This window comes from Carassius gibelio, chromosome A2 (genome assembly GCF_023724105.1).
Source record: "Carassius gibelio isolate Cgi1373 ecotype wild population from Czech Republic chromosome A2, carGib1.2-hapl.c, whole genome shotgun sequence".
Lineage (NCBI taxonomy): Eukaryota > Metazoa > Chordata > Actinopteri > Cypriniformes > Cyprinidae > Carassius > Carassius gibelio.
Genome location: NC_068372.1, coordinates 1,972,457 through 2,044,545, shown reverse-complemented (window position 1 = coordinate 2,044,545; position 72,089 = coordinate 1,972,457).

The following is a 72,089-nucleotide window of genomic DNA, read 5'->3' as shown; positions in this document are numbered from 1 at the left end:
CACAAAAACTTATGTTAGGACTTCAATGATCAAGATTGTCAGTTTACAGCTTTCTGAGTCCAGTAATGCTGAAATAGTGTTTCTGTTGAAATGAAGTGAAATCAAGCCCAAATCTGCTCAAAAGCTTTTCTCTCTATTAGATAAAGCTGTTTCATTCAGTATTCAGTGCAAATCTTGCCAAACTGAAACAAGCTTATGTCTTATGAAGTACAATGTTTTCTGCAATGCTGTAAGACAGTTTTTAATGTGTTAGAAGTTATATGCACAAAAACTTATGTTAGGACTTCAATGATCAAGATTGTCAGTTTACAGCTTTCTGAGTCCAGTAATGCTGAAATAGTGTTTCTGTTGAAATGAAGTGAAATCAAGCCCAAATCTGCTCAAAAGCTTTTCTCTCTATTAGATAAAGCTGTTTCATTCAATATTCAGTGCAAATCTTGCCATACTGAAACAAGCTTATGCCTTATGAAGTACAATGTTTTCTGCAATGCTGTAAGACAGTTTTTAATGTGTTAGAAGTTATATGCACAAAAACTTATGTTAGGACTTCAATGATCAAGATTGTCAGTTTACAGCTTTCTGAGTCCAGTAATGCTGAAATAGTGTTTCTGTTGAAATGAAGTGAAATCAAGCCCAAATCTGCTCAAAAGCTTTTCTCTCTATTAGATAAAGCTGTTTCATTCAGTATTCAGTGCAAATCTTGCCAAACTGAAACAAGCTTTTGTCTTATGAAGTACAATGTTTTCTGCAATGCTGTAAGACAGTTTTTAATGTGTTAGAAGTTATATGCACAAAAACTTATGTTAGGACTTCAATGATCAAGATTGTCAGTTTACAGCTTTCTGAGTCCAGTAATGCTGAAATAGTGTTTCTGTTGAAATGAAGTGAAATCAAGCCCAAATCTGCTCAAAAGCTTTTCTCTCTATTAGATAAAGCTGTTTCAATCAGTATTCAGTGCAAATCTTGCCAAACTGAAACAAGCTTATGCCTTATGAAGTACAATGTTTTCTGCAATGCTGTAAGACAGTTTTTAATGTGTTAGAAGTTATATGCACAAAAACTTATGTTAGGACTGCAATGATCAAGATTGTCAGTTTACAGCTTTCTGAGTCCAGTAATGTTGAAATAGTGTTTCTGTTCAAATGAAGTGAAATCAAGCCCAAATCTGCTCAAAAGCTTTTCTCTCTATTAGATAAAGCTGTTTCATTCAATATTCAGTGCAAATCTTGCCAAACTGAAACAAGCTTATGCCTTATGAAGTACAATGTTTTCTGCAATGCTGTAAGACAGTTTTTAATGTGTTAGAAGTTATATACACAAAAACTAATGTTAGGACTGCAATGATCAAGATTGTCAGTTTACAGCTTTCTGAGTCCAGTAATGTTGAAATAGTGTTTCTGTTCAAATGAAGTGAAATCAAGCCCAAATCTGCTCAAAAGCTTTTTTCTCTATTAGAGAAAGGTGTTTCATTCAATATTCAGTGCAAATCTTGCCAAACTGAAACAAGCTTATGCCTTATGAAGTACAATGTTTTCTGCAATGCTGTAAGACAGTTTTTAATGTGTTAGAAGTTATATGCACAAAAACTAATGTTAGGACTTCAATGATCAAGATTGTCAGTTTACAGCTTTCTGAGTCCAGTAATGCTGAAATAGTGTTTCTGTTCAAATGAAGTGAAATCAAGCCCAAATCTGCTCAAAAGCTTTTCTCTCTATTAGAGAAAGCTGTTTCATTCAGTATTCAGTGCAAATCTTGCCAAACTGAAACATGCTTATGTCTTATGAAATAAAATGTTTTCTGCAATGCTGTAAGACAGTTTTTAATGTGTTAGAAGTTATATACACAAAAACTAATGTTAGGACTGCAATGATCAAGATTGTCAGTTTACAGCTTTCTGAGTCCAGTAATGTTGAAATAGTGTTTCTGTTCAAATGAAGTGAAATCAAGCCCAAATCTGCTCAAAAGCTTTTCTCTCTATTAGAGAAAGCTGTTTCATTCAATATTCAGTGCAAATCTTGCCAAACTGAAACAAGCTTATGCCTTATGAAGTACAATGTTTTCTGCAATGCTGTAAGACAGTTTTTAATGTGTTAGAAGTTATATGCACAAAAACTAATGTTAGGACTGCAATGATCAAGATTGTCAGTTTACAGCTTTCTGAGTCCAGTAATGTTGAAATAGTGTTTCTGTTCAAATGAAGTGAAATCAAGCCCAAATCTGCTCAAAAGCTTTTCTCTCTATTAGAGAAAGCTGTTTCATTCAATATTCAGTGCAAATCTTGCCAAACTGAAACAAGCTTATGCCTTATGAAGTACAATGTTTTCTGCAATGCTGTAAGACAGTTTTTAATGTGTTAGAAGTTATATGCACAAAAACTTATGTTAGGACTTCAATGATCAAGATTGTCAGTTTACAGCTTTCTGAGTCCAGTAATGCTGAAATAGTGTTTCTGTTGAAATGAAGTGAAATCAAGCCCAAATCTGCTCAAAAGCTTTTCTCTCTATTAGATAAAGCTGTTTCATTCAGTATTCAGTGCAAATCTTGCCAAACTGAAACAAGCTTATGTCTTATGAAGTACAATGTTTTCTGCAATGCTGTAAGACAGTTTTTAATGTGTTAGAAGTTATATGCACAAAAACTTATGTTAGGACTTCAATGATCAAGATTGTCAGTTTACAGCTTTCTGAGTCCAGTAATGCTGAAATAGTGTTTCTGTTGAAATGAAGTGAAATCAAGCCCAAATCTGCTCAAAAGCTTTTCTCTCTATTAGATAAAGCTGTTTCATTCAATATTCAGTGCAAATCTTGCCATACTGAAACAAGCTTATGCCTTATGAAGTACAATGTTTTCTGCAATGCTGTAAGACAGTTTTTAATGTGTTAGAAGTTATATGCACAAAAACTTATGTTAGGACTTCAATGATCAAGATTGTCAGTTTACAGCTTTCTGAGTCCAGTAATGCTGAAATAGTGTTTCTGTTCAAATGAAGTGAAATCAAGCCCAAATCTGCTCAAAAGCTTTTCTCTCTATTAGATAAAGCTGTTTCATTCAGTATTCAGTGCAAATCTTGCCAAACTGAAACAAGCTTTTGTCTTATGAAGTACAATGTTTTCTGCAATGCTGTAAGACAGTTTTTAATGTGTTAGAAGTTATATGCACAAAAACGTACTCGGTTACGAACGTAACCTCGGTTCCCTGAGATACGGAACGAGTACTGCGTATGGGGAAAAGCTCCTTTTTTCCTCGATACTGAAGCCTTTTTTCAATAACGCAGTGCAACTGCACTGCCATTGGTTTAATCTGTAAACTTTTTTAAACCAATGACAGCGCTGCGTAGCTGCGCGAGCCTGTGGCGATGCAGCGCGCCAAAGCCCGCCAGAATGGGCGGGGCGAATGGCTATATAAGCAGGCAATCGCCAGAGGAAATCAGGTCATACGACTGAAGCGACGACACTGAACCCGCAGCCTCGTGGCACGGCATATAACGCAGTACTCGTTCCGTATCTCAGGGAACCGAGGTTACGTTCGTAACCGAGTACGTTCCCTTTCGATACTTCACTCATACTGCGTATGGGGAACGAATTCAACCGCGCCGTGCCACGGTAGGGAACGACAAGACTTAACTTGAACACCCTGGGGTCCAGAGGATAAGTGAGAGGGCCGGAGCCATCGAACCCTTGACGCTACACTGCTGAGAGGGAGCTAGCTCCCTGGAGGTGGTATGATGACAGAGTCTGCTAGAGGCTGTCGTATCAAACCGAAAGAACCCGAGCATGCAAGGTCGGGATATCCAAGTTATAGAACCTGACAAAAGTGGACGGCGAGGACCAGCCGGCCGCCTCACAGATGTCCTTGATAGAGACACCACTAGACCAGGCCCATGAAGAGGCCATCCCTCTAGTAGAGTGGGCTCTAACTCCTATGGGGCACTCAAGGCCCATAGAGGAGTAACATAGAGCGATAGCTTCAACTATCCAACGCGAGAGGCGTTGCTTTGAGACCGAAGACCCTTTGGTGCGGTCACCAAAGCAGACAAAAAGCTGGTCAGATTGCCTGAACGGCTGAGACCGCTCAATGTAAATTCTCAAAGCCCTCACTGGGCAGAGTAAATCCAGCTCCCGCTCACCTGACAACGGAGGCAGAGCTGAGAGGGAAATTACCTGTGCTCTGAATGGCGTCGAGAGCACTTTAGGTACGTAGCCATGCCTGGGTTTTAAAATGACCTTAGAGTCATTGGGCCCAAACTCAAGGCATGCAGGGCTCACCGAGAGGGCCTGCAAATCGCCAACACGCTTGACCGATGCTAGAGCAAGTAGCAGAGCGGTTTTGAGCGTTAGGGGCCGAAGGTCAGCTGACCGCAGCGGTTCAAAGGGAGGTCCTTTGAGTGCTCCAAGGACCGTGTGAAGGTCCCAAGTGGGAACGGTAAGAGGGCGTGGGGGCTTCAACCGCCTAGCACCTCTCAGGAAATGCACAATGAGGCTGTGTCGACCCACTGATTGGCCAGCAATAGGAGCATGAAATGCTGCAATGGCTGCTACGTACACTTTGAGTGTGGAAGGGGTGAGACCCTTTTCTAGACGCTCCTGGAGAAATGACAGTATCGGAGATACATCACACTCAACAGGGTCTTTGTTTTGTGCTAAGCACCAGTCAACAAAGACTGACCATTTTTGGGCATAGAGGCGTCTTGTAGACGGGGCTCTTGCCTGAGCAATGGTGTGTAGTACGTCCCCGGGGAGGCTCAGAGGCTCCCATCGAGGGACCATACATGCAGAGCCCAGAGTTCTGGCTGTGGATGCCAGATTGTCCTGTTCGCCTGAGAGAGGAGGTCCCGCCTCAGGGGGATCGGCCATGGGGCTTTCATGGAAAGCCTGAAAAGCTCCGAGGACCAAACTTGGGTCCTCCAGAGTGGGGCCACTAGGAGGACTCTGTGTCTGTCTTCCCTGACTCGTCTGATGACCTGAGGGATCAGAGCAATCGGGGGGAAAGCATAAAGAAGGAGGCTGGGCCAGTTGTGGGCCAGTGCATCTGTTTCCTTTGAAAAATAAGTTGGGCAATGAGAGTTGCTTTCTGAGGCGAAGAGGTCGACCTCTGCCTTCCCGAAAATCTCCCAGATTTTGAGAACTGTCTGAGGATGGAGCATCCACTCGTCCGAGGGGACATTGCTCCGTGAAAGCATGTCTGCTCCCAGATTCGTCTTGCCAGGTATGTGTGTCGCCTTGAGCGATCGCAACCTGGGTAATGCCCATTCCAAGAGGCGCTTTGCCAGTGCGCAGAGGCGGCTGGACGAAAGGCCGCCTTGGTGATTTATGTAGGACACCACTGTCATGCTGTCCGACTGGACTAGGATGTGGCGCCCTTCCAAGATTGCCTGAAAGGATTGAAGGGCTCGTTCCACTGCCAGCATCTCGAGGCAGTTGATATGAAGATGGCTTTCTTCGTGCGACCACGAGCCGAAGGCTGGTCTGCCCTCGCACAGAGCACCCCAACCCAGGTTGGACGCATCTGTTGAGAGTACCGTCCTTCTGGAAACCGCCTGTAGGGGTACTCCACGACTGAACCAAACAGGGTTCATCCAAGGCTCCAGGGCTGCTAGACAGGCCTGGTTGACCCTGATGCGAAAGCGGCCGTGCCGCCAAGCATGAGGTGGGACCCGGAGTTTCAGCCAGTACTGCAAGGGCCGCATTCGTAGGAGGCCGAGCTGTAAAACTGGGGAGGCGGAAGCCATCAGCCCTAGCATCCTCTGAAAGAACTTCAGAGGGAAACAGGCTTTGTTCTTGACAGAGGCCGCGAGCTGCTGAAGTACAAGAGCGCGCTCTGGTGATATGACCGCCCTCATATTGACGGAGTCGAAAACTGCTCCCAGGAACGTAATACGTTGGCTGGGGAGCAGTGAGCTCTTGGCGAAATTGACCCTGAGTCCTAGGCACTGTAAGTGGCTCAGGAGCATGGATCTGTTGTGGTCTAGCTCGGTTCGTGACTGGGCTAGAATGAGCCAGTCGTCGAGATAGTTCAGAATGCGAATTCCCATCTGTCTCAGAGGGGAGAGCGCCTCGTTCATGCACTTCGTGAAAGTGCGGGGAGCTAGAGACAGCCCAAAGGGAAGGACTGTATATTGGTAAGCCACACCCTCGAACGCGAACCTCAAGAATCGTCTGTGATGGGGGGCTATCTGGATGTGAAAGTAAGCATCTTTCAGGTCCAGCGAGAAGAACCAGTCCTCGGGGCAAATCTGCGTGAGGATCTGCTTCAGTGTCAACATCTTGAACTTCCGTTTCATGAGAGAAAGGTTCAGATGTCTGAGGTCTAAGATGGGTCTGAGACCGCCATCTTTCTTGGGGACAAGGAAATAACGGCTGTAGAACCCCGACCCGCTGTCTGAGGGAGGAACTATCTCTATGGCTCCCTTCCTTAACAGCGTCATCACTTCGGTGCGGAGGACCTGAGCATCGTCCGGCTCTACCGAGGTGGGAATCACTCCGCGAAAACGCGGGGGTCTTCGGGCGAACTGCAGTGAGTATCCGTGTTTTATTATCCCCAACACCCACTTGGACACTCCGGGGATGGCCTGCCAGGCCTCGGCCCGCGTGACAAGGGGCTGGATAGTGTCGGATGGCAGACCGCTGATCAGGGGCCTGAACACCGACGAGTGTGGAAGAGGAAAAGTGCTCTCTTTTTGAAAATGTGAAATATTTATTGTGTTCGCCATAACAACGGCGCTTTGCGTGGACGCAACAACAGTGGGCCCAGGTCGCACAGCAGACAGGCGAGAGAGCTTCTGGGGTGGTCCGGCCGCAGCGGGACTTTGCCCCTTCCTCTTTCTTCCCCAACGATCAGGAGGATTTAGAGGGCGTCGGGTCCAGCACAATCCTTTGCCGGGGGCCCTGACGTCTAGGCGGTTTAGCGCGCCTAGTGGGGCGAGCTGGGTGCTGCTCCTTAGGGGGTGCCGCCTGGGGGGTAGAAGGGGCAGGTTTGCTCTGGTGCTGAGTCGGCGCAGTCCTGGGGCGACTCGGGGCAGAGGTGGAGCGCTTGGGCAGGAAGTGTCGCATGGCTTGGGACGACTTCTGTGCTGCAGTGAAGCGTTCTGTAAACCCTTCTACCGCTGGTCCGAAGAGGCCGCATGGAGAGACTGGGGCATCGAGAAAGGCCACTTTGTCGCTCTCCTTAATCTCTGTTAGGTTGAGCCAGAGGTGGCGCTCCAGCACAACCAGGTTGGCCATGGATCGTCCGATGGCCTGGGCCGTGGCTTTCGTGGCGCGCAGAGCCAAATCAGTGGCGCTGCGGAGGTCACGGAAAGCAGGTTCACTACAGCTAGACTCATCCAGGGAACGGAGAAGCTTTGCCTGGAACACCTGCAATATGGCCATGGTGTGCAGAGATGAAGCGGCTTGGCCCGCAGAAGTGTAGGCCCTGCCAGCCATGGCAGAGGTCGTCCTGCATGGCTTGGAAGGAAGGGCTCTCTTATTTTTCCACCCCACAGCCGCGGGGGGACAGAGGTGAGCAGCCACGGCCTCATCCAGGGGCGGCAATTGCTCATAGCCCTTCTCCTGAGAGCCATCTACTGAGCTGAGAGCTGCAGAGGAAGTGCGTAGGCGGGCCGAGTAGGGGGCGCGCCACGACTTTGTCAGCTCGTCATGAACCTCAGGGAAGAATGGGGCAGGTCGCTGGCGGGGGGCCTGGCGGCGTCCTGGCAGGTACCACTCGTCCAGCCTGCTGCGTGTCGGCTCTTCAGGGGGGGGCCCACTCCAAATGGAGTTCCTCAACGGCCTTGGAGAGGATGCGGAGAAGCTCGGCATCCATCCCAGCTCTGGCGTCGATGGGCTCCAGTGACGGCAGGTGGGCGGGGTCAGAATCGCCGGCCCTGTCCTCCGTTTCAGAAGCCGCGAGTGACATGGAGTCGTCAAGCGGCTCGTCCTCCGATCCGCCAAAAGAGACGAGGTCGCTCGCTTCAGCCGAGGGACGCTGCTCTGGGCGTGAGAAGAGGACAGGGGACGGCTCTCTCATTGGAGAGGGTGAGGCACGCGGGCGCTGAGCCGGCGTGAGCTCACCCAAATCCGGGCGCTGGGCCCCTCTTCCCCGCTGTCTTTTCCTGGCCGGCTCGCGGGAGGAAAAAGACGGGAGGGCGCGAGGGGCGGGATTACTTTCATTAAAGAAAGCAATCCGCGAGCGCAGAGAGGCGAGACTCATGCTTTCACAAAAGCAGCATGAAGTCTCAGTGAGTGCAGCCTCAGCATGGGGTTTACCCAGGCAGAAAACACACTCACCATGGCCGTCGTCCTCATGCAGAGGGGCTCTGCATGTGCCACAGCTGTGGCGCGGCATGGCCGTCGCCGTTAAAACGGCGTTAGAAACGCTCTTTTAGAGCGGTGAAAACCGCTGGAAAAAGCTCTTTTAGGATCGCCGGATGGCGGCAGGAGATCGCTGAGAAGCGGACGGAAGCGGGAAGCGGGCGGCCCGAGATCGGCGCTGAGAGCGGCTGTCTGCGAGTACGCCGGCGCTGCAGGCGGTCGGCGGTCTCAGCTGGTCCGCTGCGGTGCCTCTTCGACGGCGAGAGCTCGTTCCAGGCGAAGGCGTTCAGCAGAGATCCAACGAAGTGAAGTCGTCGCTGAAGGAGTAAGATCTGATTTCCTCTGGCGATTGCCTGCTTATATAGCCATTCGCCCCGCCCATTCTGGCGGGCTTTGGCGCGCTGCATCGCCACAGGCTCGCGCAGCTACGCAGCGCTGTCATTGGTTTAAAAAAGTTTACAGATTAAACCAATGGCAGTGCAGTTGCACTGCGTTATTGAAAAAAGGCTTCAGTATCGAGGAAAAAAGGAGCTTTTCCCCATACGCAGTATGAGTGAAGTATCGAAAGGGAACTTATGTTAGGACTTCAATGATCAAGATTGTCAGTTTACAGCTTTCTGAGTCCAGTAATGCTGAAATAGTGTTTCTGTTGAAATGAAGTGAAATCAAGCCCAAATCTGCTCAAAAGCTTTTCTCTCTATTAGATAAAGCTGTTTCAATCAGTATTCAGTGCAAATCTTGCCAAACTGAAACAAGCTTATGCCTTATGAAGTACAATGTTTTCTGCAATGCTGTAAGACAGTTTTTAATGTGTTAGAAGTTATATGCACAAAAACTTATGTTAGGACTGCAATGATCAAGATTGTCAGTTTACAGCTTTCTGAGTCCAGTAATGTTGAAATAGTGTTTCTGTTCAAATGAAGTGAAATCAAGCCCAAATCTGCTCAAAAGCTTTTCTCTCTATTAGATAAAGCTGTTTCATTAAATATTCAGTGCAAATCTTGCCAAACTGAAACAAGCTTATGCCTTATGAAGTACAATGTTTTCTGCAATGCTGTAAGACAGTTTTTAATGTGTTAGAAGTTATATACACAAAAACTAATGTTAGGACTGCAATGATCAAGATTGTCAGTTTACAGCTTTCTGAGTCCAGTAATGTTGAAATAGTGTTTCTGTTCAAATGAAGTGAAATCAAGCCCAAATCTGCTCAAAAGCTTTTTTCTCTATTAGAGAAAGGTGTTTCATTCAATATTCAGTGCAAATCTTGCCAAACTGAAACAAGCTTATGCCTTATGAAGTACAATGTTTTCTGCAATGCTGTAAGACAGTTTTTAATGTGTTAGAAGTTATATGCACAAAAACTAATGTTAGGACTTCAATGATCAAGATTGTCAGTTTACAGCTTTCTGAGTCCAGTAATGCTGAAATAGTGTTTCTGTTCAAATGAAGTGAAATCAAGCCCAAATCTGCTCAAAAGCTTTTCTCTCTATTAGAGAAAGCTGTTTCATTCAGTATTCAGTGCAAATCTTGCCAAACTGAAACATGCTTATGTCTTATGAAATAAAATGTTTTCTGCAATGCTGTAAGACAGTTTTTAATGTGTTAGAAGTTATATACACAAAAACTAATGTTAGGACTGCAATGATCAAGATTGTCAGTTTACAGCTTTCTGAGTCCAGTAATGTTGAAATAGTGTTTCTGTTCAAATGAAGTGAAATCAAGCCCAAATCTGCTCAAAAGCTTTTCTCTCTATTAGAGAAAGCTGTTTCATTCAATATTCAGTGCAAATCTTGCCAAACTGAAACAAGCTTATGCCTTATGAAGTACAATGTTTTCTGCAATGCTGTAAGACAGTTTTTAATGTGTTAGAAGTTATATGCACAAAAACTAATGTTAGGACTGCAATGATCAAGATTGTCAGTTTACAGCTTTCTGAGTCCAGTAATGTTGAAATAGTGTTTCTGTTCAAATGAAGTGAAATCAAGCCCAAATCTGCTCAAAAGCTTTTCTCTCTATTAGAGAAAGCTGTTTCATTCAATATTCAGTGCAAATCTTGCCAAACTGAAACAAGCTTATGCCTTATGAAGTACAATGTTTTCTGCAATGCTGTAAGACAGTTTTTAATGTGTTAGAAGTTATATGCACAAAAACTTATGTTAGGACTTCAATGATCAAGATTGTCAGTTTACAGCTTTCTGAGTCCAGTAATGCTGAAATAGTGTTTCTGTTGAAATGAAGTGAAATCAAGCCCAAATCTGCTCAAAAGCTTTTCTCTCTATTAGATAAAGCTGTTTCATTCAGTATTCCGTGCAAATCTTGCCAAACTGAAACAAGCTTATGTCTTATGAAGTACAATGTTTTCTGCAATGCTGTAAGACAGTTTTTAATGTGTTAGAAGTTATATGCACAAAAACTTATGTTAGGACTTCAATGATCAAGATTGTCAGTTTACAGCTTTCTGAGTCCAGTAATGCTGAAATAGTGTTTCTGTTGAAATGAAGTGAAATCAAGCCCAAATCTGCTCAAAAGCTTTTCTCTCTATTAGATAAAGCTGTTTCATTCAATATTCAGTGCAAATCTTGCCATACTGAAACAAGCTTATGCCTTATGAAGTACAATGTTTTCTGCAATGCTGTAAGACAGTTTTTAATGTGTTAGAAGTTATATGCACAAAAACTTATGTTAGGACTGCAATTATCAAGATTGTCAGTTTACAGCTTTCTGAGTCCAGTAATGTTGAAATAGTGTTTCTGTTCAAATGAAGTGAAATCAAGCCCAAATCTGCTCAAAAGCTTTTCTCTCTATTAGAGAAAGCTGTTTCATTCAATATTCAGTGCAAATCTTGCCAAACTGAAACAAGCTCATGCCTTATGAAGTACAATGTTTTCTGCAATGCTGTAAGACAGTTTTTAATGTGTTAGAAGTTATATGCACAAAAACTTATGTTAGGACTTCAATGATCAAGATTGTCAGTTTACAGCTTTCTGAGTCCAGTAATGCTGAAATAGTGTTTCTGTTCAAATGAAGTGAAATCAAGCCCAAATCTGCTCAAAAGCTTTTCTCTCTATTAGAGAAAGCTGTTTCATTCAATATTCAGTGCAAATCTTGCCAAACTGAAACAAGCTTATGCCTTATGAAGTACAATGTTTTCTGCAATGCTGTAAGACAGTTTTTAATGTGTTAGAAGTTATATGCACAAAAACTTATGTTAGGACTTCAATGATCAAGATTGTCAGTTTACAGCTTTCTGAGTCCAGTAATGCTGAAATAGTGTTTCTGTTGAAATGAAGTGAAATCAAGCCCAAATCTGCTCAAAAGCTTTTCTCTCTATTAGATAAAGCTGTTTCATTCAGTATTCAGTGCAAATCTTGCCAAACTGAAACAAGCTTATGCCTTATGAAGTACAATGTTTTCTGCAATGCTGTAAGACAGTTTTTAATGTGTTAGAAGTTATATGCACAAAAACTTATGTTAGGACTTCAATGATCAAGATTGTCAGTTTACAGCTTTCTGAGTCCAGTAATGCTGAAATAGTGTTTCTGTTCAAATGAAGTGAAATCAAGCCCAAATCTGCTCAAAAGCTTTTCTCTCTATTAGAGAAAGCTGTTTCATTCAGTATTCAGTGCAAATCTTGCCAAACTGAAACATGCTTATGTCTTATGAAATAAAATGTTTTCTGCAATGCTGTAAGACAGTTTTTAATGTGTTAGAAGTTATATACACAAAAACTAATGTTAGGACTGCAATGATCAAGATTGTCAGTTTACAGCTTTCTGAGTCCAGTAATGTTGAAATAGTGTTTCTGTTCAAATGAAGTGAAATCAAGCCCAAATCTGCTCAAAAGCTTTTCTCTCTATTAGAGAAAGCTGTTTCATTCAATATTCAGTGCAAATCTTGCCAAACTGAAACAAGCTTATGCCTTATGAAGTACAATGTTTTCTGCAATGCTGTAAGACAGTTTTTAATGTGTTAGAAGTTATATGCACAAAAACTAATGTTAGGACTGCAATGATCAAGATTGTCAGTTTACAGCTTTCTGAGTCCAGTAATGTTGAAATAGTGTTTCTGTTCAAATGAAGTGAAATCAAGCCCAAATCTGCTCAAAAGCTTTTCTCTCTATTAGAGAAAGCTGTTTCATTCAATATTCAGTGCAAATCTTGCCAAACTGAAACAAGCTTATGCCTTATGAAGTACAATGTTTTCTGCAATGCTGTAAGACAGTTTTTAATGTGTTAGAAGTTATATGCACAAAAACTTATGTTAGGACTGCAATTATCAAGATTGTCAGTTTACAGCTTTCTGAGTCCAGTAATGTTGAAATAGTGTTTCTTTTCAAATGAAGTGAAATCAAGCCCAAATCTGCTCAAAAGCTTTTCTCTCTATTAGAGAAAGCTGTTTCATTCAATATTCAGTGCAAATCTTGCCAAACTGAAACAAGCTCATGCCTTATGAAGTACAATGTTTTCTGCAATGCTGTAAGACAGTTTTTAATGTGTTAGAAGTTATATGCACAAAAACTTATGTTAGGACTGCAATGATCAAGATTGTCAGTTTACAGCTTTCTGAGTCCAGTAATGCTGAAATAGTGTTTCTGTTCAAATTAAGTGAAATCAAGCCCAAATCTGCTCAAAAGCTTTTCTCTCTATTAGAGAAAGCTGTTTCATTCAATATTCAGTGCAAATCTTGCCAAACTGAAACAAGCTTATGCCTTATGAAGTACAATGTTTTCTGCAATGCTGTAAGACAGTTTTTAATGTGTTAGAAGTTATATGCACAAAAACTTATGTTAGGACTTCAAAGATCAAGATTGTCAGTTTACAGCTTTCTGAGTCCAGTAATGCTGAAATAGTGTTTCTGTTGAAATGAAGTGAAATCAAGCCCAAATCTGCTCAAAAGCTTTTCTCTCTATTAGATAAAGCTGTTTCATTCAGTATTCAGTGCAAATCTTGCCAAACTGAAACAAGCTTATGCCTTATGAAGTACAATGTTTTCTGCAATGCTGTAAGACAGTTTTTAATGTGTTAGAAGTTATATGCACAAAAACTTATGTTAGGACTTCAATGATCAAGATTGTCAGTTTACAGCTTTCTGAGTCCAGTAATGCTGAAATAGTGTTTCTGTTCAAATGAAGTGAAATCAAGCCCAAATCTGCTCAAAAGCTTTTCTCTCTATTAGAGAAAGCTGTTTCATTCAGTATTCAGTGCAAATCTTGCCAAACTGAAACAAGCTTATGCCTTATGAAGTACAATGTTTTCTGCAATGCTGTAAGACAGTTTTTAATGTGTTAGAAGTTATATGCACAAAAACTAATGTTAGGACTGCAATGATCAAGATTGTCAGTTTACAGCTTTCTGAGTCCAGTAATGTTGAAATAGTGTTTCTGTTCAAATGAAGTGAAATCAAGCCCAAATCTGCTCAAAAGCTTTTCTCTCTATTAGAGAAAGCTGTTTCATTCAATATTCAGTGCAAATCTTGCCAAACTGAAACAAGCTTATGCCTTATGAAGTACAATGTTTTCTGCAATGCTGTAAGACAGTTTTTAATGTGTTAGAAGTTATATGCACAAAAACTTATGTTAGGACTTCAATGATCAAGATTGTCAGTTTACAGCTTTCTGAGTCCAGTAATGCTGAAATAGTGTTTCTGTTGAAATGAAGTGAAATCAAGCCCAAATCTGCTCAAAAGCTTTTCTCTCTATTAGATAAAGCTGTTTCATTCAGTATTCAGTGCAAATCTTGCCAAACTGAAACAAGCTTATGTCTTATGAAGTACAATGTTTTCTGCAATGCTGTAAGACAGTTTTTAATGTGTTAGAAGTTATATGCACAAAAACTTATGTTAGGACTTCAATGATCAAGATTGTCAGTTTACAGCTTTCTGAGTCCAGTAATGCTGAAATAGTGTTTCTGTTGAAATGAAGTGAAATCAAGCCCAAATCTGCTCAAAAGCTTTTCTCTCTATTAGATAAAGCTGTTTCATTCAATATTCAGTGCAAATCTTGCCATACTGAAACAAGCTTATGCCTTATGAAGTACAATGTTTTCTGCAATGCTGTAAGACAGTTTTTAATGTGTTAGAAGTTATATGCACAAAAACTTATGTTAGGACTTCAATGATCAAGATTGTCAGTTTACAGCTTTCTGAGTCCAGTAATGCTGAAATAGTGTTTCTGTTGAAATGAAGTGAAATCAAGCCCAAATCTGCTCAAAAGCTTTTCTCTCTATTAGATAAAGCTGTTTCATTCAGTATTCAGTGCAAATCTTGCCAAACTGAAACAAGCTTTTGTCTTATGAAGTACAATGTTTTCTGCAATGCTGTAAGACAGTTTTTAATGTGTTAGAAGTTATATGCACAAAAACTTATGTTAGGACTTCAATGATCAAGATTGTCAGTTTACAGCTTTCTGAGTCCAGTAATGCTGAAATAGTGTTTCTGTTGAAATGAAGTGAAATCAAGCCCAAATCTGCTCAAAAGCTTTTCTCTCTATTAGATAAAGCTGTTTCAATCAGTATTCAGTGCAAATCTTGCCAAACTGAAACAAGCTTATGCCTTATGAAGTACAATGTTTTCTGCAATGCTGTAAGACAGTTTTTAATGTGTTAGAAGTTATATGCACAAAAACTTATGTTAGGACTGCAATGATCAAGATTGTCAGTTTACAGCTTTCTGAGTCCAGTAATGTTGAAATAGTGTTTCTGTTCAAATGAAGTGAAATCAAGCCCAAATCTGCTCAAAAGCTTTTCTCTCTATTAGATAAAGCTGTTTCATTCAATATTCAGTGCAAATCTTGCCAAACTGAAACAAGCTTATGCCTTATGAAGTACAATGTTTTCTGCAATGCTGTAAGACAGTTTTTAATGTGTTAGAAGTTATATACACAAAAACTAATGTTAGGACTGCAATGATCAAGATTGTCAGTTTACAGCTTTCTGAGTCCAGTAATGTTGAAATAGTGTTTCTGTTCAAATGAAGTGAAATCAAGCCCAAATCTGCTCAAAAGCTTTTTTCTCTATTAGAGAAAGGTGTTTCATTCAATATTCAGTGCAAATCTTGCCAAACTGAAACAAGCTTATGCCTTATGAAGTACAATGTTTTCTGCAATGCTGTAAGACAGTTTTTAATGTGTTAGAAGTTATATGCACAAAAACGTCCCTAGGTTACGTATGTAACCCTAGTTCCTCGAGGGAACGAGACGCTGCGTCGAGCGCTTTTGGGGAACGCCTTTGGCAAGAACAACTCTGAATATCGTGTGCAATCAGTCCAATGGAAGAGCGTGGCGTCACGGGCGGGGTGACGCAGCGACCAGGAAGCTATAAAGGCACCTGCCACACAGCTGACTTCAGCTTCGAGTAGGGAAGCAAGCGCAGGCAGGGTGCCGGGAGTATGGCTCTGCGACGCAGCGTCTCGTTCCCTCGAGGAACTAGGGTTACATACGTAACCTAGGGACGTTCCTCTTCGGGAACTCGAGCTGCGTCGAGCGCTTTTGGGGAACGATGTGCCAACGCTGCCAGACTACCAAACCCCTGCCTAGTGTGTATCCGAAGAGCACAGCTAAGGCGAGAGGACAGAAGAGCCAGGAGCGGCTTGCATATCAAGATTGTAAAATCTGGCGAATGTAGAGGGCGTGGACCACCCCGCAGCGTTGCAGATGTCCAAGAGGGACACACCTGCTAGAAAGGCCTTAGAGGCAGCCATACTCCGTGTAGAGTGAGCCTTGGCTCCCAAAGAAAGGGGAAGACCAGAGGACTCATAGGACTCGTTGATAGCCTCGACTATCCAACGACTAAGGGTCTGCTTAGAGGCAGGGGAACCCTTTTTAGGAGGACCGTAGCAAACAAGCAATTGGTCAGGTTTTCTCCACAGCAGCTCTGTGGACGTATGTGTCCAGTCCTCGAACTGGACTCAGACAGTTTAGCTTCACCTGGTCTGGCTCCCGAAAGGGAGGAGGACAGAAGGCCTGCAGTACTATGGGTTGTGGCGTAACAGAGGGAACTTTAGGAATGTAACCCGCTCGAGGGTATAAAAATGCTTTGGCCATACCAGGGGCAAAGTCTAAGTAGGTAGGGGCCACCGAGGGGGCCTGACAGTAATATTCATGAATCGGCTCAAATGGAGCTTTACAAAGAGCCTCTAACACCACAACCAAGTCCCAGGGGGAACACGGGACCGTACTGGAGGTCTCAGCCTCAGCGCACCGTGGAGGAAACGTGTAACTAGGGGGGTGTCTACCCACTGACTGACCATTGAAAGGGACGTGGTAAGCAGCTATGACCGCCACGTACACCTTTAAGGTGGAGTGAGTTAACCCCGCAGAGAGCCTAGCTTGGAGAAACTCCAGAACTGTACCAACTGGGCAGTTAGCAGGGTCAAGCTGGCGGTCTCTGCACCATGAGGAGAAGGGTTTCAACCTCAGGGAGTACAGTTTCCTCGTAGAGGGAGCTCTGGATTGGAGTGTGGGGGTCTCAACAACCTCGGTTGGGAGACTGGAAACTATGAGCTGTGCCCCCTCAGGGGCTACACAGACAACTTCCACAACTCCGGGCGAGGGTGAATATTTTGCCCTACGCCTGAGAGAGCAGATCTGTCCTGATCGGAATCACCCATGGAGAGCCGTCGAGGAGAGATTAGATCTGCGAGCCATACTGGGCTCGGCCAGAACGGGGCTACTAACAACAGACGGACCCCGTCCCGGCGTACTCTCGCCAGAACTCCCGGGAGCAGAGCGATAGGGGGAAAAGCGTACGGACGAAGCCTCGGCCAGGTCTGTACCATAGCGTCCAGTCCCAAAGGAGCTGGATGAACTAGAGAGAAACAGAGGGGACATTGCGATATCTCTTGAGTCGCAAAGAGGTCCAAAAACTCTCCATATCTACTTCACCTTAGGGTGAAGCCCCCGGGTCTCGACCCCTGTCTCGACAGTATGTCTGCTCCCACAGTCAATCTCCCAGGAATATACACTGCTCCGAACGAGAGGAGTTTGTCCTGGGACCACAGAAGGATCTGGTGTGCCAGCTTGTACAAGGGGCACGGATGCCGATCTCTCTGGTGACTGATATAAGAGATCGCCAATGTGTTGTCGGTGCGCACCAACACATGGTGACCTCTAAGGTCTGGGAGGAAATATTTCAATGATCGATGCACAGGTAGCATCTTTAGACAACTGGTATGCCATGTCAGATGGCGACCGCTCCACAGACCGCGGGCAGGGTGGCCACTCATGACCGCACCCCAACCGGTGAGGGACGCGTCTGTCGCTAGCGTTACACGGCGACCAAGAGCTTCCAACACCGGGCCCTGATTCAAGAACCAAGGTTTCTTCCATATGTCTAAGGCACGAAGGCATCGCCGCGTGACCTGAATAGTTCGGAAAGGATTTCCCCTCGGGGAAAACCCCTTGGTCTTGAGCCACCACTGAAGGGGCCTCATGTGCAGGAGACCAAAAGGTATCACGTTGGACGCAGCTGCCATGAGCCCTAACAGTCTCTGAAACTGCTTCACAGTGAGTGACTGGCCTTCTTTGACTCTCTTGACTGATGTGAGGATCGACTCGATCCGAGCAGGAGACATACGTGCCTGCATCGTGGTCGAATCCCATACTACGCCTAGATAGGTGGTTCTCTAAAGTGGAGAAAGTACACTCTTCTTGGCATTCAGTCTCAAACCCAGCTCCCCCATATGGGCGAGAACGACACCTCGATGTCGAACCGCCATCTGCTCTGATTGAGCTAGAATCAACCAATCGTCGATATAATTTAGAATGCGGATGCCCTGCATACGGAGGGATACCAGAGCCGCATCTACACATTACGTGAACGTGCGGGGTGAAAGTGCAAGGCCAAAGGGAAGTACTCGATATTGGTAGGCTTTGCCCCTGAAAGCGAACCTCAGAGACTTCCTGTGTTGTGGAAGGATGGATATGTGGAAGTATGCGTCTTTGAGATCTATTGTGACAAACCAGTCCTCGGATCTGATTTGAGCTACATCCTGTTTGACAGTGAGCATTTTGAACTTCAGTGACATAACTGAGAGGTTTAGATGACGTAAGTCTAAGATCGGACGCAACCCCCCATCCTTCTTTGGAACTATGAAATACCGGTTGTAAAACCCGGATTCCCTGTCTAGAGGAGGGACCACCTCGATGGCCGCCTTCCTAATAGGGTATTCACTTCTTGTTCCATCACCAGAGCCTGCTGGGGGCCGACTACTGTCGATGTAACCCCATTGAATGTCGGCGGTGGATGGCCGAACTGAATGCGATAGCCTCTTTCTACCGTGTGCAGGACCCATTGAGATACATTTGGCAGTAGTTTTCACGCTGCTAACTGATGTACTAAGGGAATCAGTCCCTCGAGACTGACCTCTGGTGTAAGAGGCCCCCGAAGGGGCGGCGAGCGTCTCAGCTCCGCTACGCTCACGAGCGGAAATAACTGAGAGCAGTGCTCGCTGGAAGCGGCTGCACCCTGAAACTCTGGCAGGGTTGGCAGACCCACCTCCCGAGGGCACTGAGGTGAGACAGGCACCGTATAATGAGGTGGACACCGCTCTACCCCAGTAGGGGCCGCCCTCTGTAGTCGTGACTGAAATGCGTCATGACTTCTTGGCCGTGGACCTCCCAGCCTGACATCTTAGATTGGGATTAGGCTGAGAAGTCGTCGGCCCAGAGCTTTGCTCTGTCTGTACATGGAGGGGCAGCTCCCGCCCAGCAGTCCCTCCAGTACATCTAACTTCACATGTTCAATAACTGTCATTATATTCCTCAGAATTTAATGCAATCAAACAATCAGACAAGTAAACACGGTCTGGATTGTGATACAATTCACATTGAAGTGATATATTGAACTTCTTGAAGTTAGATAACGGTCATTAGATTCCTCAGAATCAAATGAAATTCAGCAATCAGACAAGTAAACACGGTCTAGATTGAGATAAAGTACACATTGAAGTGCTGACTTCTCAAAGTCATTATATTTCTTATAATTTTTAAACAATCAGACAAGTAAACACGGTCTAGATTGAGATAAAGTACACATTGAAGTGCTGACTTCTCAAAGTCATTATATTTCTTATAATTTTTAAACAATCAGACAAGTAAACACGGTCTGGATTGTGATACAATACACATTGAAGTGATATATTAACTTTTCAGTTATTAAATTTCGTAGAATTTAATGAAATCAAAACAATCAGACAAGTGAACACGGTCTAGATTGTGACAAAGTACACATAGAAGTGATAGAACTAACTCCTACTTTTTTAAATGGAGTTTAAACAACCAGACAAGCGGTCGGGTATGGAAAATTCACATCAAAACTGAAAATGATGTAATACACGCGTTGCCTCGACAGCGCGCGAATAATTAGTCACACAAACAATATTAATCCCCTCGGAGACTTAAATAGCTGCTTGTATAATGTTAGGCATAACACTGTTTATTGTATATGCTTATGCAACTTTATGTTTGTGCAACTAAAAGCTCGCCGACGCCCTCCGTATCAATCTCCTCGGAGAAAGAAAGGTGGAGCGTCAAGCCCGATGTTCGGGGGGAAGAACCGAAGCTCGGGCTTCCGAATCCCGGAATCAGGCAGATCTGATGGGTAAGGTAGGAGATAAGGACGTGCCCGTCTCCATTCCCTCCAACAGATCGATCTGCGAACCCAACGAATGCCGGCGCCGTTCCGCCTCGGCGAAAACGGGACCGGTATCGCGAGGAACGCTGGCGAAGGCTCTCTCCTCGAAGAGAGCCCTCCGGGATCGAAGCGTACACAACGGCCGGGCAGTCGGCTCCCTCGAGAGCCGACTCAGCGTGCTTCGATCCCAGGCAAACCACGCATAGACTGTTTGTATCCCCACTCGTGATGTACGTGGGCAGGGAGGAACAAACAATCCATAGCACAATCTGGAATCGCCCTCCAATTGTCGTGTCTTTGCTTTGCTCTTAGGCATTATGTTGTTTATTGGGACAGACAACAATAAATAAGACTCACAAGACAGACTTTAGACATGCACACACAGAGCGCTTGCTGAAAGACGCGAAGCTGAAGTCAGCTGTGTGGCAGGTGCCTTTATAGCTTCCTGGTCGCTGCGTCACCCCGCCCGTGACGCCACGCTCTTCCATTGGACTGATTGCACACGATATTCAGAGTTGTTCTTGCCAAAGGCGTTCCCCAAAAGCGCTCGACGCAGCTCGAGTTCCCGAAGAGGAACTAATGTTAGGACTTCAATGATCAAGATTGTCAGTTTACAGCTTTCTGAGTCCAGTAATGCTGAAATAGTGTTTCTGTTCAAATGAAGTGAAATCAAGCCCAAATCTGCTCAAAAGCTTTTCTCTCTATTAGAGAAAGCTGTTTCATTCAGTATTCAGTGCAAATCTTGCCAAACTGAAACATGCTTATGTCTTATGAAATAAAATGTTTTCTGCAATGCTGTAAGACAGTTTTTAATGTGTTAGAAGTTATATACACAAAAACTAATGTTAGGACTGCAATGATCAAGATTGTCAGTTTACAGCTTTCTGAGTCCAGTAATGTTGAAATAGTGTTTCTGTTCAAATGAAGTGAAATCAAGCCCAAATCTGCTCAAAAGCTTTTCTCTCTATTAGAGAAAGCTGTTTCATTCAATATTCAGTGCAAATCTTGCCAAACTGAAACAAGCTTATGCCTTATGAAGTACAATGTTTTCTGCAATGCTGTAAGACAGTTTTTAATGTGTTAGAAGTTATATGCACAAAAACTAATGTTAGGACTGCAATGATCAAGATTGTCAGTTTACAGCTTTCTGAGTCCAGTAATGTTGAAATAGTGTTTCTGTTCAAATGAAGTGAAATCAAGCCCAAATCTGCTCAAAAGCTTTTCTCTCTATTAGAGAAAGCTGTTTCATTCAATATTCAGTGCAAATCTTGCCAAACTGAAACAAGCTTATGCCTTATGAAGTACAATGTTTTCTGCAATGCTGTAAGACAGTTTTTAATGTGTTAGAAGTTATATGCACAAAAACTTATGTTAGGACTTCAATGATCAAGATTGTCAGTTTACAGCTTTCTGAGTCCAGTAATGCTGAAATAGTGTTTCTGTTGAAATGAAGTGAAATCAAGCCCAAATCTGCTCAAAAGCTTTTCTCTCTATTAGATAAAGCTGTTTCATTCAGTATTCAGTGCAAATCTTGCCAAACTGAAACAAGCTTATGTCTTATGAAGTACAATGTTTTCTGCAATGCTGTAAGACAGTTTTTAATGTGTTAGAAGTTATATGCACAAAAACTTATGTTAGGACTTCAATGATCAAGATTGTCAGTTTACAGCTTTCTGAGTCCAGTAATGCTGAAATAGTGTTTCTGTTGAAATGAAGTGAAATCAAGCCCAAATCTGCTCAAAAGCTTTTCTCTCTATTAGATAAAGCTGTTTCATTCAGTATTCAGTGCAAATCTTGCCAAACTGAAACAAGCTTATGTCTTATGAAGTACAATGTTTTCTGCAATGCTGTAAGACAGTTTTTAATGTTTTAGAAGTTATATGCACAAAAACTTATGTTAGGACTTCAATGATCAAGATTGTCAGTTTACAGCTTTCTGAGTCCAGTAATGCTGAAATAGTGTTTCTGTTGAAATGAAGTGAAATCAAGCCCAAATCTGCTCAAAAGCTTTTCTCTCTATTAGATAAAGCTGTTTCATTCAGTATTCAGTGCAAATCTTGCCAAACTGAAACAAGCTTATGTCTTATGAAGTACAATGTTTTCTGCAATGCTGTAAGACAGTTTTTAATGTGTTAGAAGTTATATGCACAAAAACTTATGTTAGGACTTCAATGATCAAGATTGTCAGTTTACAGCTTTCTGAGTCCAGTAATGCTGAAATAGTGTTTCTGTTGAAATGAAGTGAAATCAAGCCCAAATCTGCTCAAAAGCTTTTCTCTCTATTAGATAAAGCTGTTTCATTCAATATTCAGTGCAAATCTTGCAAAACTGAAACAAGCTTATGCCTTATGAAGTACAATGTTTTCTGCAATGCTGTAAGACAGTTTTTAATGTGTTAGAAGTTATATACACAAAAACTAATGTTAGGACTGCAATGATCAAGATTGTCAGTTTACAGCTTTCTGAGTCCAGTAATGTTGAAATAGTGTTTCTGTTCAAATGAAGTGAAATCAAGCCCAAATCTGCTCAAAAGCTTTTTTCTCTATTAGAGAAAGGTGTTTCATTCAATATTCAGTGCAAATCTTGCCAAACTGAAACAAGCTTATGCCTTATGAAGTACAATGTTTTCTGCAATGCTGTAAGACAGTTTTTAATGTGTTAGAAGTTATATGCACAAAAACTAATGTTAGGACTTCAATGATCAAGATTGTCAGTTTACAGCTTTCTGAGTCCAGTAATGCTGAAATAGTGTTTCTGTTCAAATGAAGTGAAATCAAGCCCAAATCTGCTCAAAAGCTTTTCTCTCTATTAGAGAAAGCTGTTTCATTCAGTATTCAGTGCAAATCTTGCCAAACTGAAACATGCTTATGTCTTATGAAATAAAATGTTTTCTGCAATGCTGTAAGACAGTTTTTAATGTGTTAGAAGTTATATACACAAAAACTAATGTTAGGACTGCAATGATCAAGATTGTCAGTTTACAGCTTTCTGAGTCCAGTAATGTTGAAATAGTGTTTCTGTTCAAATGAAGTGAAATCAAGCCCAAATCTGCTCAAAAGCTTTTCTCTCTATTAGAGAAAGCTGTTTCATTCAATATTCAGTGCAAATCTTGCCAAACTGAAACAAGCTTATGCCTTATGAAGTACAATGTTTTCTGCAATGCTGTAAGACAGTTTTTAATGTGTTAGAAGTTATATGCACAAAAACTAATGTTAGGACTGCAATGATCAAGATTGTCAGTTTACAGCTTTCTGAGTCCAGTAATGTTGAAATAGTGTTTCTGTTGAAATGAAGTGAAATCAAGCCCAAATCTGCTCAAAAGCTTTTCTCTCTATTAGAGAAAGCTGTTTCATTCAATATTCAGTGCAAATCTTGCCAAACTGAAACAAGCTTATGCCTTATGAAGTACAATGTTTTCTGCAATGCTGTAAGACAGTTTTTAATGTGTTAGAAGTTATATGCACAAAAACTTATGTTAGGACTTCAATGATCAAGATTGTCAGTTTACAGCTTTCTGAGTCCAGTAATGCTGAAATAGTGTTTCTGTTGAAATGAAGTGAAATCAAGCCCAAATCTGCTCAAAAGCTTTTCTCTCTATTAGATAAAGCTGTTTCATTCAGTATTCAGTGCAAATCTTGCCAAACTGAAACAAGCTTATGTCTTATGAAGTACAATGTTTTCTGCAATGCTGTAAGACAGTTTTTAATGTGTTAGAAGTTATATGCACAAAAACTTATGTTAGGACTTCAATGATCAAGATTGTCAGTTTACAGCTTTCTGAGTCCAGTAATGCTGAAATAGTGTTTCTGTTGAAATGAAGTGAAATCAAGCCCAAATCTGCTCAAAAGCTTTTCTCTCTATTAGATAAAGCTGTTTCATTCAATATTCAGTGCAAATCTTGCCATACTGAAACAAGCTTATGCCTTATGAAGTACAATGTTTTCTGCAATGCTGTAAGACAGTTTTTAATGTGTTAGAAGTTATATGCACAAAAACTTATGTTAGGACTTCAATGATCAAGATTGTCAGTTTACAGCTTTCTGAGTCCAGTAATGCTGAAATAGTGTTTCTGTTGAAATGAAGTGAAATCAAGCCCAAATCTGCTCAAAAGCTTTTCTCTCTATTAGATAAAGCTGTTTCATTCAGTATTCAGTGCAAATCTTGCCAAACTGAAACAAGCTTTTGTCTTATGAAGTACAATGTTTTCTGCAATGCTGTAAGACAGTTTTTAATGTGTTAGAAGTTATATGCACAAAAACTTATGTTAGGACTTCAATGATCAAGATTGTCAGTTTACAGCTTTCTGAGTCCAGTAATGCTGAAATAGTGTTTCTGTTGAAATGAAGTGAAATCAAGCCCAAATCTGCTCAAAAGCTTTTCTCTCTATTAGATAAAGCTGTTTCAATCAGTATTCAGTGCAAATCTTGCCAAACTGAAACAAGCTTATGCCTTATGAAGTACAATGTTTTCTGCAATGCTGTAAGACAGTTTTTAATGTGTTAGAAGTTATATGCACAAAAACTTATGTTAGGACTGCAATGATCAAGATTGTCAGTTTACAGCTTTCTGAGTCCAGTAATGTTGAAATAGTGTTTCTGTTCAAATGAAGTGAAATCAAGCCCAAATCTGCTCAAAAGCTTTTCTCTCTATTAGATAAAGCTGTTTCATTCAATATTCAGTGCAAATCTTGCCAAACTGAAACAAGCTTATGCCTTATGAAGTACAATGTTTTCTGCAATGCTGTAAGACAGTTTTTAATGTGTTAGAAGTTATATACACAAAAACTAATGTTAGGACTGCAATGATCAAGATTGTCAGTTTACAGCTTTCTGAGTCCAGTAATGTTGAAATAGTGTTTCTGTTCAAATGAAGTGAAATCAAGCCCAAATCTGCTCAAAAGCTTTTTTCTCTATTAGAGAAAGGTGTTTCATTCAATATTCAGTGCAAATCTTGCCAAACTGAAACAAGCTTATGCCTTATGAAGTACAATGTTTTCTGCAATGCTGTAAGACAGTTTTTAATGTGTTAGAAGTTATATGCACAAAAACTAATGTTAGGACTTCAATGATCAAGATTGTCAGTTTACAGCTTTCTGAGTCCAGTAATGCTGAAATAGTGTTTCTGTTCAAATGAAGTGAAATCAAGCCTAAATCTGCTCAAAAGCTTTTCTCTCTATTAGAGAAAGCTGTTTCATTCAGTATTCAGTGCAAATCTTGCCAAACTGAAACATGCTTATGTCTTATGAAATAAAATGTTTTCTGCAATGCTGTAAGACAGTTTTTAATGTGTTAGAAGTTATATACACAAAAACTAATGTTAGGACAACAATGATCAAGATTGTCAGTTTACAGCTTTCTGAGTCCAGTAATGTTGAAATAGTGTTTCTGTTCAAATGAAGTGAAATCAAGCCCAAATCTGCTCAAAAGCTTTTCTCTCTATTAGAGAAAGCTGTTTCATTCAATATTCAGTGCAAATCTTGCCAAACTGAAACAAGCTTATGCCTTATGAAGTACAATGTTTTCTGCAATGCTGTAAGACAGTTTTTAATGTGTTAGAAGTTATATGCACAAAAACTAATGTTAGGACTGCAATGATCAAGATTGTCAGTTTACAGCTTTCTGAGTCCAGTAATGTTGAAATAGTGTTTCTGTTCAAATGAAGTGAAATCAAGCCCAAATCTGCTCAAAAGCTTTTCTCTCTATTAGAGAAAGCTGTTTCATTCAATATTCAGTGCAAATCTTGCCAAACTGAAACAAGCTTATGCCTTATGAAGTACAATGTTTTCTGCAATGCTGTAAGACAGTTTTTAATGTGTTAGAAGTTATATGCACAAAAACTTATGTTAGGACTTCAATGATCAAGATTGTCAGTTTACAGCTTTCTGAGTCCAGTAATGCTGAAATAGTGTTTCTGTTGAAATGAAGTGAAATCAAGCCCAAATCTGCTCAAAAGCTTTTCTCTCTATTAGATAAAGCTGTTTCATTCAGTATTCAGTGCAAATCTTGCCAAACTGAAACAAGCTTATGTCTTATGAAGTACAATGTTTTCTGCAATGCTGTAAGACAGTTTTTAATGTGTTAGAAGTTATATGCACAAAAACTTATGTTAGGACTTCAATGATCAAGATTGTCAGTTTACAGCTTTCTGAGTCCAGTAATGCTGAAATAGTGTTTCTGTTGAAATGAAGTGAAATCAAGCCCAAATCTGCTCAAAAGCTTTTCTCTCTATTAGATAAAGCTGTTTCATTCAATATTCAGTGCAAATCTTGCCATACTGAAACAAGCTTATGCCTTATGAAGTACAATGTTTTCTGCAATGCTGTAAGACAGTTTTTAATGTGTTAGAAGTTATATGCACAAAAACTTATGTTAGGACTTCAATGATCAAGATTGTCAGTTTACAGCTTTCTGAGTCCAGTAATGCTGAAATAGTGTTTCTGTTGAAATGAAGTGAAATCAAGCCCAAATCTGCTCAAAAGCTTTTCTCTCTATTAGATAAAGCTGTTTCATTCAGTATTCAGTGCAAATCTTGCCAAACTGAAACAAGCTTTTGTCTTATGAAGTACAATGTTTTCTGCAATGCTGTAAGACAGTTTTTAATGTGTTAGAAGTTATATGCACAAAAACTTATGTTAGGACTTCAATGATCAAGATTGTCAGTTTACAGCTTTCTGAGTCCAGTAATGCTGAAATAGTGTTTCTGTTGAAATGAAGTGAAATCAAGCCCAAATCTGCTCAAAAGCTTTTCTCTCTATTAGATAAAGCTGTTTCAATCAGTATTCAGTGCAAATCTTGCCAAACTGAAACAAGCTTACGCCTTATGAAGTACAATGTTTTCTGCAATGCTGTAAGACAGTTTTTAATGTGTTAGAAGTTATATGCACAAAAACTTATGTTAGGACTGCAATGATCAAGATTGTCAGTTTACAGCTTTCTGAGTCCAGTAATGTTGAAATAGTGTTTCTGTTCAAATGAAGTGAAATCAAGCCCAAATCTGCTCAAAAGCTTTTCTCTCTATTAGATAAAGCTGTTTCATTCAATATTCAGTGCAAATCTTGCCAAACTGAAACAAGCTTATGCCTTATGAAGTACAATGTTTTCTGCAATGCTGTAAGACAGTTTTTAATGTGTTAGAAGTTATATACACAAAAACTAATGTTAGGACTGCAATGATCAAGATTGTCAGTTTACAGCTTTCTGAGTCCAGTAATGTTGAAATAGTGTTTCTGTTCAAATGAAGTGAAATCAAGCCCAAATCTGCTCAAAAGCTTTTTTCTCTATTAGAGAAAGGTGTTTCATTCAATATTCAGTGCAAATCTTGCCAAACTGAAACAAGCTTATGCCTTATGAAGTACAATGTTTTCTGCAATGCTGTAAGACAGTTTTTAATGTGTTAGAAGTTATATGCACAAAAACTTATGTTAGGACTTCAATGATCAAGATTGTCAGTTTACAGCTTTCTGAGTCCAGTAATGCTGATATAGTGTTTCTGTTGAAATGAAGTGAAATCAAGCCCAAATCTGCTCAAAAGCTTTTCTCTCTATTAGATAAAGCTGTTTCATTCAATATTCAGTGCAAATCTTGCCAAACTGAAACAAGCTTATGCCTTATGAAGTACAATGTTTTCTGCAATGCTGTAAGACAGTTTTTAATGTGTTAGAAGTTATATGCACAAAAACTTATGTTAGGACTTCAATGATCAAGATTGTCAGTTTACAGCTTTCTGAGTCCAGTAATGCTGAAATAGTGTTTCTGTTGAAATGAAGTGAAATCAAGCCCAAATCTGCTCAAAAGCTTTTCTCTCTATTAGATAAAGCTGTTTCATTCAGTATTCAGTGCAAATCTTGCCAAACTGAAACAAGCTTATGTCTTATGAAGTACAATGTTTTCTGCAATGCTGTAAGACAGTTTTTAATGTGTTAGAAGTTATATGCACAAAAACTTATGTTAGGACTTCAATGATCAAGATTGTCAGTTTACAGCTTTCTGAGTCCAGTAATGCTGAAATAGTGTTTCTGTTGAAATGAAGTGAAATCAAGCCCAAATCTGCTCAAAAGCTTTTCTCTCTATTAGATAAAGCTGTTTCATTCAGTATTCAGTGCAAATCTTGCCAAACTGAAACAAGCTTATGCCTTATGAAGTACAATGTTTTCTGCAATGCTGTAAGACAGTTTTTAATGTGTTAGAAGTTATATGCACAAAAACTTATGTTAGGACTGCAATGATCAAGATTGTCAGTTTACAGCTTTCTGAGTCCAGTAATGCTGAAATAGTGTTTCTGTTCAAATGAAGTGAAATCAAGCCCAAATCTGCTCAAAAGCTTTTCTCTCTATTAGATAAAGCTGTTTCATTCAGTATTCAGTGCAAATCTTGCCAAACTGAAACAAGCTTATGCCTTATGAAGTACAATGTTTTCTGCAATGCTGTAAGACAGTTTTTAATGTGTTAGAAGTTATATGCACAAAAACTTATGTTAGGACTGCAATGATCAAGATTGTCAGTTTACAGCTTTCTGAGTCCAGTAATGTTGAAATAGTGTTTCTGTTCAAATGAAGTGAAATCAAGCCCAAATCTGCTCAAAAGCTTTTCTCTCTATTAGAGAAAGCTGTTTCATTCAATATTCAGTGCAAATCTTGCCAAACTGAAACAAGCTTATGCCTTATGAAGTACAATGTTTTCTGCAATGCTGTAAGACAGTTTTTAATGTGTTAGAAGTTATATGCACAAAAACTTATGTTAGGACTTCAATGATCAAGATTGTCAGTTTACAGCTTTCTGAGTCCAGTAATGTTGAAATAGTGTTTCTGTTGAAATGAAGTGAAATCAAGCCCAAATCTGCTCAAAAGCTTTTCTCTCTATTAGATAAAGCTGTTTCATTCAGTATTCAGTGCAAATCTTGCCAAACTGAAACAAGCTTTTGTCTTATGAAGTACAATGTTTTCTGCAATGCTGTAAGACAGTTTTTAATGTGTTAGAAGTTATATGCACAAAAACTTATGTTAGGACTTCAATGATCAAGATTGTCAGTTTACAGCTTTCTGAGTCCAGTAATGCTGAAATAGTGTTTCTGTTGAAATGAAGTGAAATCAAGCCCAAATCTGCTCAAAAGCTTTTCTCTCTATTAGATAAAGCTGTTTCATTCAGTATTCAGTGCAAATCTTGCCAAACTGAAACAAGCTTATGCCTTATGAAGTACAATGTTTTCTGCAATGCTGTAAGACAGTTTTTAATGTGTTAGAAGTTATATGCACAAAAACTTATGTTAGGACTTCAATGATCAAGATTGTCAGTTTACAGCTTTCTGAGTCCAGTAATGCTGAAATAGTGTTTCTGTTCAAATGAAGTGAAATCAAGCCCAAATCTGCTCAAAAGCTTTTCTCTCTATTAGAGAAAGCTGTTTCATTCAATATTCAGTGCAAATCTTGCCAAACTGAAACAAGCTTATGCCTTATGAAGTACAATGTTTTCTGCAATGCTGTAAGACAGTTTTTAATGTGTTAGAAGTTATATGCACAAAAACTTATGTTAGGACTTCAATGATCAAGATTGTCAGTTTACAGCTTTCTGAGTCCAGTAATGCTGAAATAGTGTTTCTGTTGAAATGAAGTGAAATCAAGCCCAAATCTGCTCAAAAGCTTTTCTCTCTATTAGATAAAGCTGTTTCATTCAGTATTCAGTGCAAATCTTGCCAAACTGAAACAAGCTTATGTCTTATGAAGTACAATGTTTTCTGCAATGCTGTAAGACAGTTTTTAATGTGTTAGAAGTTATATGCACAAAAACTTATGTTAGGACTTCAATGATCAAGATTGTCAGTTTACAGCTTTCTGAGTCCAGTAATGCTGAAATAGTGTTTCTGTTGAAATGAAGTGAAATCAAGCCCAAATCTGCTCAAAAGCTTTTCTCTCTATTAGATAAAGCTGTTTCATTCAATATTCAGTGCAAATCTTGCCATACTGAAACAAGCTTATGCCTTATGAAGTACAATGTTTTCTGCAATGCTGTAAGACAGTTTTTAATGTGTTAGAAGTTATATGCACAAAAACTTATGTTAGGACTTCAATGATCAAGATTGTCAGTTTACAGCTTTCTGAGTCCAGTAATGCTGAAATAGTGTTTCTGTTGAAATGAAGTGAAATCAAGCCCAAATCTGCTCAAAAGCTTTTCTCTCTATTAGATAAAGCTGTTTCATTCAGTATTCAGTGCAAATCTTGCCAAACTGAAACAAGCTTTTGTCTTATGAAGTACAATGTTTTCTGCAATGCTGTAAGACAGTTTTTAATGTGTTAGAAGTTATATGCACAAAAACTTATGTTAGGACTTCAATGATCAAGATTGTCAGTTTACAGCTTTCTGAGTCCAGTAATGCTGAAATAGTGTTTCTGTTCAAATGAAGTGAAATCAAGCCCAAATCTGCTCAAAAGCTTTTCTCTCTATTAGATAAAGCTGTTTCAATCAGTATTCAGTGCAAATCTTGCCAAACTGAAACAAGCTTATGCCTTATGAAGTACAATGTTTTCTGCAATGCTGTAAGACAGTTTTTAATGTGTTAGAAGTTATATGCACAAAAACTTATGTTAGGACTGCAATGATCAAGATTGTCAGTTTACAGCTTTCTGAGTCCAGTAATGTTGAAATAGTGTTTCTGTTCAAATGAAGTGAAATCAAGCCCAAATCTGCTCAAAAGCTTTTCTCTCTATTAGATAAAGCTGTTTCATTCAATATTCAGTGCAAATCTTGCCAAACTGAAACAAGCTTATGCCTTATGAAGTACAATGTTTTCTGCAATGCTGTAAGACAGTTTTTAATGTGTTAGAAGTTATATACACAAAAACTAATGTTAGGACTGCAATGATCAAGATTGTCAGTTTACAGCTTTCTGAGTCCAGTAATGTTGAAATAGTGTTTCTGTTCAAATGAAGTGAAATCAAGCCCAAATCTGCTCAAAAGCTTTTTTCTCTATTAGAGAAAGGTGTTTCATTCAATATTCAGTGCAAATCTTGCCAAACTGAAACAAGCTTATGCCTTATGAAGTACAATGTTTTCTGCAATGCTGTAAGACAGTTTTTAATGTGTTAGAAGTTATATGCACAAAAACTTATGTTAGGACTTCAATGATCAAGATTGTCAGTTTACAGCTTTCTGAGTCCAGTAATGCTGATATAGTGTTTCTGTTGAAATGAAGTGAAATCAAGCCCAAATCTGCTCAAAAGCTTTTCTCTCTATTAGATAAAGCTGTTTCATTCAATATTCAGTGCAAATCTTGCCAAACTGAAACAAGCTTATGCCTTATGAAGTACAATGTTTTCTGCAATGCTGTAAGACAGTTTTTAATGTGTTAGAAGTTATATGCACAAAAACTTATGTTAGGACTTCAATGATCAAGATTGTCAGTTTACAGCTTTCTGAGTCCAGTAATGCTGAAATAGTGTTTCTGTTGAAATGAAGTGAAATCAAGCCCAAATCTGCTCAAAAGCTTTTCTCTCTATTAGATAAAGCTGTTTCATTCAGTATTCAGTGCAAATCTTGCCAAACTGAAACAAGCTTATGTCTTATGAAGTACAATGTTTTCTGCAATGCTGTAAGACAGTTTTTAATGTGTTAGAAGTTATATGCACAAAAACTTATGTTAGGACTTCAATGATCAAGATTGTCAGTTTACAGCTTTCTGAGTCCAGTAATGCTGAAATAGTGTTTCTGTTGAAATGAAGTGAAATCAAGCCCAAATCTGCTCAAAAGCTTTTCTCTCTATTAGATAAAGCTGTTTCATTCAGTATTCAGTGCAAATCTTGCCAAACTGAAACAAGCTTATGCCTTATGAAGTACAATGTTTTCTGCAATGCTGTAAGACAGTTTTTAATGTGTTAGAAGTTATATGCACAAAAACTTATGTTAGGACTGCAATGATCAAGATTGTCAGTTTACAGCTTTCTGAGTCCAGTAATGTTGAAATAGTGTTTCTGTTCAAATGAAGTGAAATCAAGCCCAAATCTGCTCAAAAGCTTTTCTCTCTATTAGAGAAAGCTGTTTCATTCAATATTCAGTGCAAATCTTGCCAAACTGAAACAAGCTTATGCCTTATGAAGTACAATGTTTTCTGCAATGCTGTAAGACAGTTTTTAATGTTTTAGGACTGCAATGATCAAGATTGTCAGTTTACAGCTTTCTGAGTCCAGTAATGCTGAAATAGTGTTTCTGTTGAAATGAAGTGAAATCAAGCCCAAATCTGCTCAAAAGCTTTTCTCTCTATTAGATAAAGCTGTTTCATTCAGTATTCAGTGCAAATCTTGCCAAACTGAAACAAGCTTATGCCTTATGAAGTACAATGTTTTCTGCAATGCTGTAAGACAGTTTTTAATGTGTTAGAAGTTATATGCACAAAAACTTATGTTAGGACTGCAATGATCAAGATTGTCAGTTTACAGCTTTCTGAGTCCAGTAATGCTGAAATAGTGTTTCTGTTGAAATGAAGTGAAATCAAGCCCAAATCTGCTCAAAAGCTTTTCTCTCTATTAGATAAAGCTGTTTCATTCAGTATTCAGTGCAAATCTTGCCAAACTGAAACAAGCTTATGCCTTATGAAATAAAATGTTTTCTGCAATGCTGTAAGACAGTTTTTAATGTGTTAAAAGTTATATACACAAAAACTAATGTTAGGACTGCAATGATCAAGATTGTCAGTTTACAGCTTTCTGAGTCCAGTAATGTTGAAATAGTGTTTCTGTTCAAATGAAGTGAAATCAAGCCCAAATCTGCTCAAAAGCTTGTCTCTCTAATAGAGAATGCGGTTTCATTCAGTATTCAGTGCAAATCTTGCCAAACTGATAGATGCTTATGCCATATGAAATACAATGATTTCTGCAATGCTGTAAGACAGTTTTTAATGTGTTAGAAGTTATATACACAAAAACTTATGTTAGGACTTCAATGATCAAGATTGTCAGTTTACAGCTTTCTGAGTCCAGTAATGCTGAAATAGTGTTTCTGTTCAAATGAAGTGAAATCAAGCCCAAATCTGCTCAAAAGCTTTTCTCTCTATTAGAGAAAGCTGTTTCATTCAATATTCAGTGCAAATCTTGCCAAACTGAAACAAGCTTATGCCTTATGAAGTACAATGTTTTCTGCAATGCTGTAAGACAGTTTTTAATGTGTTAGAAGTTATATGCACAAAAACTTATGTTAGGACTTCAATGATCAAGATTGTCAGTTTACAGCTTTCTGAGTCCAGTAATGCTGAAATAGTGTTTCTGTTGAAATGAAGTGAAATCAAGCCCAAATCTGCTCAAAAGCTTTTCTCTCTATTAGATAAAGCTGTTTCATTCAGTATTCAGTGCAAATCTTGCCAAACTGAAACAAGCTTATGTCTTATGAAGTACAATGTTTTCTGCAATGCTGTAAGACAGTTTTTAATGTGTTAGAAGTTATATGCACAAAAACTTATGTTAGGACTTCAATGATCAAGATTGTCAGTTTACAGCTTTCTGAGTCCAGTAATGCTGAAATAGTGTTTCTGTTGAAATGAAGTGAAATCAAGCCCAAATCTGCTCAAAAGCTTTTCTCTCTATTAGATAAAGCTGTTTCATTCAGTATTCAGTGCAAATCTTGCCAAACTGAAACAAGCTTATGCCTTATGAAGTACAATGTTTTCTGCAATGCTGTAAGACAGTTTTTAATGTGTTAGAAGTTATATGCACAAAAACTTATGTTAGGACTGCAATGATCAAGATTGTCAGTTTACAGCTTTCTGAGTCCAGTAATGCTGAAATAGTGTTTCTGTTCAAATGAAGTGAAATCAAGCCCAAATCTGCTCAAAAGCTTTTCTCTCTATTAGATAAAGCTGTTTCATTCAGTATTCAGTGCAAATCTTGCCAAACTGAAACAAGCTTATGCCTTATGAAGTACAATGTTTTCTGCAATGCTGTAAGACAGTTTTTAATGTGTTAGAAGTTATATGCACAAAAACTTATGTTAGGACTGCAATGATCAAGATTGTCAGTTTACAGCTTTCTGAGTCCAGTAATGTTGAAATAGTGTTTCTGTTCAAATGAAGTGAAATCAAGCCCAAATCTGCTCAAAAGCTTTTCTCTCTATTAGAGAAAGCTGTTTCATTCAATATTCAGTGCAAATCTTGCCAAACTGAAACAAGCTTATGCCTTATGAAGTACAATGTGTTCTGCAATGCTGTAAGACAGTTTTTAATGTGTTAGAAGTTATATGCACAAAAACTTATGTTAGGACTTCAATGATCAAGATTGTCAGTTTACAGCTTTCTGAGTCCAGTAATGCTGAAATAGTGTTTCTGTTGAAATGAAGTGAAATCAAGCCCAAATCTGCTCAAAAGCTTTTCTCTCTATTAGATAAAGCTGTTTCATTCAGTATTCAGTGCAAATCTTGCCAAACTGAAACAAGCTTTTGTCTTATGAAGTACAATGTTTTCTGCAATGCTGTAAGACAGTTTTTAATGTGTTAGAAGTTATATGCACAAAAACTTATGTTAGGACTTCAATGATCAAGATTGTCAGTTTACAGCTTTCTGAGTCCAGTAATGCTGAAATAGTGTTTCTGTTGAAATGAAGTGAAATCAAGCCCAAATCTGCTCAAAAGCTTTTCTCTCTATTAGATAAAGCTGTTTCATTCAGTATTCAGTGCAAATCTTGCCAAACTGAAACAAGCTTATGCCTTATGAAGTACAATGTTTTCTGCAATGCTGTAAGACAGTTTTTAATGTGTTAGAAGTTATATGCACAAAAACTTATGTTAGGACTTCAATGATCAAGATTGTCAGTTTACAGCTTTCTGAGTCCAGTAATGCTGAAATAGTGTTTCTGTTCAAATGAAGTGAAATCAAGCCCAAATCTGCTCAAAAGCTTTTCTCTCTATTAGAGAAAGCTGTTTCATTCAGTATTCAGTGCAAATCTTGCCAAACTGAAAGTTGCTTATGTCTTATGAAATAAAATGTTTTCGGCAATGCTGTAAGACAGTTTTTAATGTGTTAGAAGTTATATACACAAAAACTAATGTTAGGACTGCAATGATCAAGATTGTCAGTTTACAGCTTTCTGAGTCCAGTAATGTTGAAATAGTGTTTCTGTTCAAATGAAGTGAAATCAAGCCCAATTCTGCTCAAAAGCTTGTCTCTCTAATAGAGAATGCGGTTTCATTCAGTATTCAGTGCAAATCTTGCCAAACTGATAGATGCTTATGCCATATGAAATACAATGATTTCTGCAATGCTGTAAGACTGTTTTTAATGTGTTAGAAGTTATATACACAAAAACTTATGTTAGGACTTCAATGATCAAGATTGTCAGTTTACAGCTTTCTGAGTCCAGTAATGCTGAAATAGTGTTTCTGTTCAAATGAAGTGAAATCAAGCCCAAATCTGCTCAAAAGCTTTTCTCTCTATTAGATAAAGCTGTTTCATTCAGTATTCAGTGCAAATCTTGCCAAACTGAAACAAGCTTATGCCTTATGAAGTACAATGTTTTCTGCAATGCTGTAAGACAGTTTTTAATGTGTTAGAAGTTATATGCACAAAAACTTATGTTAGGACTTCAATGATCAAGATTGTCAGTTTACAGCTTTCTGAGTCCAGTAATGCTGAAATAGTGTTTCTGTTCAAATGAAGTGAAATCAAGCCCAAATCTGCTCAAAAGCTTTTCTCTCTATTAGAGAAAGCTGTTTCATTCAATATTCAGTGCAAATCTTGCCAAACTGAAACAAGCTTATGCCTTATGAAGTACAATGTTTTCTGCAATGCTGTAAGACAGTTTTTAATGTGTTAGAAGTTATATGCACAAAAACTTATGTTAGGACTTCAATGATCAAGATTGTCAGTTTACAGCTTTCTGAGTCCAGTAATGCTGAAATAGTGTTTCTGTTGAAATGAAGTGAAATCAAGCCCAAATCTGCTCAAAAGCTTTTCTCTCTATTAGATAAAGCTGTTTCATTCAGTATTCAGTGCAAATCTTGCCAAACTGAAACAAGCTTATGTCTTATGAAGTACAATGTTTTCTGCAATGCTGTAAGACAGTTTTTAATGTGTTAGAAGTTATATGCACAAAAACTTATGTTAGGACTTCAATGATCAAGATTGTCAGTTTACAGCTTTCTGAGTCCAGTAATGCTGAAATAGTGTTTCTGTTGAAATGAAGTGAAATCAAGCCCAAATCTGCTCAAAAGCTTTTCTCTCTATTAGATAAAGCTGTTTCATTCAATATTCAGTGCAAATCTTGCCATACTGAAACAAGCTTATGCCTTATGAAGTACAATGTTTTCTGCAATGCTGTAAGACAGTTTTTAATGTGTTAGAAGTTATATGCACAAAAACTTATGTTAGGACTTCAATGATCAAGATTGTCAGTTTACAGCTTTCTGAGTCCAGTAATGCTGAAATAGTGTTTCTGTTGAAATGAAGTGAAATCAAGCCCAAATCTGCTCAAAAGCTTTTCTCTCTATTAGATAAAGCTGTTTCATTCAGTATTCAGTGCAAATCTTGCCAAACTGAAACAAGCTTTTGTCTTATGAAGTACAATGTTTTCTGCAATGCTGTAAGACAGTTTTTAATGTGTTAGAAGTTATATGCACAAAAACTTATGTTAGGACTTCAATGATCAAGATTGTCAGTTTACAGCTTTCTGAGTCCAGTAATGCTGAAATAGTGTTTCTGTTCAAATGAAGTGAAATCAAGCCCAAATCTGCTCAAAAGCTTTTCTCTCTATTAGATAAAGCTGTTTCAATCAGTATTCAGTGCAAATCTTGCCAAACTGAAACAAGCTTATGCCTTATGAAGTACAATGTTTTCTGCAATGCTGTAAGACAGTTTTTAATGTGTTAGAAGTTATATGCACAAAAACTTATGTTAGGACTGCAATGATCAAGATTGTCAGTTTACAGCTTTCTGAGTCCAGTAATGTTGAAATAGTGTTTCTGTTCAAATGAAGTGAAATCAAGCCCAAATCTGCTCAAAAGCTTTTCTCTCTATTAGATAAAGCTGTTTCATTCAATATTCAGTGCAAATCTTGCCAAACTGAAACAAGCTTATGCCTTATGAAGTACAATGTTTTCTGCAATGCTGTAAGACAGTTTTTAATGTGTTAGAAGTTATATACACAAAAACTAATGTTAGGACTGCAATGATCAAGATTGTCAGTTTACAGCTTTCTGAGTCCAGTAATGTTGAAATAGTGTTTCTGTTCAAATGAAGTGAAATCAAGCCCAAATCTGCTCAAAAGCTTTTTTCTCTATTAGAGAAAGGTGTTTCATTCAATATTCAGTGCAAATCTTGCCAAACTGAAACAAGCTTATGCCTTATGAAGTACAATGTTTTCTGCAATGCTGTAAGACAGTTTTTAATGTGTTAGAAGTTATATGCACAAAAACTTATGTTAGGACTTCAATGATCAAGATTGTCAGTTTACAGCTTTCTGAGTCCAGTAATGCTGATATAGTGTTTCTGTTGAAATGAAGTGAAATCAAGCCCAAATCTGCTCAAAAGCTTTTCTCTCTATTAGATAAAGCTGTTTCATTCAATATTCAGTGCAAATCTTGCCAAACTGAAACAAGCTTATGCCTTATGAAGTACAATGTTTTCTGCAATGCTGTAAGACAGTTTTTAATGTGTTAGAAGTTATATGCACAAAAACTTATGTTAGGACTTCAATGATCAAGATTGTCAGTTTACAGCTTTCTGAGTCCAGTAATGCTGAAATAGTGTTTCTGTTGAAATGAAGTGAAATCAAGCCCAAATCTGCTCAAAAGCTTTTCTCTCTATTAGATAAAGCTGTTTCATTCAGTATTCAGTGCAAATCTTGCCAAACTGAAACAAGCTTATGTCTTATGAAGTACAATGTTTTCTGCAATGCTGTAAGACAGTTTTTAATGTGTTAGAAGTTATATGCACAAAAACTTATGTTAGGACTTCAATGATCAAGATTGTCAGTTTACAGCTTTCTGAGTCCAGTAATGCTGAAATAGTGTTTCTGTTGAAATGAAGTGAAATCAAGCCCAAATCTGCTCAAAAGCTTTTCTCTCTATTAGATAAAGCTGTTTCATTCAGTATTCAGTGCAAATCTTGCCAAACTGAAACAAGCTTATGCCTTATGAAGTACAATGTTTTCTGCAATGCTGTAAGACAGTTTTTAATGTGTTAGAAGTTATATGCACAAAAACTTATGTTAGGACTGCAATGATCAAGATTGTCAGTTTACAGCTTTCTGAGTCCAGTAATGCTGAAATAGTGTTTCTGTTCAAATGAAGTGAAATCAAGCCCAAATCTGCTCAAAAGCTTTTCTCTCTATTAGATAAAGCTGTTTCATTCAGTATTCAGTGCAAATCTTGCCAAACTGAAACAAGCTTATGCCTTATGAAGTACAATGTTTTCTGCAATGCTGTAAGACAGTTTTTAATGTGTTAGAAGTTATATGCACAAAAACTTATGTTAGGACTGCAATGATCAAGATTGTCAGTTTACAGCTTTCTGAGTCCAGTAATGCTGAAATAGTGTTTCTGTTGAAATGAAGTGAAATCAAGCCCAAATCTGCTCAAAAGCTTTTCTCTCTATTAGATAAAGCTGTTTCATTCAGTATTCAGTGCAAATCTTGCCAAACTGAAACAAGCTTTTGTCTTATGAAGTACAATGTTTTCTGCAATGCTGTAAGACAGTTTTTAATGTGTTAGAAGTTATATGCACAAAAACTTATGTTAGGACTTCAATGATCAAGATTGTCAGTTTACAGCTTTCTGAGTCCAGTAATGCTGAAATAGTGTTTCTGTTCAAATGAAGTGAAATCAAGCCCAAATCTGCTCAAAAGCTTTTCTCTCTATTAGATAAAGCTGTTTCAATCAGTATTCAGTGCAAATCTTGCCAAACTGAAACAAGCTTATGCCTTATGAAGTACAATGTTTTCTGCAATGCTGTAAGACAGTTTTTAATGTGTTAGAAGTTATATGCACAAAAACTTATGTTAGGACTGCAATGATCAAGATTGTCAGTTTACAGCTTTCTGAGTCCAGTAATGTTGAAATAGTGTTTCTGTTCAAATGAAGTGAAATCAAGCCCAAATCTGCTCAAAAGCTTTTCTCTCTATTAGATAAAGCTGTTTCATTCAATATTCAGTGCAAATCTTGCCAAACTGAAACAAGCTTATGCCTTATGAAGTACAATGTTTTCTGCAATGCTGTAAGACAGTTTTTAATGTGTTAGAAGTTATATACACAAAAACTAATGTTAGGACTGCAATGATCAAGATTGTCAGTTTACAGCTTTCTGAGTCCAGTAATGTTGAAATAGTGTTTCTGTTCAAATGAAGTGAAATCAAGCCCAAATCTGCTCAAAAGCTTTTTTCTCTATTAGAGAAAGGTGTTTCATTCAATATTCAGTGCAAATCTTGCCAAACTGAAACAAGCTTATGCCTTATGAAGTACAATGTTTTCTGCAATGCTGTAAGACAGTTTTTAATGTGTTAGAAGTTATATGCACAAAAACTTATGTTAGGACTTCAATGATCAAGATTGTCAGTTTACAGCTTTCTGAGTCCAGTAATGCTGATATAGTGTTTCTGTTGAAATGAAGTGAAATCAAGCCCAAATCTGCTCAAAAGCTTTTCTCTCTATTAGATAAAGCTGTTTCATTCAATATTCAGTGCAAATCTTGCCAAACTGAAACAAGCTTATGCCTTATGAAGTACAATGTTTTCTGCAATGCTGTAAGACAGTTTTTAATGTGTTAGAAGTTATATGCACAAAAACTTATGTTAGGACTTCAATGATCAAGATTGTCAGTTTACAGCTTTCTGAGTCCAGTAATGCTGAAATAGTGTTTCTGTTGAAATGAAGTGAAATCAAGCCCAAATCTGCTCAAAAGCTTTTCTCTCTATTAGATAAAGCTGTTTCATTCAGTATTCAGTGCAAATCTTGCCAAACTGAAACAAGCTTATGTCTTATGAAGTACAATGTTTTCTGCAATGCTGTAAGACAGTTTTTAATGTGTTAGAAGTTATATGCACAAAAACTTATGTTAGGACTTCAATGATCAAGATTGTCAGTTTACAGCTTTCTGAGTCCAGTAATGCTGAAATAGTGTTTCTGTTGAAATGAAGTGAAATCAAGCCCAAATCTGCTCAAAAGCTTTTCTCTCTATTAGATAAAGCTGTTTCATTCAGTATTCAGTGCAAATCTTGCCAAACTGAAACAAGCTTATGCCTTATGAAGTACAATGTTTTCTGCAATGCTGTAAGACAGTTTTTAATGTGTTAGAAGTTATATGCACAAAAACTTATGTTAGGACTGCAATGATCAAGATTGTCAGTTTACAGCTTTCTGAGTCCAGTAATGCTGAAATAGTGTTTCTGTTCAAATGAAGTGAAATCAAGCCCAAATCTGCTCAAAAGCTTTTCTCTCTATTAGATAAAGCTGTTTCATTCAGTATTCAGTGCAAATCTTGCCAAACTGAAACAAGCTTATGCCTTATGAAGTACAATGTTTTCTGCAATGCTGTAAGACAGTTTTTAATGTGTTAGAAGTTATATGCACAAAAACTTATGTTAGGACTGCAATGATCAAGATTGTCAGTTTACAGCTTTCTGAGTCCAGTAATGTTGAAATAGTGTTTCTGTTCAAATGAAGTGAAATCAAGCCCAAATCTGCTCAAAAGCTTTTCTCTCTATTAGAGAAAGCTGTTTCATTCAATATTCAGTGCAAATCTTGCCAAACTGAAACAAGCTTATGCCTTATGAAGTACAATGTTTTCTGCAATGCTGTAAGACAGTTTTTAATGTGTTAGAAGTTATATGCACAAAAACTTATGTTAGGACTTCAATGATCAAGATTGTCAGTTTACAGCTTTCTGAGTCCAGTAATGTTGAAATAGTGTTTCTGTTGAAATGAAGTGAAATCAAGCCCAAATCTGCTCAAAAGCTTTTCTCTCTATTAGATAAAGCTGTTTCATTCAGTATTCAGTGCAAATCTTGCCAAACTGAAACAAGCTTTTGTCTTATGAAGTACAATGTTTTCTGCAATGCTGTAAGACAGTTTTTAATGTGTTAGAAGTTATATGCACAAAAACTTATGTTAGGACTTCAATGATCAAGATTGTCAGTTTACAGCTTTCTGAGTCCAGTAATGCTGAAATAGTGTTTCTGTTGAAATGAAGTGAAATCAAGCCCAAATCTGCTCAAAAGCTTTTCTCTCTATTAGATAAAGCTGTTTCATTCAGTATTCAGTGCAAATCTTGCCAAACTGAAACAAGCTTATGCCTTATGAAGTACAATGTTTTCTGCAATGCTGTAAGACAGTTTTTAATGTTTTAGGACTGCAATGATCAAGATTGTCAGTTTACAGCTTTCTGAGTCCAGTAATGCTGAAATAGTGTTTCTGTTGAAATGAAGTGAAATCATGCCCAAATCTGCTCAAAAGCTTTTCTCTCTATTAGATAAAGCTGTTTCATTCAGTATTCAGTGCAAATCTTGCCAAACTGAAACAAGCTTATGCCTTATGAAGTACAATGTTTTCTGCAATGCTGTAAGACAGTTTTTAATGTGTTAGAAGTTATATGCACAAAAACTTATGTTAGGACTGCAATGATCAAGATTGTCAGTTTACAGCTTTCTGAGTCCAGTAATGCTGAAATAGTGTTTCTGTTGAAATGAAGTGAAATCAAGCCCAAATCTGCTCAAAAGCTTTTCTCTCTATTAGATAAAGCTGTTTCATTCAGTATTCAGTGCAAATCTTGCCAAACTGAAACAAGCTTATGCCTTATGAAATAAAATGTTTTCTGCAATGCTGTAAGACAGTTTTTAATGTGTTAAAAGTTATATACACAAAAACTAATGTTAGGACTGCAATGATCAAGATTGTCAGTTTACAGCTTTCTGAGTCCAGTAATGTTGAAATAGTGTTTCTGTTCAAATGAAGTGAAATCAAGCCCAAATCTGCTCAAAAGCTTGTCTCTCTAATAGAGAATGCGGTTTCATTCAGTATTCAGTGCAAATCTTGCCAAACTGATAGATGCTTATGCCATATGAAATACAATGATTTCTGCAATGCTGTAAGACAGTTTTTAATGTGTTAGAAGTTATATACACAAAAACTTATGTTAGGACTTCAATGATCAAGATTGTCAGTTTACAGCTTTCTGAGTCCAGTAATGTTGAAATAGTGTTTCTGTTCAAATGAAGTGAAATCAAGCCCGAATCTGCTCAAAAGCTTTTCTCTCTATTAGAGAAAGCTGTTTCATTCAATATTCAGTGCAAATCTTGCCAAACTGAAACAAGCTTATGCCTTATGAAGTACAATGTTTTCTGCAATGCTGTAAGACAGTTTTTAATGTGTTAGAAGTTATATGCACAAAAACTTATGTTAGGACTTCAATGATCAAGATTGTCAGTTTACAGCTTTCTGAGTCCAGTAATGCTGAAATAGTGTTTCTGTTCAAATGAAGTGAAATCAAGCCCAAATCTGCTCAAAAGCTTTTCTCTCTATTAGAGAAAGCTGTTTCATTCAGTATTCAGTGCAAATCTTGCCAAACTGAAAGTTGCTTATGTCTTATGAAATAAAATGTTTTCGGCAATGCTGTAAGACAGTTTTTAATGTGTTAGAAGTTATATACACAAAAACTAATGTTAGGACTGCAATGATCAAGATTGTCAGTTTACAGCTTTCTGAGTCCAGTAATGTTGAAATAGTGTTTCTGTTCAAATGAAGTGAAATCAAGCCCAATTCTGCTCAAAAGCTTGTCTCTCTAATAGAGAATGCGGTTTCATTCAGTATTCAGTGCAAATCTTGCCAAACTGATAGATGCTTATGCCATATGAAATACAATGATTTCTGCAATGCTGTAAGACTGTTTTTAATGTGTTAGAAGTTATATACACAAAAACTTATGTTAGGACTTCAATGATCAAGATTGTCAGTTTACAGCTTTCTGAGTCCAGTAATGCTGAAATAGTGTTTCTGTTCAAATGAAGTGAAATCAAGCCCAAATCTGCTCAAAAGCTTTTCTCTCTATTAGAGAAAGCTGTTTCATTCAGTATTCAGTGCAAATCTTGCCAAACTGAAACATGCTTATGTCTTATGAAGTACAATGTTTTCTGCAATGCTGTAAGACAGTTTTTAATGTGTTAGAAGTTATATGCACAAAAACCTATGTTAGGACTGCAATGATCAAGATTGTCAGTTTACAGCTTTCTGAGTCCAGTAATGCTGAAATAGTGTTTCTGTTCAAATGAAGTGAAATCAAGCCCAAATCTGCTCAAAAGCTTTTCTCTCTATTAGATAAAGCTGTTTCATTCAGTATTCAGTGCAAATCTTGCCAAACTGAAACAAGCTTATGCCTTATGAAGTACAATGTTTTCTGCAATGCTGTAAGACAGTTTTTAATGTGTTAGAAGTTATATGCACAAAAACTTATGTTAGGACTGCAATTATCAAGATTGTCAGTTTACAGCTTTCTGAGTGCAGTAATGTTGAAATAGTGTTTCTGTTCAAATGAAGTGAAATCAAGCCCAAATCTGCTCAAAAGCTTTTCTCTCTATTAGAGAAAGCTGTTTCATTCAATATTCAGTGCAAATCTTGCCAAACTGAAACAAGCTTATGCCTTATGAAGTACAATGTTTTCTGCAATGCTGTAAGACAGTTTTTAATGTTTTAGGACTGCAATGATCAAGATTGTCAGTTTACAGCTTTCTGAGTCCAGTAATGCTGAAATAGTGTTTCTGTTGAAATGAAGTGAAATCAAGCCCAAATCTGCTCAAAAGCTTTTCTCTCTATTAGATAAAGCTGTTTCATTCAGTATTCAGTGCAAATCTTGCCAAACTGAAACAAGCTTATGCCTTATGAAGTACAATGTTTTCTGCAATGCTGTAAGACAGTTTTTAATGTGTTAGAAGTTATATGCACAAAAACTTATGTTAGGACTGCAATGATCAAGATTGTCAGTTTACAGCTTTCTGAGTCCAGTAATGCTGAAATAGTGTTTCTGTTGAAATGAAGTGAAATCAAGCCCAAATCTGCTCAAAAGCTTTTCTCTCTATTAGATAAAGCTGTTTCATTCAGTATTCAGTGCAAATCTTGCCAAACTGAAACAAGCTTATGCCTTATGAAATAAAATGTTTTCTGCAATGCTGTAAGACAGTTTTTAATGTGTTAAAAGTTATATACACAAAAACTAATGTTAGGACTGCAATGATCAAGATTGTCAGTTTACAGCTTTCTGAGTCCAGTAATGTTGAAATAGTGTTTCTGTTCAAATGAAGTGAAATCAAGCCCAAATCTGCTCAAAAGCTTGTCTCTCTAATAGAGAATGCGGTTTCATTCAGTATTCAGTGCAAATCTTGCCAAACTGATAGATGCTTATGCCATATGAAATACAATGATTTCTGCAATGCTGTAAGACAGTTTTTAATGTGTTAGAAGTTATATACACAAAAACTTATGTTAGGACTTCAATGATCAAGATTGTCAGTTTACAGCTTTCTGAGTCCAGTAATGCTGAAATAGTGTTTCTGTTCAAATGAAGTGAAATCAAGCCCAAATCTGCTCAAAAGCTTTTCTCTCTATTAGAGAAAGCTGTTTCATTCAATATTCAGTGCAAATCTTGCCAAACTGAAACAAGCTTATGCCTTATGAAGTACAATGTTTTCTGCAATGCTGTAAGACAGTTTTTAATGTGTTAGAAGTTATATGCACAAAAACTTATGTTAGGACTTCAATGATCAAGATTGTCAGTTTACAGCTTTCTGAGTCCAGTAATGCTGAAATAGTGTTTCTGTTGAAATGAAGTGAAATCAAGCCCAAATCTGCTCAAAAGCTTTTCTCTCTATTAGATAAAGCTGTTTCATTCAGTATTCAGTGCAAATCTTGCCAAACTGAAACAAGCTTATGTCTTATGAAGTACAATGTTTTCTGCAATGCTGTAAGACAGTTTTTAATGTGTTAGAAGTTATATGCACAAAAACTTATGTTAGGACTTCAATGATCAAGATTGTCAGTTTACAGCTTTCTGAGTCCAGTAATGCTGAAATAGTGTTTCTGTTGAAATGAAGTGAAATCAAGCCCAAATCTGCTCAAAAGCTTTTCTCTCTATTAGATAAAGCTGTTTCATTCAGTATTCAGTGCAAATCTTGCCAAACTGAAACAAGCTTATGCCTTATGAAGTACAATGTTTTCTGCAATGCTGTAAGACAGTTTTTAATGTGTTAGAAGTTATATGCACAAAAACTTATGTTAGGACTGCAATGATCAAGATTGTCAGTTTACAGCTTTCTGAGTCCAGTAATGCTGAAATAGTGTTTCTGTTCAAATGAAGTGAAATCAAGCCCAAATCTGCTCAAAAGCTTTTCTCTCTATTAGATAAAGCTGTTTCATTCAGTATTCAGTGCAAATCTTGCCAAACTGAAACAAGCTTATGCCTTATGAAGTACAATGTTTTCTGCAATGCTGTAAGACAGTTTTTAATGTGTTAGAAGTTATATGCACAAAAACTTATGTTAGGACTGCAATGATCAAGATTGTCAGTTTACAGCTTTCTGAGTCCAGTAATGTTGAAATAGTGTTTCTGTTCAAATGAAGTGAAATCAAGCCCAAATCTGCTCAAAAGCTTTTCTCTCTATTAGAGAAAGCTGTTTCATTCAATATTCAGTGCAAATCTTGCCAAACTGAAACAAGCTTATGCCTTATGAAGTACAATGTGTTCTGCAATGCTGTAAGACAGTTTTTAATGTGTTAGAAGTTATATGCACAAAAACTTATGTTAGGACTTCAATGATCAAGATTGTCAGTTTACAGCTTTCTGAGTCCAGTAATGCTGAAATAGTGTTTCTGTTGAAATGAAGTGAAATCAAGCCCAAATCTGCTCAAAAGCTTTTCTCTCTATTAGATAAAGCTGTTTCATTCAGTATTCAGTGCAAATCTTGCCAAACTGAAACAAGCTTTTGTCTTATGAAGTACAATGTTTTCTGCAATGCTGTAAGACAGTTTTTAATGTGTTAGAAGTTATATGCACAAAAACTTATGTTAGGACTTCAATGATCAAGATTGTCAGTTTACAGCTTTCTGAGTCCAGTAATGCTGAAATAGTGTTTCTGTTGAAATGAAGTGAAATCAAGCCCAAATCTGCTCAAAAGCTTTTCTCTCTATTAGATAAAGCTGTTTCATTCAGTATTCAGTGCAAATCTTGCCAAACTGAAACAAGCTTATGCCTTATGAAGTACAATGTTTTCTGCAATGCTGTAAGACAGTTTTTAATGTGTTAGAAGTTATATGCACAAAAACTTATGTTAGGACTTCAATGATCAAGATTGTCAGTTTACAGCTTTCTGAGTCCAGTAATGCTGAAATAGTGTTTCTGTTCAAATGAAGTGAAATCAAGCCCAAATCTGCTCAAAAGCTTTTCTCTCTATTAGAGAAAGCTGTTTCATTCAGTATTCAGTGCAAATCTTGCCAAACTGAAAGTTGCTTATGTCTTATGAAATAAAATGTTTTCGGCAATGCTGTAAGACAGTTTTTAATGTGTTAGAAGTTATATACACAAAAACTAATGTTAGGACTGCAATGATCAAGATTGTCAGTTTACAGCTTTCTGAGTCCAGTAATGTTGAAATAGTGTTTCTGTTCAAATGAAGTGAAATCAAGCCCAATTCTGCTCAAAAGCTTGTCTCTCTAATAGAGAATGCGGTTTCATTCAGTATTCAGTGCAAATCTTGCCAAACTGATAGATGCTTATGCCATATGAAATACAATGATTTCTGCAATGCTGTAAGACTGTTTTTAATGTGTTAGAAGTTATATACACAAAAACTTATGTTAGGACTTCAATGATCAAGATTGTCAGTTTACAGCTTTCTGAGTCCAGTAATGCTGAAATAGTGTTTCTGTTCAAATGAAGTGAAATCAAGCCCAAATCTGCTCAAAAGCTTTTCTCTCTATTAGAGAAAGCTGTTTCATTCAGTATTCAGTGCAAATCTTGCCAAACTGAAACATGCTTATGTCTTATGAAGTACAATGTTTTCTGCAATGCTGTAAGACAGTTTTTAATGTGTTAGAAGTTATATGCACAAAAACCTATGTTAGGACTGCAATGATCAAGATTGTCAGTTTACAGCTTTCTGAGTCCAGTAATGCTGAAATAGTGTTTCTGTTCAAATGAAGTGAAATCAAGCCCAAATCTGCTCAAAAGCTTTTCTCTCTTAGATAAAGCTGTTTCATTCAGTATTCAGTGCAAATCTTGCCAAACTGAAACAAGCTTATGCCTTATGAAGTACAATGTTTTCTGCAATGCTGTAAGACAGTTTTTAATGTGTTAGAAGTTATATGCACAAAAACTTATGTTAGGACTGCAATTATCAAGATTGTCAGTTTACAGCTTTCTGAGTGCAGTAATGTTGAAATAGTGTTTCTGTTCAAATGAAGTGAAATCAAGCCCAAATCTGCTCAAAAGCTTTTCTCTCTATTAGAGAAAGCTGTTTCATTCAATATTCAGTGCAAATCTTGCCAAACTGAAACAAGCTTATGCCTTATGAAGTACAATGTTTTCTGCAATGCTGTAAGACAGTTTTTAATGTTTTAGGACTGCAATGATCAAGATTGTCAGTTTACAGCTTTCTGAGTCCAGTAATGCTGAAATAGTGTTTCTGTTGAAATGAAGTGAAATCAAGCCCAAATCTGCTCAAAAGCTTTTCTCTCTATTAGATAAAGCTGTTTCATTCAGTATTCAGTGCAAATCTTGCCAAACTGAAACAAGCTTATGCCTTATGAAGTACAATGTTTTCTGCAATGCTGTAAGACAGTTTTTAATGTGTTAGAAGTTATATGCACAAAAACTTATGTTAGGACTGCAATGATCAAGATTGTCAGTTTACAGCTTTCTGAGTCCAGTAATGCTGAAATAGTGTTTCTGTTGAAATGAAGTGAAATCAAGCCCAAATCTGCTCAAAAGCTTTTCTCTCTATTAGATAAAGCTGTTTCATTCAGTATTCAGTGCAAATCTTGCCAAACTGAAACAAGCTTATGCCTTATGAAATAAAAGGTTTTCTGCAATGCTGTAAGACAGTTTTTAATGTGTTAAAAGTTATATACACAAAAACTAATGTTAGGACTGCAATGATCAAGATTGTCAGTTTACAGCTTTCTGAGTCCAGTAATGTTGAAATAGTGTTTCTGTTCAAATGAAGTGAAATCAAGCCCAAATCTGCTCAAAAGCTTGTCTCTCTAATAGAGAATGCGGTTTCATTCAGTATTCAGTGCAAATCTTGCCAAACTGATAGATGCTTATGCCATATGAAATACAATGATTTCTGCAATGCTGTAAGACAGTTTTTAATGTGTTAGAAGTTATATGCACAAAAACTTATGTTAGGACTTCAATGATCAAGATTGTCAGTTTACAGCTTTCTGAGTCCAGTAATGCTGAAATAGTGTTTCTGTTGAAATGAAGTGAAATCAAGCCCAAATCTGCTCAAAAGCTTTTCTCTCTATTAGATAAAGCTGTTTCAATCAGTATTCAGTGCAAATCTTGCCAAACTGAAACAAACTTATGCCTTATGAAGTACAATGTTTTCTGCAATGCTGTAAGACAGTTTTTAATGTGTTAGAAGTTATATGCACAAAAACTTATGTTAGGACTGCAATGATCAAGATTGTCAGTTTACAGCTTTCTGAGTCCAGTAATGTTGAAATAGTGTTTCTGTTCAAATGAAGTGAAATCAAGCCCAAATCTGCTCAAAAGCTTTTCTCTCTATTAGATAAAGCTGTTTCATTCAATATTCAGTGCAAATCTTGCCAAACTGAAACAAGCTTATGCCTTATGAAGTACAATGTTTTCTGCAATGCTGTAAGACAGTTTTTAATGTGTTAGAAGTTATATACACAAAAACTAATGTTAGGACTGCAATGATCAAGATTGTCAGTTTACAGCTTTCTGAGTCCAGTAATGTTGAAATAGTGTTTCTGTTCAAATGAAGTGAAATCAAGCCCAAATCTGCTCAAAAGCTTTTTTCTCTATTAGAGAAAGGTGTTTCATTCAATATTCAGTGCAAATCTTGCCAAACTGAAACAAGCTTATGCCTTATGAAGTACAATGTTTTCTGCAATGCTGTAAGACAGTTTTTAATGTGTTAGAAGTTATATGCACAAAAACTAATGTTAGGACTTCAATGATCAAGATTGTCAGTTTACAGCTTTCTGAGTCCAGTAATGCTGAAATAGTGTTTCTGTTCAAATGAAGTGAAATCAAGCCCAAATCTGCTCAAAAGCTTTTCTCTCTATTAGAGAAAGCTGTTTCATTCAGTATTCAGTGCAAATCTTGCCAAACTGAAACATGCTTATGTCTTATGAAATAAAATGTTTTCTGCAATGCTGTAAGACAGTTTTTAATGTGTTAGAAGTTATATACACAAAAACTAATGTTAGGACTGCAATGATCAAGATTGTCAGTTTACAGCTTTCTGAGTCCAGTAATGTTGAAATAGTGTTTCTGTTCAAATGAAGTGAAATCAAGCCCAAATCTGCTCAAAAGCTTTTCTCTCTATTAGAGAAAGCTGTTTCATTCAATATTCAGTGCAAATCTTGCCAAACTGAAACAAGCTTATGCCTTATGAAGTACAATGTTTTCTGCAATGCTGTAAGACAGTTTTTAATGTGTTAGAAGTTATATGCACAAAAACTAATGTTAGGACTGCAATGATCAAGATTGTCAGTTTACAGCTTTCTGAGTCCAGTAATGTTGAAATAGTGTTTCTGTTCAAATGAAGTGAAATCAAGCCCAAATCTGCTCAAAAGCTTTTCTCTCTATTAGAGAAAGCTGTTTCATTCAATATTCAGTGCAAATCTTGCCAAACTGAAACAAGCTTATGCCTTATGAAGTACAATGTTTTCTGCAATGCTGTAAGACAGTTTTTAATGTGTTAGAAGTTATATGCACAAAAACTTATGTTAGGACTTCAATGATCAAGATTGTCAGTTTACAGCTTTCTGAGTCCAGTAATGCTGAAATAGTGTTTCTGTTGAAATGAAGTGAAATCAAGCCCAAATCTGCTCAAAAGCTTTTCTCTCTATTAGATAAAGCTGTTTCATTCAGTATTCAGTGCAAATCTTGCCAAACTGAAACAAGCTTATGTCTTATGAAGTACAATGTTTTCTGCAATGCTGTAAGACAGTTTTTAATGTGTTAGAAGTTATATGCACAAAAACTTATGTTAGGACTTCAATGATCAAGATTGTCAGTTTACAGCTTTCTGAGTCCAGTAATGCTGAAATAGTGTTTCTGTTGAAATGAAGTGAAATCAAGCCCAAATCTGCTCAAAAGCTTTTCTCTCTATTAGATAAAGCTGTTTCATTCAATATTCAGTGCAAATCTTGCCATACTGAAACAAGCTTATGCCTTATGAAGTACAATGTTTTCTGCAATGCTGTAAGACAGTTTTTAATGTGTTAGAAGTTATATGCACAAAAACTTATGTTAGGACTTCAATGATCAAGATTGTCAGTTTACAGCTTTCTGAGTCCAGTAATGCTGAAATAGTGTTTCTGTTGAAATGAAGTGAAATCAAGCCCAAATCTGCTCAAAAGCTTTTCTCTCTATTAGATAAAGCTGTTTCATTCAGTATTCAGTGCAAATCTTGCCAAACTGAAACAAGCTTTTGTCTTATGAAGTACAATGTTTTCTGCAATGCTGTAAGACAGTTTTTAATGTGTTAGAAGTTATATGCACAAAAACTTATGTTAGGACTTCAATGATCAAGATTGTCAGTTTACAGCTTTCTGAGTCCAGTAATGCTGAAATAGTGTTTCTGTTGAAATGAAGTGAAATCAAGCCCAAATCTGCTCAAAAGCTTTTCTCTCTATTAGATAAAGCTGTTTCAATCAGTATTCAGTGCAAATCTTGCCAAACTGAAACAAGCTTATGCCTTATGAAGTACAATGTTTTCTGCAATGCTGTAAGACAGTTTTTAATGTGTTAGAAGTTATATGCACAAAAACTTATGTTAGGACTGCAATGATCAAGATTGTCAGTTTACAGCTTTCTGAGTCCAGTAATGTTGAAATAGTGTTTCTGTTCAAATGAAGTGAAATCAAGCCCAAATCTGCTCAAAAGCTTTTCTCTCTATTAGATAAAGCTGTTTCATTCAATATTCAGTGCAAATCTTGCCAAACTGAAACAAGCTTATGCCTTATGAAGTACAATGTTTTCTGCAATGCTGTAAGACAGTTTTTAATGTGTTAGAAGTTATATACACAAAAACTAATGTTAGGACTGCAATGATCAAGATTGTCAGTTTACAGCTTTCTGAGTCCAGTAATGTTGAAATAGTGTTTCTGTTCAAATGAAGTGAAATCAAGCCCAAATCTGCTCAAAAGCTTTTTTCTCTATTAGAGAAAGGTGTTTCATTCAATATTCAGTGCAAATCTTGCCAAACTGAAACAAGCTTATGCCTTATGAAGTACAATGTTTTCTGCAATGCTGTAAGACAGTTTTTAATGTGTTAGAAGTTATATGCACAAAAACTAATGTTAGGACTTCAATGATCAAGATTGTCAGTTTACAGCTTTCTGAGTCCAGTAATGCTGAAATAGTGTTTCTGTTCAAATGAAGTGAAATCAAGCCTAAATCTGCTCAAAAGCTTTTCTCTCTATTAGAGAAAGCTGTTTCATTCAGTATTCAGTGCAAATCTTGCCAAACTGAAACATGCTTATGTCTTATGAAATAAAATGTTTTCTGCAATGCTGTAAGACAGTTTTTAATGTGTTAGAAGTTATATACACAAAAACTAATGTTAGGACTGCAATGATCAAGATTGTCAGTTTACAGCTTTCTGAGTCCAGTAATGTTGAAATAGTGTTTCTGTTCAAATGAAGTGAAATCAAGCCCAAATCTGCTCAAAAGCTTTTCTCTCTATTAGAGAAAGCTGTTTCATTCAATATTCAGTGCAAGTCTTGCCAAACTGAAACAAGCTTATGCCTTATGAAGTACAATGTTTTCTGCAATGCTGTAAGACAGTTTTTAATGTGTTAGAAGTTATATGCACAAAAACTAATGTTAGGACTGCAATGATCAAGATTGTCAGTTTACAGCTTTCTGAGTCCAGTAATGTTGAAATAGTGTTTCTGTTCAAATGAAGTGAAATCAAGCCCAAATCTGCTCAAAAGCTTTTCTCTCTATTAGAGAAAGCTGTTTCATTCAATATTCAGTGCAAATCTTGCCAAACTGAAACAAGCTTATGCCTTATGAAGTACAATGTTTTCTGCAATGCTGTAAGACAGTTTTTAATGTGTTAGAAGTTATATGCACAAAAACTTATGTTAGGACTTCAATGATCAAGATTGTCAGTTTACAGCTTTCTGAGTCCAGTAATGCTGAAATAGTGTTTCTGTTGAAATGAAGTGAAATCAAGCCCAAATCTGCTCAAAAGCTTTTCTCTCTATTAGATAAAGCTGTTTCATTCAGTATTCAGTGCAAATCTTGCCAAACTGAAACAAGCTTATGTCTTATGAAGTACAATGTTTTCTGCAATGCTGTAAGACAGTTTTTAATGTGTTAGAAGTTATATGCACAAAAACTTATGTTAGGACTTCAATGATCAAGATTGTCAGTTTACAGCTTTCTGAGTCCAGTAATGCTGAAATAGTGTTTCTGTTGAAATGAAGTGAAATCAAGCCCAAATCTGCTCAAAAGCTTTTCTCTCTATTAGATAAAGCTGTTTCATTCAATATTCAGTGCAAATCTTGCCATACTGAAACAAGCTTATGCCTTATGAAGTACAATGTTTTCTGCAATGCTGTAAGACAGTTTTTAATGTGTTAGAAGTTATATGCACAAAAACTTATGTTAGGACTTCAATGATCAAGATTGTCAGTTTACAGCTTTCTGAGTCCAGTAATGCTGAAATAGTGTTTCTGTTGAAATGAAGTGAAATCAAGCCCAAATCTGCTCAAAAGCTTTTCTCTCTATTAGATAAAGCTGTTTCATTCAGTATTCAGTGCAAATCTTGCCAAACTGAAACAAGCTTTTGTCTTATGAAGTACAATGTTTTCTGCAATGCTGTAAGACAGTTTTTAATGTGTTAGAAGTTATATGCACAAAAACTTATGTTAGGACTTCAATGATCAAGATTGTCAGTTTACAGCTTTCTGAGTCCAGTAATGCTGAAATAGTGTTTCTGTTGAAATGAAGTGAAATCAAGCCCAAATCTGCTCAAAAGCTTTTCTCTCTATTAGATAAAGCTGTTTCAATCAGTATTCAGTGCAAATCTTGCCAAACTGAAACAAGCTTATGCCTTATGAAGTACAATGTTTTCTGCAATGCTGTAAGACAGTTTTTAATGTGTTAGAAGTTATATGCACAAAAACTTATGTTAGGACTGCAATGATCAAGATTGTCAGTTTACAGCTTTCTGAGTCCAGTAATGTTGAAATAGTGTTTCTGTTCAAATGAAGTGAAATCAAGCCCAAATCTGCTCAAAAGCTTTTCTCTCTATTAGATAAAGCTGTTTCATTCAATATTCAGTGCAAATCTTGCCAAACTGAAACAAGCTTATGCCTTATGAAGTACAATGTTTTCTGCAATGCTGTAAGACAGTTTTTAATGTGTTAGAAGTTATATACACAAAAACTAATGTTAGGACTGCAATGATCAAGATTGTCAGTTTACAGCTTTCTGAGTCCAGTAATGTTGAAATAGTGTTTCTGTTCAAATGAAGTGAAATCAAGCCCAAATCTGCTCAAAAGCTTTTTTCTCTATTAGAGAAAGGTGTTTCATTCAATATTCAGTGCAAATCTTGCCAAACTGAAACAAGCTTATGCCTTATGAAGTACAATGTTTTCTGCAATGCTGTAAGACAGTTTTTAATGTGTTAGAAGTTATATGCACAAAAACTTATGTTAGGACTTCAATGATCAAGATTGTCAGTTTACAGCTTTCTGAGTCCAGTAATGCTGATATAGTGTTTCTGTTGAAATGAAGTGAAATCAAGCCCAAATCTGCTCAAAAGCTTTTCTCTCTATTAGATAAAGCTGTTTCATTCAATATTCAGTGCAAATCTTGCCAAACTGAAACAAGCTTATGCCTTATGAAGTACAATGTTTTCTGCAATGCTGTAAGACAGTTTTTAATGTGTTAGAAGTTATATGCACAAAAACTTATGTTAGGACTTCAATGATCAAGATTGTCAGTTTACAGCTTTCTGAGTCCAGTAATGCTGAAATAGTGTTTCTGTTGAAATGAAGTGAAATCAAGCCCAAATCTGCTCAAAAGCTTTTCTCTCTATTAGATAAAGCTGTTTCATTCAGTATTCAGTGCAAATCTTGCCAAACTGAAACAAGCTTATGTCTTATGAAGTACAATGTTTTCTGCAATGCTGTAAGACAGTTTTTAATGTGTTAGAAGTTATATGCACAAAAACTTATGTTAGGACTTCAATGATCAAGATTGTCAGTTTACAGCTTTCTGAGTCCAGTAATGCTGAAATAGTGTTTCTGTTGAAATGAAGTGAAATCAAGCCCAAATCTGCTCAAAAGCTTTTCTCTCTATTAGATAAAGCTGTTTCATTCAGTATTCAGTGCAAATCTTGCCAAACTGAAACAAGCTTATGCCTTATGAAGTACAATGTTTTCTGCAATGCTGTAAGACAGTTTTTAATGTGTTAGAAGTTATATGCACAAAAACTTATGTTAGGACTGCAATGATCAAGATTGTCAGTTTACAGCTTTCTGAGTCCAGTAATGCTGAAATAGTGTTTCTGTTCAAATGAAGTGAAATCAAGCCCAAATCTGCTCAAAAGCTTTTCTCTCTATTAGATAAAGCTGTTTCATTCAGTATTCAGTGCAAATCTTGCCAAACTGAAACAAGCTTATGTCTTATGAAGTACAATGTTTTCTGCAATGCTGTAAGACAGTTTTTAATGTGTTAGAAGTTATATGCACAAAAACTTATGTTAGGACTTCAATGATCAAGATTGTCAGTTTACAGCTTTCTGAGTCCAGTAATGCTGAAATAGTGTTTCTGTTGAAATGAAGTGAAATCAAGCCCAAATCTGCTCAAAAGCTTTTCTCTCTATTAGATAAAGCTGTTTCATTCAGTATTCAGTGCAAATCTTGCCAAACTGAAACAAGCTTATGCCTTATGAAGTACAATGTTTTCTGCAATGCTGTAAGACAGTTTTTAATGTGTTAGAAGTTATATGCACAAAAACTTATGTTAGGACTGCAATGATCAAGATTGTCAGTTTACAGCTTTCTGAGTCCAGTAATGCTGAAATAGTGTTTCTGTTCAAATGAAGTGAAATCAAGCCCAAATCTGCTCAAAAGCTTTTCTCTCTATTAGATAAAGCTGTTTCATTCAGTATTCAGTGCAAATCTTGCCAAACTGAAACAAGCTTATGCCTTATGAAGTACAATGTTTTCTGCAATGCTGTAAGACAGTTTTTAATGTGTTAGAAGTTATATGCACAAAAACTTATGTTAGGACTTCAATGATCAAGATTGTCAGTTTACAGCTTTCTGAGTCCAGTAATGCTGAAATAGTGTTTCTGTTGAAATGAAGTGAAATCAAGCCCAAATCTGCTCAAAAGCTTTTCTCTCTATTAGATAAAGCTGTTTCATTCAGTATTCAGTGCAAATCTTGCCAAACTGAAACAAGCTTATGTCTTATGAAGTACAATGTTTTCTGCAATGCTGTAAGACAGTTTTTAATGTGTTAGAAGTTATATGCACAAAAACTTATGTTAGGACTTCAATGATCAAGATTGTCAGTTTACAGCTTTCTGAGTCCAGTAATGCTGAAATAGTGTTTCTGTTGAAATGAAGTGAAATCAAGCCCAAATCTGCTCAAAAGCTTTTCTCTCTATTAGATAAAGCTGTTTCATTCAATATTCAGTGCAAATCTTGCCATACTGAAACAAGCTTATGCCTTATGAAGTACAATGTTTTCTGCAATGCTGTAAGACAGTTTTTAATGTGTTAGAAGTTATATGCACAAAAACTTATGTTAGGACTTCAATGATCAAGATTGTCAGTTTACAGCTTTCTGAGTCCAGTAATGCTGAAATAGTGTTTCTGTTGAAATGAAGTGAAATCAAGCCCAAATCTGCTCAAAAGCTTTTCTCTCTATTAGATAAAGCTGTTTCATTCAGTATTCAGTGCAAATCTTGCCAAACTGAAACAAGCTTTTGTCTTATGAAGTACAATGTTTTCTGCAATGCTGTAAGACAGTTTTTAATGTGTTAGAAGTTATATGCACAAAAACTTATGTTAGGACTTCAATGATCAAGATTGTCAGTTTACAGCTTTCTGAGTCCAGTAATGCTGAAATAGTGTTTCTGTTGAAATGAAGTGAAATCAAGCCCAAATCTGCTCAAAAGCTTTTCTCTCTATTAGATAAAGCTGTTTCAATCAGTATTCAGTGCAAATCTTGCCAAACTGAAACAAGCTTATGCCTTATGAAGTACAATGTTTTCTGCAATGCTGTAAGACAGTTTTTAATGTGTTAGAAGTTATATGCACAAAAACTTATGTTAGGACTGCAATGATCAAGATTGTCAGTTTACAGCTTTCTGAGTCCAGTAATGTTGAAATAGTGTTTCTGTTCAAATGAAGTGAAATCAAGCCCAAATCTGCTCAAAAGCTTTTCTCTCTATTAGATAAAGCTGTTTCATTCAATATTCAGTGCAAATCTTGCCAAACTGAAACAAGCTTATGCCTTATGAAGTACAATGTTTTCTGCAATGCTGTAAGACAGTTTTTAATGTGTTAGAAGTTATATACACAAAAACTAATGTTAGGACTGCAATGATCAAGATTGTCAGTTTACAGCTTTCTGAGTCCAGTAATGTTGAAATAGTGTTTCTGTTCAAATGAAGTGAAATCAAGCCCAAATCTGCTCAAAAGCTTTTTTCTCTATTAGAGAAAGGTGTTTCATTCAATATTCAGTGCAAATCTTGCCAAACTGAAACAAGCTTATGCCTTATGAAGTACAATGTTTTCTGCAATGCTGTAAGACAGTTTTTAATGTGTTAGAAGTTATATGCACAAAAACTTATGTTAGGACTTCAATGATCAAGATTGTCAGTTTACAGCTTTCTGAGTCCAGTAATGCTGATATAGTGTTTCTGTTGAAATGAAGTGAAATCAAGCCCAAATCTGCTCAAAAGCTTTTCTCTCTATTAGATAAAGCTGTTTCATTCAATATTCAGTGCAAATCTTGCCAAACTGAAACAAGCTTATGCCTTATGAAGTACAATGTTTTCTGCAATGCTGTAAGACAGTTTTTAATGTGTTAGAAGTTATATGCACAAAAACTTATGTTAGGACTTCAATGATCAAGATTGTCAGTTTACAGCTTTCTGAGTCCAGTAATGCTGAAATAGTGTTTCTGTTGAAATGAAGTGAAATCAAGCCCAAATCTGCTCAAAAGCTTTTCTCTCTATTAGATAAAGCTGTTTCATTCAGTATTCAGTGCAAATCTTGCCAAACTGAAACAAGCTTATGTCTTATGAAGTACAATGTTTTCTGCAATGCTGTAAGACAGTTTTTAATGTGTTAGAAGTTATATGCACAAAAACTTATGTTAGGACTTCAATGATCAAGATTGTCAGTTTACAGCTTTCTGAGTCCAGTAATGCTGAAATAGTGTTTCTGTTGAAATGAAGTGAAATCAAGCCCAAATCTGCTCAAAAGCTTTTCTCTCTATTAGATAAAGCTGTTTCATTCAGTATTCAGTGCAAATCTTGCCAAACTGAAACAAGCTTATGCCTTATGAAGTACAATGTTTTCTGCAATGCTGTAAGACAGTTTTTAATGTGTTAGAAGTTATATGCACAAAAACTTATGTTAGGACTGCAATGATCAAGATTGTCAGTTTACAGCTTTCTGAGTCCAGTAATGCTGAAATAGTGTTTCTGTTCAAATGAAGTGAAATCAAGCCCAAATCTGCTCAAAAGCTTTTCTCTCTATTAGATAAAGCTGTTTCATTCAGTATTCAGTGCAAATCTTGCCAAACTGAAACAAGCTTATGTCTTATGAAGTACAATGTTTTCTGCAATGCTGTAAGACAGTTTTTAATGTGTTAGAAGTTATATGCACAAAAACTTATGTTAGGACTTCAATGATCAAGATTGTCAGTTTACAGCTTTCTGAGTCCAGTAATGCTGAAATAGTGTTTCTGTTGAAATGAAGTGAAATCAAGCCCAAATCTGCTCAAAAGCTTTTCTCTCTATTAGATAAAGCTGTTTCATTCAGTATTCAGTGCAAATCTTGCCAAACTGAAACAAGCTTATGCCTTATGAAGTACAATGTTTTCTGCAATGCTGTAAGACAGTTTTTAATGTGTTAGAAGTTATATGCACAAAAACTTATGTTAGGACTGCAATGATCAAGATTGTCAGTTTACAGCTTTCTGAGTCCAGTAATGCTGAAATAGTGTTTCTGTTCAAATGAAGTGAAATCAAGCCCAAATCTGCTCAAAAGCTTTTCTCTCTATTAGATAAAGCTGTTTCATTCAGTATTCAGTGCAAATCTTGCCAAACTGAAACAAGCTTATGCCTTATGAAGTACAATGTTTTCTGCAATGCTGTAAGACAGTTTTTAATGTGTTAGAAGTTATATGCACAAAAACTTATGTTAGGACTGCAATGATCAAGATTGTCAGTTTACAGCTTTCTGAGTCCAGTAATGTTGAAATAGTGTTTCTGTTCAAATGAAGTGAAATCAAGCCCAAATCTGCTCAAAAGCTTTTCTCTCTATTAGAGAAAGCTGTTTCATTCAATATTCAGTGCAAATCTTGCCAAACTGAAACAAGCTTATGCCTTATGAAGTACAATGTTTTCTGCAATACTGTAAGACAGTTTTTAATGTGTTAGAAGTTATATGCACAAAAACTTATGTTAGGACTTCAATGATCAAGATTGTCAGTTTACAGCTTTCTGAGTCCAGTAATGCTGAAATAGTGTTTCTGTTGAAATGAAGTGAAATCAAGCCCAAATCTGCTCAAAAGCTTTTCTCTCTATTAGATAAAGCTGTTTCATTCAGTATTCAGTGCAAATCTTGCCAAACTGAAACAAGCTTTTGTCTTATGAAGTACAATGTTTTCTGCAATGCTGTAAGACAGTTTTTAATGTGTTAGAAGTTATATGCACAAAAACTTATGTTAGGACTTCAATGATCAAGATTGTCAGTTTACAGCTTTCTGAGTCCAGTAATGCTGAAATAGTGTTTCTGTTGAAATGAAGTGAAATCAAGCCCAAATCTGCTCAAAAGCTTTTCTCTCTATTAGATAAAGCTGTTTCATTCAGTATTCAGTGCAAATCTTGCCAAACTGAAACAAGCTTATGCCTTATGAAGTACAATGTTTTCTGCAATGCTGTAAGACAGTTTTTAATGTGTTAGAAGTTATATGCACAAAAACTTATGTTAGGACTTCAATGATCAAGATTGTCAGTTTACAGCTTTCTGAGTCCAGTAATGCTGAAATAGTGTTTCTGTTCAAATGAAGTGAAATCAAGCCCAAATCTGCTCAAAAGCTTTTCTCTCTATTAGAGAAAGCTGTTTCATTCAGTATTCAGTGCAAATCTTGCCAAACTGAAAGTTGCTTATGTCTTATGAAATAAAATGTTTTCGGCAATGCTGTAAGACAGTTTTTAATGTGTTAGAAGTTATATACACAAAAACTAATGTTAGGACTGCAATGATCAAGATTGTCAGTTTACAGCTTTCTGAGTCCAGTAATGTTGAAATAGTGTTTCTGTTCAAATGAAGTGAAATCAAGCCCAATTCTGCTCAAAAGCTTGTCTCTCTAATAGAGAATGCGGTTTCATTCAGTATTCAGTGCAAATCTTGCCAAACTGATAGATGCTTATGCCATATGAAATACAATGATTTCTGCAATGCTGTAAGACTGTTTTTAATGTGTTAGAAGTTATATACACAAAAACTTATGTTAGGACTTCAATGATCAAGATTGTCAGTTTACAGCTTTCTGAGTCCAGTAATGCTGAAATAGTGTTTCTGTTCAAATGAAGTGAAATCAAGCCCAAATCTGCTCAAAAGCTTTTCTCTCTATTAGAGAAAGCTGTTTCATTCAGTATTCAGTGCAAATCTTGCCAAACTGAAACATGCTTATGTCTTATGAAGTACAATGTTTTCTGCAATGCTGTAAGACAGTTTTTAATGTGTTAGAAGTTATATGCACAAAAACCTATGTTAGGACTGCAATGATCAAGATTGTCAGTTTACAGCTTTCTGAGTCCAGTAATGCTGAAATAGTGTTTCTGTTCAAATGAAGTGAAATCAAGCCCAAATCTGCTCAAAAGCTTTTCTCTCTATTAGATAAAGCTGTTTCATTCAGTATTCAGTGCAAATCTTGCCAAACTGAAACAAGCTTATGCCTTATGAAGTACAATGTTTTCTGCAATGCTGTAAGACAGTTTTTAATGTGTTAGAAGTTATATGCACAAAAACTTATGTTAGGACTGCAATGATCAAGATTGTCAGTTTACAGCTTTCTGAGTCCAGTAATGCTGAAATAGTGTTTCTGTTGAAATGAAGTGAAATCAAGCCCAAATCTGCTCAAAAGCTTTTCTCTCTATTAGATAAAGCTGTTTCATTCAGTATTCAGTGCAAATCTTGCCAAACTGAAACAAGCTTATGCCTTATGAAATAAAATGTTTTCTGCAATGCTGTAAGACAGTTTTTAATGTGTTAAAAGTTATATACACAAAAACTAATGTTAGGACTGCAATGATCAAGATTGTCAGTTTACAGCTTTCTGAGTCCAGTAATGTTGAAATAGTGTTTCTGTTCAAATGAAGTGAAATCAAGCCCAAATCTGCTCAAAAGCTTGTCTCTCTAATAGAGAATGCGGTTTCATTCAGTATTCAGTGCAAATCTTGCCAAACTGATAGATGCTTATGCCATATGAAATACAATGATTTCTGCAATGCTGTAAGACAGTTTTTAATGTGTTAGAAGTTATATACACAAAAACTTATGTTAGGACTTCAATGATCAAGATTGTCAGTTTACAGCTTTCTGAGTCCAGTAATGCTGAAATAGTGTTTCTGTTCAAATGAAGTGAAATCAAGCCCAAATCTGCTCAAAAGCTTTTCTCTCTATTAGAGAAAGCTGTTTCATTCAATATTCAGTGCAAATCTTGCCAAACTGAAACAAGCTTATTCCTTATGAAGTACAATGTTTTCTGCAATGCTGTAAGACAGTTTTTAATGTGTTAGAAGTTATATGCACAATAACTAATGTTAGGACTGCAATGATCAAGATTGTCAGTTTGCAGCTTTCTGAGTCCAGTAATGCTGAAATAGTGTTTCTGTTCAAATGAAGTGAAATCAAGCCCAAATCTGCTCAAAAGCTTTTCTCTCTATTAGATAAAGCTGTTTCATTCAATATTCAGTGCAAATCTTGCCAAACTGAAACAAGCTTATGCCTTATGAAGTACAATGTTTTCTGCAATGCTGTAAGACAGTTTTTAATGTGTTAGAAGTTATATGCACAATAACTAATGTTAGGACTGCAATGATCAAGATTGTCAGTTTGCAGCTTTCTGAGTCCAGTAATGCTGAAATAGTGTTTCTGTTCAAATGAAGTGAAATCAAGCCCAAATCTGCTCAAAAGCTTTTCTCTCTATTAGATAAAGCTGTTTCATTCAATATTCAGTGCAAATCTTGCCAAACTGAAACAAGCTTATGCCTTATGAAGTACAATGTTTTCTGCAATGCTGTAAGACAGTTTTTAATGTGTTAGAAGTTATATGCACAAAAACTTATGTTAGGACTTCAATGATCAAGATTGTCAGTTTACAGCTTTCTGAGTCCAGTAATGCTGAAATAGTGTTTCTGTTGAAATGAAGTGAAATCAAGCCCAAATCTGCTCAAAAGCTTTTCTCTCTATTAGATAAAGCTGTTTCATTCAGTATTCAGTGCAAATCTTGCCAAACTGAAACAAGCTTATGTCTTATGAAGTACAATGTTTTCTGCAATGCTGTAAGACAGTTTTTAATGTGTTAGAAGTTATATGCACAAAAACTTATGTTAGGACTTCAATGATCAAGATTGTCAGTTTACAGCTTTCTGAGTACAGTAATGCTGAAATAGTGTTTCTGTTGAAATGAAGTGAAATCAAGCCCAAATCTGCTCAAAAGCTTTTCTCTCTATTAGATAAAGCTGTTTCATTCAGTATTCATTGCAAATCTTGCCAAACTGAAACAAGCTTATGCCTTATGAAGTACAATGTTTTCTGCAATGCTGTAAGACAGTTTTTAATGTGTTAGAAGTTATATGCACAAAAACTTATGTTAGGACTGCAATGATCAAGATTGTCAGTTTACAGCTTTCTGAGTCCAGTAATGCTGAAATAGTGTTTCTGTTGAAATGAAGTGAAATCAAGCCCAAATCTGCTCAAATGCTTTTCTCTCTATTAGATAAAGCTGTTTCATTCAGTATTCAGTGCAAATCTTGCCAAACTGAAACAAGCTTATGCCTTATGAAGTACAATGTTTTCTGCAATGCTGTAAGACAGTTTTTAATGTGTTAGAAGTTATATGCACAAAAACTTATGTTAGGACTGCAATGATCAAGATTGTCAGTTTACAGCTTTCTGAGTCCAGTAATGCTGAAATAGTGTTTCTGTTGAAATGAAGTGAAATCAAGCCCAAATCTGCTCAAAAGCTTTTCTCTCTATTAGATAAAGCTGTTTCATTCAGTATTCAGTGCAAATCTTGCCAAACTGAAACAAGCTTATGTCTTATGAAGTACAATGTTTTCTGCAATGCTGTAAGACAGTTTTTAATGTGTTAGAAGTTATATGCACAAAAACTTATGTTAGGACTTCAATGATCAAGATTGTCAGTTTACAGCTTTCTGAGTACAGTAATGCTGAAATAGTGTTTCTGTTGAAATGAAGTGAAATCAAGCCCAAATCTGCTCAAAAGCTTTTCTCTCTATTAGATAAAGCTGTTTCATTCAGTATTCAGTGCAAATCTTGCCAAACTGAAACAAGCTTATGCCTTATGAAGTACAATGTTTTCTGCAATGCTGTAAGACAGTTTTTAATGTGTTAGAAGTTATATACACAAAAACTTATGTTAGGACTTCAATGATCAAGATTGTCAGTTTACAGCTTTCTGAGTCCAGTAATGCTGAAATAGTGTTTCTGTTCAAATGAAGTGAAATCAAGCCCAAATCTGCTCAAAAGCTTTTCTCTCTATTAGAGAAAGCTGTTTCATTCAATATTCAGTGCAAATCTTGCCAAACTGAAACAAGCTTATTCCTTATGAAGTACAATGTTTTCTGCAATGCTGTAAGACAGTTTTTAATGTGTTAGAAGTTATATGCACAAAAACTAATGTTAGGACTGCAATGATCAAGATTGTCAGTTTGCAGCTTTCTGAGTCCAGTAATGTTGAAATAGTGTTTCTGTTCAAATGAAGTGAAATCAAGCCCAAATCTGCTCAAAAGCTTTTCTCTCTATTAGAGAAAGCTGTTTCATTCAATATTCAGTGCAAATCTTGCCAAACTGAAACAAGCTTATGCCTTATGAAGTACAATGTTTTCTGCAATGCTGTAAGACAGTTTTTAATGTGTTAGAAGTTATATGCACAAAAACTAATGTTAGGACTGCAATGATCAAGATTGTCAGTTTACAGCTTTCTGAGTCCAGTAATGTTGAAATAGTGTTTCTGTTCAAATGAAGTGAAATCAAGCCCAAATCTGCTCAAAAGCTTTTCTCTCTATTAGAGAAAGCTGTTTCATTCAATATTCAGTGCAAATCTTGCCAAACTTAAACAAGCTTATGCCTTATGAAGTACAATGTTTTCTGCAATGCTGTAAGACAGTTTTTAATGTGTTAGAAGTTATATGCACAAAAACTAATGTTAGGACTGCAATGATCAAGATTGTCAGTTTACAGCTTTCTGAGTCCAGTAATGTTGAAATAGTGTTTCTGTTCAAATGAAGTGAAATCAAGCCCGAATCTGCTCAAAAGCTTTTCTCTCTATTAGAGAAAGCTGTTTCATTCAATATTCAGTGCAAATCTTGCCAAACTGAAACAAGCTTATGCCTTATGAAGTACAATGTTTTCTGCAATGCTGTAAGACAGTTTTTAATGTGTTAGAAGTTATATGCACAAAAACTTATGTTAGGACTTCAATGATCAAGATTGTCAGTTTACAGCTTTCTGAGTCCAGTAATGCTGAAATAGTGTTTCTGTTGAAATGAAGTGAAATCAAGCCCAAATCTGCTCAAAAGCTTTTCTCTCTATTAGATAAAGCTGTTTCATTCAGTATTCAGTGCAAATCTTGCCAAACTGAAACAAGCTTATGTCTTATGAAGTACAATGTTTTCTGCAATGCTGTAAGACAGTTTTTAATGTGTTAGAAGTTATATGCACAAAAACTTATGTTAGGACTTCAATGATCAATATTGTCAGTTTACAGCTTTCTGAGTCCAGTAATGCTGAAATAGTGTTTCTGTTGAAATGAAGTGAAATCAAGCCCAAATCTGCTCAAAAGCTTTTCTCTCTATTAGATAAAGCTGTTTCATTCAGTATTCAGTGCAAATCTTGCCAAACTGAAACAAGCTTATGCCTTATGAAGTACAATGTTTTCTGCAATGCTGTAAGACAGTTTTTAATGTGTTAGAAGTTATATGCACAAAAACTTATGTTAGGACTGCAATGATCAAGATTGTCAGTTTACAGCTTTCTGAGTCCAGTAATGTTGAAATAGTGTTTCTGTTCAAATGAAGTGAAATCAAGCCCAAATCTGCTCAAAAGCTTTTCTCTCTATTAGAGAAAGCTGTTTCATTCAATATTCAGTGCAAATCTTGCCAAACTGAAACAAGCTTATGCCTTATGAAGTACAATGTTTTCTGCAATGCTGTAAGACAGTTTTTAATGTGTTAGAAGTTATATGCACAAAAACTTATGTTAGGACTTCAATGATCAAGATTGTCAGTTTACAGCTTTCTGAGTCCAGTAATGCTGAAATAGTGTTTCTGTTGAAATGAAGTGAAATCAAGCCCAAATCTGCTCAAAAGCTTTTCTCTCTATTAGATAAAGCTGTTTCATTCAGTATTCAGTGCAAATCTTGCCAAACTGAAACAAGCTTATGCCTTATGAAGTACAATGTTTTCTGCAATGCTGTAAGACAGTTTTTAATGTGTTAGAAGTTATATGCACAAAAACTTATGTTAGGACTTCAATGATCAAGATTGTCAGTTTACAGCTTTCTGAGTCCAGTAATGCTGAAATAGTGTTTCTGTTGAAATGAAGTGAAATCAAGCCCAAATCTGCTCAAAAGCTTTTCTCTCTATTAGAGAAAGCTGTTTCATTCAGTATTCAGTGCAAATCTTGCCAAACTGAAACATGCTTATGTCTTATGAAATAAAATGTTTTCTGCAATGCTGTAAGACAGTTTTTAATGTGTTAGAAGTTATATACAAAAAAACTAATGTTAGGACTGCAATGATCAAAATTGTCAGTTTACAGCTTTCTGAGTCCAGTAATGTTGAAATAGTGTTTCTGTTCAAATGAAGTGAAATCAAGCCCAAATCTGCTCAAAAGCTTTTCTCTCTATTAGAGAAAGCTGTTTCATTCAATATTCAGTGCAAATCTTGCCAAACTGAAACAAGCTTATGCCTTATGAAGTACAATGTTTTCTGCAATGCTGTAAGACAGTTTTTAATGTGTTAGAAGTTATATGCACAAAAACTTATGTTAGGACTTCAATGATCAAGATTGTCAGTTTACAGCTTTCTGAGTCCAGTAATGCTGAAATAGTGTTTCTGTTGAAATGAAGTGAAATCAAGCCCAAATCTGCTCAAAAGCTTTTCTCTCTATTAGATAAAGCTGTTTCATTCAGTATTCAGTGCAAATCTTGCCAAACTGAAACAAGCTTATGTCTTATGAAGTACAATGTTTTCTGCAATGCTGTAAGACAGTTTTTAATGTGTTAGAAGTTATATGCACAAAAACTTATGTTAGGACTTCAATGATCAAGATTGTCAGTTTACAGCTTTCTGAGTCCAGTAATGCTGAAATAGTGTTTCTGTTGAAATGAAGTGAAATCAAGCCCAAATCTGCTCAAAAGCTTTTCTCTCTATTAGATAAAGCTGTTTCATTCAATATTCAGTGCAAATCTTGCCAAACTGAAACAAGCTTATGCCTTATGAAGTACAATGTTTTCTGCAATGCTGTAAGACAGTTTTTAATGTGTTAGAAGTTATATGCACAAAAACTCATGTTAGGACTTCAATGATCAAGATTGTCAGTTTACAGCTTTCTGAGTCCAGTAATGCTGAAATAGTGTTTCTGTTCAAATGAAGTGAAATCAAGCCCAAATCTGCTCAAAAGCTTTTCTCTCTATTAGATAAAGCTGTTTCATTCAGTATTCAGTGCAAATCTTGCCAAACTGAAACAAGCTTATGTCTTATGAAGTACAATGTTTTCTTCAATGCTGTAAGACAGTTTTTAATGTGTTAGAAGTTATATGCACAAAAACTTATGTTAGGACTTCAATGATCAAGATTGTCAGTTTACAGCTTTCTGAGTACAGTAATGCTGAAATAGTGTTTCTTTTGAAATGAAGTGAAATCAAGCCCAAATCTGCTCAAAAGCTTTTCTCTCTATTAGATAAAGCTGTTTCATTCAGTATTCAGTGCAAATCTTGCCAAACTGAAACAAGCTTATGCCTTATGAAGTACAATGTTTTCTGCAATGCTGTAAGACAGTTTTTAATGTGTTAGAAGTTATATGCACAAAAACTTATGTTAGGACTGCAATGATCAAGATTGTCAGTTTACAGCTTTCTGAGTCCAGTAATGCTGAAATAGTGTTTCTGTTGAAATGAAGTGAAATCAAGCCCAAATCTGCTCAAAAGCTTTTCTCTCTATTAGATAAAGCTGTTTCATTCAGTATTCAGTGCAAATCTTGCCAAACTGAAACAAGCTTATGCCTTATGAAGTACAATGTTTTCTGCAATGCTGTAAGACAGTTTTTAATGTGTTAGAAGTTATATGCACAAAAACTTATGTTAGGACTGCAATGATCAAGATTGTCAGTTTACAGCTTTCTGAGTCCAGTAATGCTGAAATAGTGTTTCTGTTGAAATGAAGTGAAATCAAGCCCAAATCTGCTCAAAAGCTTTTCTCTCTATTAGAGAAAGCTGTTTCATTCAATATTCAGTGCAAATCTTGCCAAACTGAAACAAGCTTATGCCTTATGAAGTACAATGTTTTCTGCAATGCTGTAAGACAGTTTTTAATGTGTTAGAAGTTATATGCACAAAAACTTATGTTAGGACTTCAATGATCAAGATTGTCAGTTTACAGCTTTCTGAGTCCAGTAATGCTGAAATAGTGTTTCTGTTGAAATGAAGTGAAATCAAGCCCAAATCTGCTCAAAAGCTTTTCTCTCTATTAGATAAAGCTGTTTCATTCAGTATTCAGTGCAAATCTTGCCAAACTGAAACAAGCTTATGTCTTATGAAGTACAATGTTTTCTGCAATGCTGTAAGACAGTTTTTAATGTGTTAGAAGTTATATGCACAAAAACTTATGTTAGGACTTCAATGATCAAGATTGTCAGTTTACAGCTTTCTGAGTCCAGTAATGCTGAAATAGTGTTTCTGTTGAAATGAAGTGAAATCAAGCCCAAATCTGCTCAAAAGCTTTTCTCTCTATTAGATAAAGCTGTTTCATTCAATATTCAGTGCTAATCTTGCCAAACTGAAACAAGCTTATGCCTTATGAAGTACAATGTTTTCTGCAATGCTGTAAGACAGTTTTTAATGTGTTAGAAGTTATATGCACAAAAACTCATGTTAGGACTTCAATGATCAAGATTGTCAGTTTACAGCTTTCTGAGTCCAGTAATGCTGAAATAGTGTTTCTGTTCAAATGAAGTGAAATCAAGCCCAAATCTGCTCAAAAGCTTTTCTCTCTATTAGATAAAGCTGTTTCATTCAGTATTCAGTGCAAATCTTGCCAAACTGAAACAAGCTTATGTCTTATGAAGTACAATGTTTTCTGCAATGCTGTAAGACAGTTTTTAATGTGTTAGAAGTTATATGCACAAAAACTTATGTTAGGACTTCAATGATCAAGATTGTCAGTTTACAGCTTTCTGAGTACAGTAATGCTGAAATAGTGTTTCTGTTGAAATGAAGTGAAATCAAGCCCAAATCTGCTCAAAAGCTTTTCTCTCTATTAGATAAAGCTGTTTCATTCAGTATTCAGTGCAAATCTTGCCAAACTGAAACAAGCTTATGCCTTATGAAGTACAATGTTTTCTGCAATGCTGTAAGACAGTTTTTAATGTGTTAGAAGTTATATGCACAAAAACTTATGTTAGGACTGCAATGATCAAGATTGTCAGTTTACAGCTTTCTGAGTCCAGTAATGCTGAAATAGTGTTTCTGTTGAAATGAAGTGAAATCAAGCCCAAATCTGCTCAAAAGCTTTTCTCTCTATTAGATAAAGCTGTTTCATTCAGTATTCAGTGCAAATCTTGCCAAACTGAAACAAGCTTATGCCTTATGAAGTACAATGTTTTCTGCAATGCTGTAAGACAGTTTTTAATGTGTTAGAAGTTATATGCACAAAAACTTATGTTAGGACTGCAATGATCAAGATTGTCAGTTTACAGCTTTCTGAGTCCAGTAATGCTGAAATAGTGTTTCTGTTGAAATGAAGTGAAATCAAGCCCAAATCTGCTCAAAAGCTTTTCTCTCTATTAGAGAAAGCTGTTTCATTCAATATTCAGTGCAAATCTTGCCAAACTGAAACAAGCTTATGCCTTATGAAGTACAATGTTTTCTGCTATGCTGTAAGACAGTTTTTAATGTGTTAGAAGTTATATGCACAAAAACTTATGTTAGGACTGCAATGATCAAGATTGTCAGTTTACAGCTTTCTGAGTCCAGTAATGCTGAAATAGTGTTTCTGTTCAAATTAAGTGAAATCAAGCCCAAATCTGCTCAAAAGCTTGTCTCTCTAATAGAGAATGCAGTTTCATTCAGTATTCAGTGCAAATCTTGCCAAACTGATAGATGCTTATGCCATATGAAATACAATGATTTCTGCAATGCTGTAAGACAGTTTTTAATGTGTTAGAAGTTATATACACAAAAACTTATGTTAGGACTTCAATGATCAAGATTGTCAGTTTACAGCTTTCTGAGTCCAGTAATGCTGAAATAGTGTTTCTGTTCAAATGAAGTGAAATCAAGCCCAAATCTGCTCAAAAGCTTTTCTCTCTATTAGAGAAAGCTTTTTCATTCAATATTCAGTGCAAATCTTGCCAAACTGAAACAAGCTTATTCCTTATGAAGTACAATGTTTTCTGCAATGCTGTAAGACAGTTTTTAATGTGTTAGAAGTTATATGCACAAAAACTAATGTTAGGACTGCAATGATCAAGATTGTCAGTTTGCAGCTTTCTGAGTCCAGTAATGTTGAAATAGTGTTTCTGTTCAAATGAAGTGAAATCAAGCCCAAATCTGCTCAAAAGCTTTTCTCTCTATTAGAGAAAGCTGTTTCATTCAATATTCAGTGCAAATCTTGCCAAACTGAAACAAGCTTATGCCTTATGAAGTACAATGTTTTCTGCAATGCTGTAAGACAGTTTTTAATGTGTTAGAAGTTATATGCACAAAAACTAATGTTAGGACTGCAATGATCAAGATTGTCAGTTTACAGCTTTCTGAGTCCAGTAATGTTGAAATAGTGTTTCTGTTCAAATGAAGTGAAATCAAGCCCAAATCTGCTCAAAAGCTTTTCTCTCTATTAGAGAAAGCTGTTTCATTCAATATTCAGTGCAAATCTTGCCAAACTGAAACAAGCTTATGCCTTATGAAGTACAATGTTTTCTGCAATGCTGTAAGACAGTTTTTAATGTGTTAGAAGTTATATGCACAAAAACTAATGTTAGGACTGCAATGATCAAGATTGTCAGTTTACAGCTTTCTGAGTCCAGTAATGTTGAAATAGTGTTTCTGTTCAAATGAAGTGAAATCAAGCCCGAATCTGCTCAAAAGCTTTTCTCTCTATTAGAGAAAGCTGTTTCATTCAATATTCAGTGCAAATCTTGCCAAACTGAAACAAGCTTATGCCTTATGAAGTACAATGTTTTCTGCAATGCTGTAAGACAGTTTTTAATGTGTTAGAAGTTATATGCACAAAAACTTATGTTAGGACTTCAATGATCAAGATTGTCAGTTTACAGCTTTCTGAGTCCAGTAATGCTGAAATAGTGTTTCTGTTGAAATGAAGTGAAATCAAGCCCAAATCTGCTCAAAAGCTTTTCTCTCTATTAGATAAAGCTGTTTCATTCAGTATTCAGTGCAAATCTTGCCAAACTGAAACAAGCTTATGTCTTATGAAGTACAATGTTTTCTGCAATGCTGTAAGACAGTTTTTAATGTGTTAGAAGTTATATGCACAAAAACTTATGTTAGGACTTCAATGATCAATATTGTCAGTTTACAGCTTTCTGAGTCCAGTAATGCTGAAATAGTGTTTCTGTTGAAATGAAGTGAAATCAAGCCCAAATCTGCTCAAAAGCTTTTCTCTCTATTAGATAAAGCTGTTTCATTCAGTATTCAGTGCAAATCTTGCCAAACTGAAACAAGCTTATGCCTTATGAAGTACAATGTTTTCTGCAATGCTGTAAGACAGTTTTTAATGTGTTAGAAGTTATATGCACAAAAACTAATGTTAGGACTGCAATGATCAAGATTGTCAGTTTGCAGCTTTCTGAGTCCAGTAATGTTGAAATAGTGTTTCTGTTCAAATGAAGTGAAATCAAGCCCAAATCTGCTCAAAAGCTTTTCTCTCTATTAGAGAAAGCTGTTTCATTCAATATTCAGTGCAAATCTTGCCAAACTGAAACAAGCTTATGCCTTATGAAGTACAATGTTTTCTGCAATGCTGTAAGACAGTTTTTAATGTGTTAGAAGTTATATGCACAAAAACTAATGTTAGGACTGCAATGATCAAGATTGTCAGTTTACAGCTTTCTGAGTCCAGTAATGTTGAAATAGTGTTTCTGTTCAAATGAAGTGAAATCAAGCCCGAATCTGCTCAAAAGCTTTTCTCTCTATTAGAGAAAGCTGTTTCATTCAATATTCAGTGCAAATCTTGCCAAACTGAAACAAGCTTATGCCTTATGAAGTACAATGTTTTCTGCAATGCTGTAAGACAGTTTTTAATGTGTTAGAAGTTATATACACAAAAACTTATGTTAGGACTTCAATGATCAAGATTGTCAGTTTACAGCTTTCTGAGTCCAGTAATGCTGAAATAGTGTTTCTGTTGAAATGAAGTGAAATCAAGCCCAAATCTGCTCAAAAGCTTTTCTCTCTATTAGATAAAGCTGTTTCATTCAGTATTCAGTGCAAATCTTGCCAAACTGAAACAAGCTTATGTCTTATGAAGTACAATGTTTTCTGCAATGCTGTAAGACAGTTTTTAATGTGTTAGAAGTTATATGCACAAAAACTTATGTTAGGACTTCAATGATCAATATTGTCAGTTTACAGCTTTCTGAGTCCAGTAATGCTGAAATAGTGTTTCTGTTGAAATGAAGTGAAATCAAGCCCAAATCTGCTCAAAAGCTTTTCTCTCTATTAGATAAAGCTGTTTCATTCAGTATTCAGTGCAAATCTTGCCAAACTGAAACAAGCTTATGCCTTATGAAGTACAATGTTTTCTGCAATGCTGTAAGACAGTTTTTAATGTGTTAGAAGTTATATGCACAAAAACTTATGTTAGGACTGCAATGATCAAGATTGTCAGTTTACAGCTTTCTGAGTCCAGTAATGTTGAAATAGTGTTTCTGTTCAAATGAAGTGAAATCAAGCCCAAATCTGCTCAAAAGCTTTTCTCTCTATTAGAGAAAGCTGTTTCATTCAATATTCAGTGCAAATCTTGCCAAACTGAAACAAGCTTATGCCTTATGAAGTACAATGTTTTCTGCAATGCTGTAAGACAGTTTTTAATGTGTTAGAAGTTATATGCACAAAAACTTATGTTAGGACTTCAATGATCAAGATTGTCAGTTTACAGCTTTCTGAGTCCAGTAATGCTGAAATAGTGTTTCTGTTGAAATGAAGTGAAATCAAGCCCAAATCTGCTCAAAAGCTTTTCTCTCTATTAGATAAAGCTGTTTCATTCAGTATTCAGTGCAAA